Source organism: Taudactylus pleione, unplaced genomic scaffold (assembly GCF_031769625.1).
Source record: "Taudactylus pleione unplaced genomic scaffold, aTauple2 ptg000034l, whole genome shotgun sequence".
In the NCBI taxonomy this organism is placed as follows: domain Eukaryota; kingdom Metazoa; phylum Chordata; class Amphibia; order Anura; family Myobatrachidae; genus Taudactylus; species Taudactylus pleione.
This window is the reverse complement of record NW_028284436.1, coordinates 4,838,873-4,910,961: the sequence shown is the minus strand read 5'-3', so window position 1 is coordinate 4,910,961 and position 72,089 is coordinate 4,838,873. Positions and strand designations below refer to the sequence as shown.

General features: G+C 46.8%; 1 protein-coding gene across 1 annotated transcript; it reads left to right on the top strand.

Annotated features, from left to right (window-relative positions):
- Positions 1-45,289: 45,289 nt before the first annotated feature.
- On the top strand, positions 45,290-62,967 carry CLRN3 (clarin 3). The gene is made up of 3 exons (XM_088452175.1): positions 45,290-45,524; positions 56,358-56,540; positions 62,693-62,967. Exons 1-3 carry the CDS (start codon positions 45,290-45,292, stop codon positions 62,965-62,967), a joined length of 693 nt encoding a protein of 230 aa, XP_088308301.1.
- Positions 62,968-72,089: the final 9,122 nt, after the last annotated feature.

Below are 72,089 nucleotides of genomic sequence, written 5' to 3'. Positions count from 1 at the left end.
GTCTCTCCTACAATGCAGAGCGCGCTAGCCCGGGAGGACTGACGTGCGGACAGTGGCAGGGGCAGTAGAGGGAGCAGGGATTCAGGTAAGTTTTTTTTTTACTTTTCTTTTTTTTTTACGTGTTTTTGGGGTTTGTCTGCACTGCATCGGAGGGAGGAGGGACCTCTACTGAGGGGGCTACTACTGGGGGGGGACTACTACTTGGGGTACTGCATCGGGAGGGGGGACCTCTACTGGGGGGACGACTTCTACTGGGGACATTATAGAAGGGCTTACTACAAGGGTCACTGCACTGGGGGGACCACTACTGGGGGCACTACATAGAGAGGACCACTACAGGGGGCACTGTATAAGGGGCACTGGATAGGAGGGATTACTTCTGGGGGCACTGCATGGGGGGGGGAGTACTACCGGGGGCACTATATAAGGGGCACTGCATAAGGGGGATCACTACTGTGGGCACTGAATAAGTGGAACTAATGGTAGGCTGCATAAGGGGGACCACTACTGGGGGTACTGTATAAGGGGCACTACTAGGGGCCTGCATAAGGGGACCACTACTGGGGACATTGCATACTGGGGGTATTGTATAAGGGACACTGCTGGGGTTAAGGTGCATATGGAAAGGAATGTCATTAATTATGCCCCTATATATGATTCAAGGCTGGTTTGTTAGTTTTCACAGTTTACGATCCAGTCATGTAAAATAATGCAGTGAAGCATGTGTATTTCATGTGTCATATATGTGTCCGGATGACTGGTCTGGTAAACCTGGCTATGACATATCGCATGCTGCCGTGTGCTTTACAGCTTGTGTGTGCGTGACACAGTAAGGTTGATCTGCTTTCAGCCACAGTAACAGAGCCCCTGTGTACTTCCTCATACAGAACAATGTTCCTATAGCACCTCAGCACGGGCCAAGCTGAGCCTTATCACACCATAGGCGCCGTGTAAACTAGTTGGTCATATCTCTAACTATTGCTCTTTTATGGAATAGCTGAAAGCCAACTACAAATTCTACTGTGTTTAACTAGATATTGGCACAAGAGAAACTGAATCATGAAGCTACACGTAGATCCGGGCTGCCCGACCTGGCAAGTATTCTTTACTGCCAGTTTTATACAAATCTACTAACAGGCAACATTTTACTGACATTATGTAATTTTAAAACTATAGGGAAAATATTAGCATTTAGTTGGGAGCAGCAGCTCAGGGGGAGAAGGGCAGTCATGGGTAAGAGTGGTCAGCGAGGCAGGAGGAAAGCCAGGGATGAGCGGTGTCACGTAAACCGAAGGAGTAAAGGGTTTGTAGGAGAAGTAAAAGTAATGACAGCAAGAAGATCATTACTGATTTAAGGGCCTTATTCAGCTAGGATTGCACAGCTGAGTTCACACGCAGCCAGTCGATGTTTGTGCTCTGCGCACGTGTATGCATCGCAGTGCACGAACCGGACAATGCGATCGGCAAGCAATCGCAGTGAGCACGCAGTCTAACAGCCTAGTGATTGACGAGAAGTGATGGTTTAGGGGTGGAGAGGGGGGGTGGTCGGCGGAACGCAGGCGTGCCTGTGTGTTTGAACGCCACTACAGGGGTGTGCATAATTTAGTCCCTGCGATTGCATACGCTGACAGATGGCTAGATGGCGACAGGAAGTTTAGCAGTATGTGAGGTAGGGTCAGGTCAAGCACAACTGTGCAAATGGTTCCGATGTTACTCTATGTTAGCGATGTTTTCGCTGACTTGCGGATGCATGTCATGGGAAGTGGGCGGCTTTATACAGCGATGGGCGTCGTGGTATAGTGCTGCGGTTGCCGTGCGATTACATTCATTAGCATATTTTCGCAGCTAGCGGGTGCGTGCGAATGCAGCCATGTGATCCAAGCTGAATAAGGCTCTAAGGGTTTCATTCAGACCCAGTCGCAAGCGCCGATGCGCTCGCAACTGGGTCGATGGTTAGCCCTGCGCACACGCAGCAGCCGCAAACTCTCTCGCTCCGGAGCTCTCTCTACAAAAGGGGCGGCTGTCGATGTTGATCGACAGCTTGCCCCGTTTTGTAGGTGGGCCGGGGTGGGTGGTTTAAAAAACGGAGACGTTCCTTAAGGAACTCCTACCGTTTTGTGGGTGGCCGCACTGACATCATCAGTAATGCCAGTGGGGAGTTTCCTGCTCGATCAGAGCAGGAAGCTCCCTGGGGCTTGCGGTTGCCGAGACCCAACTTCAGGGTCTCGTCACAAGCCCCGATGGTCGCGATGGCATTCACCATCGCGACCATCAACCTGGTCAGTCGCTAAGCTGTGGTTGGTAACCCACAGCTTAGCTAGCGACAAGGAGGCCGCACTAAAAAGAAAGCGGCCGCCCTCATTCAGAGAGAGCGATTGCTTCTTGCGACCGCCTCTGAATAAGGTCCTTAGTGTGAGCAGTTTCAATGGAGTGGAGGGGACAAAGCCAGACTGCAGTGGGCCAAGGAGGCAGTGGGAGGAAGGTGTCAAAGCTGGTTTAGTGGCTGAGACAGAATCAGTGTAAAATTAGCTTGGAGCGACGCCATCTTGCGAATGGAAACCAGACTCCATCTTAAAAATAAGAATCTGCACGACGCCATTTTGTGAATGGCCGTCCAGCGCCATTTTAAGTTACAACTCACGAGCTAAGTACAGATGGCAATGTTTTTGGTAATCCTTTTAGAAGCCATGACAAGCCCATTCTGGGGAAAACCTTGCATAGAAAAATACCAAAACAACTAGAAAAAACAGCTTCCTGAGAAAAGTAATTAGAAAAGACAATACACCAGGAACTGTGGGTGTTTTTGCATGTAAATAGAGAGACCCCACATGTAGACAGGTGTAGCTGTGGCAATTGTAATATGGCCCAGACACTTGAATTTGACTGAATGAACAATGGTAAGAAATCGGCTTGAAAAGAACTGACACAGGTATCCTAATTAGGCAGAAGAAAGCTTTTAAACTCACTGTAGGACAGGATGGCACCAGCAATCGGCGGGGGGTCTCCACCCTGTTTGAGAGTGAAGCTCACTGACCATAACACATTGCATTGCAGATTAAAAATGTTAGTAAGGAATGATATATATATGTGTGTATGTATATATATATATATATATATATATTAAATCCATCATAAATAGACTCACATGCATAAACACTGCACATTACGCACAGTTGCGCTGTTAACATAACGCACATCAGCGAATGCATGATATCCTGCATGTGAACTCTGTTTATTAGCTTCATGCGTACGCATCTGCCACAAGTTAACTAGCGTCTTTTCCCAAACCCATAATTCTTACGCACTGCACACTCACGTAAAAGGTTCCATAGCTTCAAAGTGTAATATCCAGGGTTTATTCATTTAGTACTAATGCTGTGAAATAAAGGCTATTTGATATCTAAGGTTTAATACATGATAAGCAAACAGTGTTTGGTGTTGTACTGATCGACTCTTTCTCAACAGCTTTCCAGTATCATCGGTGAGAAGATCGCAACCTGCATTCTCAACTTATGAACAGTAGAGAGTAAAAACACTAAAATGTACTTTGTAAAATTAACAGCTTAGATTTGCATGCAGGGGGAATAGAGGAGACAATAGGCTGTCGGAGGCTGACCTGTGTCCATTTGAATCAACCTGTTAAATATCCTGTAACAGATGCACCCGCACTGGGAACCAATGAAACCATGCCAAACTTTTCTATTGTATTGCTTATCCCTGTAAGGGTATAAATGTGCTTGCAGACTCCAATCTGGAGTCTTCATGCTAATGCTGTTGATGGAGGTTTCTTGTTGATGCCGGAATCTGGTCCCAGAGCGCGTGCATATGTATAACTATACCTTGGGTCTGTATAATTTCTTTGCGCTAAATTGTATTTATATCACAGTGTGTAACTATCTGTACTTTGCTTGAATAATAACCTTTGTGCGTTGGAACATATTTTCTCAAAGTCTGAAGGCATTTATTTACTGTATGACTGCGTAGGCAAATAGCGCCAATTTTAGAAGGTAAAGGCAGGTTTTTAGAAGGTATAGGCAGGAGCATATAGAGGTTTAAATTCAGTATCCTTAAAGGTATAAGATAGCTGTAGACAATTTGCTCAAGGAGCTGGGAGGCAAAGGGGAGGAGAGAGATGGGCGGTAGTTACAGAGCAATATGCTTACTGTACACTATATTAGAGGAAGAATTGAAATCAAAATATATATATTGTACCTCATGTTCAGGGTTTTTTTGTGCATTTTTCCTTTTCTTCCTTTGTTTGTACATGCAGTTGCCTATTTTAATCTCATATATCTGATGCAAATATTCTATTTTGATTCTTTTATTAACAGATTATAATTAATATATGAACTCGCAAAGTGTTACCCAGAATTATATACCTTTTGAGTCATTAGGATAATTGAATTATAATAAACCATTGCACACCAGATGTAGTAAAGTAAAGGTGTATTTATATAATCAAACAAATTGATGCATAAAGTTCACATACATAAAGTATATCACAAAACAGTATTTAAACTTCACAATATTAGATATACAGAGATGAGAGAGAGAGAGAAAAATAGAGAGAGTGTATATGAGGGTATGGGATGTGTGGGGGATAGACCGCATTCCTTTGTTTAAAGCTCATGGTACCAAGACAAACTCCATTTTGAAACTCCCATAATGCTATCGCTCTGTAATACCAACGTAATGCATCCAGTAATTCACATATCTATCCATACACCTCCTTCCTTACAACAACTTCATCAGACATCCCTACTACTATTATAAATATGCAAACTGAATATTGTTTGCCGATTGCTAACATAACATGATAATAGGGAAAATAGACTTTTCAATGCTCTTTTGCAGATACGATACCTATTAGTATCTGTCTTCCACTGTGACAATCTCACACAGTACTAAGATGGGGATGGGTATGTAATGCCGGCTGTCGGGATGCCTCCTGTCAGAATACCGACAGCGGCATCCCGATGGTTGGTACCCCAACAGGGATCGGGTAAGTATACTTACCCTCCCCCTTTCACCCCCAAACCCTCCCTTCTTGTAGCCTAATCTCCCCACCCCGCACCCTAACCCTCCCCATTAGTGCCTAAGCCTAACTCCCCCCTTCGTGCCGAAACCTAGCCTTCCCCCTTAGTGCATAACCCTAACCCTCCCCCCTAGGGTGCCTAACCCTAACCTCCCCCCAAAACCTAACCCTGCTACACTCCCTAAACCCAACCCCCCCCCAGCGGCTAACGCTACTGGCACCCCGGCCTTACCTTGTTCGGTCTGGCGTCCTTCAGCGTTGCGGTGTCAGGATTAAGATAGGTGTCGGTATTTTGACGCCTATCTTAAGTTTCTCGTTGGGATTTCAGTGTAGGTATTGAGACAGTCGGCATCGTGGGCTCCGCCGGTCTCATAACTACATCCCCTAAGATGACTGCAGTTGCATGTGCAGTAGCACATGAGGTTGGAGGTCAAAACATCCCTGCAGACTCAGGCCCTCATAAGCATAGCGCTCTCTAAAGGGCTTATGCCACCCTTTCTGGATTTCTAAGATTACCGCTGTTTGTCAAGCATCGTTCTCACCATCTTTTAGATGGCGAGAGCGATGCGGTCCCCATTGCCGGCAATGGAGACCCGGCGGTGCCTTTCCAGCTTCAGTGATGCCTTCCAGGCGCTGCCGGGTCCCCGTGTCATGCACACGCGCAGATGGACCGTCGCACATGCACATAACACTGGAGCCCCGTTGCTGTCAGTTTTAGGCTGCCAGCAGCCCAGCGGAGAACCTCGCAGGAGAGAACTTTGCGGGACCTCGCCGGAGGGGTAAGTATTGGTAAATAGCAGTACATTTTTCATTTGTATCACAGTGATGCTAAACAAAAATTGTGCTGGTGTTTACCATCATTGATAAATGGGGGGCTTAGGGTCCTAGTGCCCGGCATGTATGCACAGTGGGGAGATAATGCAGGAGTGCACTGCTTTCTAACACTTCATCATTATCACCATGTACAGTAGCTTTACACCAGTCATCCGGTGCTCCTAAGAAGCAAGTCTATAGTATAAACCATCTACAGTATAAAATGAACTTTCTGTATCAAACATTTTTTTCTAATTTAAATAACATAAGTTGCAAGGAAAAGGTTAAACATCCTATAATATATATACATACATACAAAGATAATACTGTCTAACCAGTAGGAGACAGAAAAGAGCTTTCTAAGCTTTCTCCCACATCTTGGTAAGATGCCTGTCTATTCTTGCTGGCAGCTGCTCTCTAGTGTCTCTAGTCCAGTGCTCTGATTGATCGCTCAGAACTACTTTACATACACAGCAGACTTTATAGGAGAAGCTGCTGCCACTGGGCATACACAGCAACTCCGTTCCATCCCACATACTGCATGTTGTGGCTGCAGCTCTAGTTAAATGATATTATATACTACTGATATTGTGGTCATGATTTGAGCCCCTGACTGATGGGGGATTATGACGGAGAGGGAAGTTCTTTGGACAACTGGAAACCTCCCTGTAGAAAGGTAAAAAGGTGGATGAATTCTCAAAGGTGGTGCAAAGCAGCCTTTATCTGTGTCATGCCCTAAAATGTTAAAAGAACAGTAGGCTACAAAAGGTTGGAATGACTCAAATGACAGGAGCTATGATACTGTAAAGGGATTTCCCAGGGGGTCTGTAAGCAATTGGTGAATGGGGGGTCCGGGGAGTGATTTGTAATAAGTGATTTCCACATTCAGTTGAGTGTACTGTAATTCACGACTTTCTTATAGGTACCAGCGGACCCTGTTTGCCAGGGCATGCTGGCACTTATGGTTCTCCAAGTGAGTGGCCTTAAAATTAACAATGACAGGGCTAGCTGTGACCTGTTTTATGCAGTAAGGAACTATGGGCCTGATTCAGAGCCGGACGCAATTAGCACTCGCTCGTCCTGAAAATAGGGGTGGCTATTCAAATGAACCGTACGCTCTTTGAGGTCTGTTGCCGCCTTCATGTCTGAACGAGCGAGCAAAACATACGCTCGTTTATTTGTTAAAAGCGCCCCCTGGCCGCTCGCATCATACGTCATGTCTGCTATTTATTAGATTAATCGAGTACATCGAACAGCGTATGAACTGCTCGCTATTCTTGTGGTTGGTTTTTTCAACCGCAATTTTGCGAGCAGTTCTGAGTTAAAAAAAAACAAGTGACGTGGTCAATGACGCTCCAGTTTTAATTATGCACACCCATAAAACGCCAGTTTTTACCTTTAAGCACGCCTGCGTTCGGATCTCCACTCCCTGTTTTCAAGCACCTTCCCCTGTTACCACCCACATACGCCTCATTCTGTCACTCAAAATAGCAGGCACTCGCTATATAGCGAACAAACGATTTTCGACCGCACTGACTGGTTCGCGCATGCGTATTATAAACCGTACGCATGCGCAGATGGCCGAACATCGCTCGGAACGAGCGTACTGCCGCTTACGAGTGGCTCTGAATGAGGGCCCATGGCCCTCATTCAGAGGAGGTCGGAGGGTGCAAGCGGTCGCTCAGAAACTGGGCGGCCGCTTGCATCCTGACCGTCCGCCTCTGTTTCGATCGTTAGGCTGTGGGTTTACACCCACAGCTCTAACGACCGCTAGGGTGATGGTCGCGATGGTCATAGACCATCGCGACCATCGGGGCTTACGACGAGACCCTAGGGTAGGGTCTCACTTGTCGTAAGCCCCGGAGAGCTTCTGGCTCTGTCAGAGCCGGAAGCTCTCCACTGACATCACTAGTGATGTCAGTGGGGCCTCCCCCAAACGGCAGGCATTCCCATGGGAACGCCTCCGTTTGGGCTGCCACCCCCCGGGCCCGCCTTCCAAACGGGGCGAGCTGTCAATCAACATCGACAGCTCGCCCCCTTTGGAAAGAGACCCGCTACGACCGGCGCTGTCGGTCGTAGCGGGTCTCACGCATGCGCACGAAGGAGCCGGCTCCCTCGTGCGCATGCGCACTGGACAAACATTGAGGCGGCCGTGCGGTCGTAGACTGTACGGCCGCCTCTGAATAAAGCCCTATATTCCAAATGTTATTAAACTATTATTAGCCCCTCGCCCCCTCCCCTGTCCCCGCTTCATGGGTGCTGGCAATAGGACATGCACTGCTGCATCCGTTCTTCAGTAGGCTTCCCCACTTTAATAATTAAACCCCTATGAGTGATATAAAGTAAGTATCAGTTCTTAGGGGTTGTTTAAGCTACTTTTACATACTTTTCTATAAGTAAGTGTCAGGGCCAATCATCAAATTCCAAAAAAGCATTTTTTTCGGAACTTAGTGGTGTTACTGTTCGCCATCCTGAGATAGCGTTCAGCCCCCGATAATCTTCACAGGCAGCCTATGAAGATTTACAAGGCCACAGCTGCAGCCAGAAGAGGGATCTGTTCAGATCCCTTTCTGCTGTGCTTAACTTCAGGAGCTGAGAGCTCCAGGGCACCGCAGGGCTGTGTGTGACTCACCTGGCTGCTTGCAATCCTCCTCCCGTCCACTGCGCCGCTCCAGGAAGAGAGAAGACAAGTGAAGACAGGTGAGTGTAAGCGGGGAGAGGGAGAAGGGGGGAGGGGCGAGGACAGATCGGACACCGGGGAAAGCTAAGGGACACAGCAGGGAGGGGAGACAGATCTGACATCGGGGAAAGCTAAGGGACACAGCAGCAGGGGGAGAGATGATAAGGAGGAGGGGCGATTACACACAGCAATGGGGGCCACAGAAGTCGGCAGCTGCCGGGTGGGGGACACAGACACCATACGACATGGCAGGTGTAGGCAGGGAAAAGTATCTATTTCTTGAATAGCTGTCATCGCAAAAATGACAGCTTTTCGGAATAAATAGTTATGGAGAGGAGGAATGATGAATTCCTCCAGAACTTAGGTAGAACTCCATGCGAGTTCTAAACCTAATTACCTCCATCAATATTTTAGCTATGATGAATAGGCCCCTGAGGCATGATGAGTGCCTCCAAACAGATTTTTAAACTCTCAGTGAGTTTAAAACATAATTATCACAAGTGATCATTATGTAATGATGAATAGACCCCTTATAACCTAAAACTGACTGAGACATACTGTACACGTTTTTCAATAGATAAACAGGATTCTGGTTGTATTGTTGCTTCGCCATAATTGCAAAAGAATGTTAGTGTAAGTTTCTCTTCTGTAAAAAAGTAAGAAGCGAGCTAAAACTAGGCAAAGGGGAAACGCAACGGAGAGCGCTGACAAATAGTCAAAAATTGTATTAAAGCATTTATTTTACAGGACAATAGGGAACTCTCACAGACTTTCTTATTTTCCCGGCAATTTGCGAGTACGCACTTGTCAGTAGTTACAGCAATTTCGGGTTTTTTTTTTAAACATTTGGTAGGACTGGTGTTATACCAGTAATATACTAATATTTTGTAAGCAAAATGACTGCCAGACAAGCTTTTATCATCAGCAGAAACTATGGATCTCGTGCGGAGTTGGACGGAAATGTGACAAAAAATGACATAAAAAAATATGCATGCAGAAAAAGGCGCACTTCTCTACACATCTTGATATGCACCCGACTCGATATACTGTACGCATATCGAGCCGGGTGCATATCAAGATGTGTAGTGAATCATACCTCCCAAACATCCCGATTTCGGTGGAACAGTCTCGACTTGAAGGGACTCCACCTTTTTGATAAGCCCAATATGTCCTCTGACCTTATTTGTTGGCCTATTGGCAGGGCCGGATTAAGGCTTGAAGGTAGTAGTAGCACCCCCCAGCAGTGCCCCTTGTAGTACCCCCTGCAGTGCCCTTAGTAGTAGTACCCCCCCCAGACACACACAAAAAAAACAACAACTTCCACTTACCTTAATCCCCGCTCTGTCGTCTGCTCCTCCATCCGGCGTCCTCTCCCGGGCCGGCCCGCTCTGCATGATGGGAGAGACGACATGGCGTCTCTCCAATCAGCCACTGCGGGAGCCGAAAGACGGAGGCTCCGGCAGTGGGAGCAGCAGCCGATGAGAGTCTGACTGACTCTCAGCGGCTGCTAAAACAAACACACAGCTGCCGGCACCGGCGGCTGTGTGTTTGTGCTGTGTAGTGCGGACGGCACTTATGTGCCGTCCACACTACCACCAAGCTGATGCAGCAGCACTGACTGTGCTGCTGCATGCAGTAGAATGGCCGCAGCTGCAGAGCGCCCTCCTCCCGGGAACAGGTGCTGTGCTGCCTGTGTCTCATTTGTCAAGGGACTTCTGCCTCATTCAGGGGTGCTCTCCCCCCAGTGTGAAAAAATCAACATTTTTGTGCTTGCGTGTTAGCCACACTTATCAGCAACGTAGGTGCGCAGGGGTGTTGTTCTGCCTGTGTCTCATTTATCAAGGGGCTGCTGCCTCATTCAGGGGTGCTTCCCCCTCCAGTCAGAAAAAAAAAAATAATAATTGTTGTGTGTGCGTGTTAGCCACACTTATCAACAACGTAGGTGAGCAGGGGTGCTGTGCTGCCTGTGTCTCATTTATCAAGGGGCTGCTGTCTCATTCAGGGGTGCTTCCCCCCCAAGTGTGAAAAAAATAAAAACAATATTTTGTGTGTGCGTTTTAACCACACCCCCAGTGTGAAAAAAATATATTTTTTTTCTGTGTGTGGTTGTGTGCGTCAACCACAACTTAGCTGCGCTATAATTGCTTGGTGACACTGCTTTAAGACCGCAATGAGTATGGAGGACAGTCACATGACAGGAGAGCAGGATCCACATACAGTACCAGTCTTGTAGCTGCCAGGAGCAGTCATGATGACAATGCAAGGCCGTCAACGTCATCTATGAAGGCCGATGTCCAAGGGCTTAAGTCAGGCCATGTAAGAAAATCAACTTTTACCCTGTTAAAGAAAAACAAATCTAGAGCTAAGTCAGCTTTAGAGAAACAAAATATTGGCAATATGCCATTCACAAAGTGGCAAGGAAAGGATAAGGCCTTGGCCTTTATTTATGACTGGTGGTTCTAGTTGTAATGATTTAAGCCCTTCTGCTTGTAGAAGAGGTACAAAAAAAACTAAAATTGTCCCCAAAAAGTCACAGATCCCAGAGGAGAGTCCAAGTGTGTCCGCGGTTGCCATGTGTGAGCCTGACCTTTCTAATACTGTACTTGAAGAGGATCCTTCTTCCACCATTTGTGTGCCCTCTGCGAATGTGGGGATGAGCAACACAAGTCAACATGCTGATGCAGAAATCGAGGATGCTTCTGTGGAATTGCACCAGGAGGATGAGGAGGATATTTACGTAGTTGGTGATAACAACAAGGATGATGAGGATGAGGATGTTTGTTTAAAAACTGTAAATCAGGCAAAAGTTGTTGCCCATGGTTGGAAAAATCCCATTGTTGCCATGCCTGGGAAAAGGACCAAACAATCCACTTCTCACGTGTGAAGTTATTTCCATCCAAATCCAGACAAACTTTGCCAAGCCATTTGTAACTGTTGCCATATAACAGTAAGTAGAGGTAAGGACCTTAACCATCTAGGAACCTCTTCCATGTTACGTCACTTGCAGCACATTCATCAAATTGGAAAGGGTATTTCAAATTCTGAAACTTTGGGGACAAAAAACTGATCAACAATCAGTCATGTGTCACCTTGCTGCTCCCTTCTATCTAGATCAAAGCACCTGCAATCTCTAACACCTGCATCATCAACGACATCCTCATTCGTGATCGGAAATAGTCCTGCATCCAATTTCATAAGGACTGTCTCCTCTCCTATCCGTTGTTCCTCAGAAGGATCCTTGAGTGCTACGCCTGCTGTTGCTGTCAGTGGATCTTCATCCCAGAAGGGGACTAGGATGAAGACTACTTTTAGTAGTTCAACCAAACAATTATCTCTCAAACAATCCTTTGCATTTGCGAGCAAGTATGACAGCAAACACCCAGTTGCACAGCGGATTACTGACGCCATAACAGCTATGCTGGTATTAGATGTGCGTCCAGTATCTGCCATTAATGCAGTTGGTTTTAGACAGTTAATGGAGGTCCTCTGTCCCTGCTACCATGTCCCTTTTAGATTCCACTTCTCTAGAATAGCAATCTGTACAAGGACATTAAAAAATCCTTATTAATGTCCTCCAAAGTAACCACAGATATGTGGACAAGTGGGACAGGGAAAACTAAAGATTACATGACTGTGACAGCTCACTGGGTAGGTGTATTGCCTCCAACAGTGCAAACAGCAGCAGCAGCATCTAACTAAGCCAGCTCATTCAGACGTAGGCTACTCTGTGTATCGCCGGTTTCACTAAGAGGCATACCACTGAGAACCTCTTAGAAAAACTCAGCGAAATCATTGCAAAATGGCTTACCCCACTTGGACTCTCCTCGGGATTTGTGATTTCTGACAATGCCAGCAATATTGTGTGACAATTACAGGTGGGCGAATTCGAACACATCCCATGTTTTGCTCGCACAATTAATTTGGTGGTGCAACATTTTTTATTAAAATGACAGGGGCGTGCAGGAGATGCTCTCGGTGGCCCGTAAGATTTCTGGACATTTTCAACATTCAGCAACTGCATGTCGAAGATTGCAGAACCAGCAAGAACTGTTGAATTTGCCCTGCCATCAGCTGAAGCAAGAGGTAGTAACTAGGTAGAATTCTACCCTCTATATGCTTCAGCGGATGGAGGAGCAGCAAAAGGCCATCCAAGGCTACACTACAACCTATGACATAGGGAGAGGAGCGAGAATGCACCTTAGTCAAGCGCAGTGGAGAATAATTTCCGTGTTGTGCAAGGTTCTTAAACCCTTTGACCTTGCCACATGTAAAGATAGTTCAGACACTGCCAGCTTGAGTCAGGTCATTCCCCTAATCAGACTTTTGCTAAAGTAGCTGTAGAAACTGAAGGAGGGGCTGAAACGGAGTGATTCTGCTAAGTAGATCAAGCCCTTGACTCGCTTCGCCAGGATCCAGGGGTCGTCAATCTCTTCAAATCAGATCACTATATTTTGGCGACCATACTTGATCCTTGGTTTAAGTCATACCTTGTGTCTTTTTTCTGACGGACATAAGTCTGAGACGATGCAAAGAGCTGTTGGTGAAAAAATTGTCAGCTCAACTGGCACGTGACACAGCATCTTCTCCTTCAGTTTCTGCAGCTGCCAGGAAATAACTACATTTTCCTAAGAGATCCACTGCTTTTGGTGATGCAGATCAGTCAGCAAAAACTAATGACATGTGGTTGGGTCTGCAAGAACTGCCTACAATGAGTGTCATGTCTACCGTGACTTTGTCTGATATGGTCACCATTCAAAGAATGGTGCATGACTATTTTAGGGATAGCATCCAAGTAGGCATGTCAGACAGTCCGTTTCACTACTGGCAGGAAAAAGAGGCAATTTGGATTCCCTTACACAAACTGGTTTTGCTGTACTTAAGTTGCCCACTCTCTGAAAGAGTTTTCAGCGCAGCCGGGAACATTGTCAGTGATCGGCGTAGGAGGTTACTTCCCCAGAATGTGGAAAAGATGATGTTCATCAAAATGAATTACAAATTCCACGAGGAAGACCTTTAACAGCAATTAAGTAAAAAAACCACAGAGGCGTCTGTAATTGGGGCTTCCAACGGGGACAAATTAAATTGTGTGAAGAAGAGGATGTACACACTGATGGGGATGACGATGACAACATCTGATCTTACCTATGTTGTAAAGCCAGTTTGTGTATGGGATCATTGCCACCAATGTCCACTGCGTATTGGCAGCTTTTTTTGTGGGGGTCCAAACAAACCAATCATTTCAGCCACAAGTGGCAGTCCCTGTGGCTGAAGTGATTGGTTTGTTAAACTGTAAATGTCCTGTTTCATATATAGAGGGCCCAAGGACAATTACATCTTGCACCTTTTTTTTCCATTATGTGCTGTTTGGGGCATTGCTGCCTGACATTTTTAATGTTATGGTTAATGAATGTCCAGAAATTGAAATGGCCGCAGACAGCATCCCCTGCATGCCCCTTTCATTTTTTTTTAAAGAAAATTCTGAACCAACTGCTGCTTGTGTCAACCCGGCGGCACAAGTCGAACAACAGTGACATTCAGCCAAGGGTTCTCAGCCCTCAAGGCTGCTACACGGCCCAAAGGCTGCATCCTGCTGCACAGCCCAAAGGCCATATCCTGCCAAGAGTTCTCAGCCCACATGGCTGCTAGATGGCCCAAAGGCCGCATCCTGCTTCACGGCCCAAAGGCCACCTGTCGTCATCCTCAAGGCTGTAACAGCCGCAACTTGCCAAGAGTTCCATCCCTCAAGGCTGTTGCAGGACTGGTTCCTAATCATAGCTCTGTATTCCAATACTACTCAGCCCAGAGGCTGCATCAACAATTAACTATCAACTATCAATTCTTACTTCAGCCAGTTACTGCACCAATTACCAAGTATCAACTCTTCTTACTTCAGCCAGTGGCTGCACCAATTATCAAGTATCAACATTTCTTACTTCAGCCAGTGCCTGCGCCAACTATCAATTCTTCAACCAGTGGCTGCACCAGTTATCAAGTATCAACTCCTCCTACTTCAGCCAGTGGCTGCGACAACTATCAATTCTTCAGCCTGTGGCTGCACCAATTATCAAGTATCAACTCCTCTTACTTCAGCCAGTACCTGCGCCAACTATCAATTCTTTAGCCAGTGGCTGCACCAGTTATCAAGTATCAACTCTTCTTACTTCAGCCAGTGGCTGCACCAATTATCAAGTATCAACTCCTCTTACTTCAGCCAGTGGCTGCGCCAACTATCAATTCTTCAGCCAGTGGCTGCACCAATTATCAAGTATCAACTCTTCTTACTTCAGGCAGTGGCTGCGCCAACTATCAACTATCAATTCTTACTTTAGCTAGTGGCTGCACCAATTATCTACTTTCAATTCCTCCTTCAGTCAGTGACTGTATCAATTATCAACTATCAATTCTTCAATCCTCAAGGGGTACTCCATCCATCATCTTTGCACTCCTCAACTCTATTTATCAGCTAGCTGGATGCAACCTTTTGGCCCTTAACTAGATGAAAAAAAATCAATATTGTGAGCAGTGAGGTGGTCAAAATTGACTAGAAACGAGTGGAAATAAATATTATTGAGGTTAACAATACTGTAGGAACAAAAAGGCCCATTTTATGTGCTTTTAGCTGTTTTTATGATTATTTTAAGACAAAATCCAGATCCAAAACCGAAAAACAAAACACGAAGGGGAGGTTTTGGCAAAACCAATCCAGATCCACAACCAGGGGAGATCCAGATCCAAAACCAAAACACTGGGGTCGGCGCACATCCCTAGTCTCAATATCAAATCTCAATATCAGCTGCAACATGTAGAAAGTAGGGGCAGAATTTGGCATAAACAACAATTACATGGGTCCATCACTTCCTTGTGTCAATAGTTCAGGCTGATGGCGGTGGTGGAGTAATGATGTCAGGATATATATTTACATTAGGCCACTTAATACCAGGTGAGCACAGTTTACATATTGTCACTGCCTACCTGAGTATTGTTGCTGACCATGTGCATCCCTTTATGGCTAGAGTCTACCCATCTTCTAATGACTGACAGTGAGTTTAATGTACGCCAATGGCCTCCATGTCACCAGATCTCTATCCAGTAGAGCACCTTGGGATGTGCTGGAATAGGAGATTTGCAGCATGAATGTGCAGCAGACATGGACTAGTCCTCAATGATCTCCTGTATTTAGTGTCTTTGATTAAAAAGAAAATTTAAATTTTCTCCTGTTCTCAGGGCCTGATTCACCACGGATCATAATTGCAACAGCGTACTAAGGGCCTGATTCAGACCCGCTCGCGAACGCTATGCGCTCGCAAGCGGGTCCATGGTGGCCCAGTACGCATGCGCACGACGCAGCTGGCTCCGTCGTGCGCATGCACGAGACCCGGATAGTGATGGGCAAACCGTCGCTCCGGGTCTCGTACCAAAGGGGGCATGCTGTCGATGGTGAGTGCCAGTATGCCCCCTTTGGTGGGCGGGCTGGGGGCGTGGCTGCCCAGACGGAGGCTTTTCCATGGGAACTCCTACCGTCTGGGGCCGGCCCCACTGATATCACAAGTGATGTCAGTGGGAGAGCTTTCGGCTCTATTAGAGCCGAAAGCTCTCTAGGGCTTGCGGCAACGAGACCCTACCACAAGGGTCTTGTCGCAAGCCTGATGGTCGCGATTGTCTTGACCATCGCGATCATCTTCCTGGCTGCTCGCTATAGCTGTGGGTGGTCACCCACAGCTATGCGAGCGGCCAGGAGGCCGCTCTAAAACAACAGAAGGCCGGCCCTGATTCAGAGCGAGCGCTCTGTCAGAGCGTCTGGCTCTGAATCAGGCCCTAAGATCAGCCAATGGTGCGTACTACGCATGCACCACAGTGCAGGTCAGGATTGTGAACGTACTGCGATCACTTACGCAGTTACAAATCCATCGTAGAGTGAGTGACGGGACGTCAGCGTTTGTAGGTGGTGACGGAGGAGTGGTTGGAGAAATGCAGGCGTGCCTGTCGATTTTAACGCTGTTGCATGGGCCTGCATAAATTAGCCACTCTGACGGCATACGCAGCTTGTGTACTCACTGCGTGCGACGAGAGTTGCAATCTCTGAGACAGGTCAGAGCTGCTGTAATTCTGCGTGAGGGGCCGATGCTACTCAATGTTACCGATGTGTACGCAGGACTGCGAGGTCTTACGGATGTGAGAAAGTGGTAGTGGGCGTCTCTATGCTGCCTGAGCAATTGCAGACATTAGCATATTTTCACAGCAGAACTGCGTGCGTAATCGCAGCTGCCATCGCAATAACGATCCGTAATGAATAAGGCCCTCAGTTTGAATACCCAGTTTATGTGTTACTGTATGTTCCCTTGGTCGTTTGTCCCAAAATCCTGGTTTAGGGTTTGTAATATTTCAATGTCATCCCCTTCTTCCTCTAAACAGACTGCAAGATACAGTAGTCCGCGTACTGTAAATGAGTGGATCCATCTGCCAGTCAGACTATCTGTGTGTAATGAGGTATCTGCTTTGCTTCTTACAAAATCCTCCTCTGTGAGCACTTTTATTTATTTTAATTTTCCATGCTGTCACCTCCAGCTTCAGGCCATATACAGTATACTTCTCTGGAGGACAGGCTTTTGAGAGCCCTGGTGGAAGTTCCATGTAAATATCCTCCTTCAGCTCACCATGCGGGAAGGCTGCTTTCACATTCAAATGTTTCTCTTACATTTGCTTTGTGGCTGCTGCAAGCAAAGGGCCTGATTTGGATTTGTACGTCGTAAACCCAATGGTTTTACGTCTGTGCATGTGCAGAGCGGGTCCTGCGTGATCGCTTGCAGCCTTTTGGTCCAAAAACACAGCAGCTATGCTAAATCTGTCCACATCAAGTCCTGAGTAGAGAGCTTTACTGCTCAAGCAAACATCTCATTATAATTTTTTACATGCTGATTATTCCGTGGACACCAGGTAAGTAGCGCGTGTGGTGTTCATGCTTCAGGTGTTAGAGCCAGCAGAGGGCACTAGCCTTGGTAAATCTTTATATTGATATGAGCTGTTGGTAGACCCTTGGGGTGACCCCAGTAGGATGACAACAGATGAGAAAGTGGATGTTTAGCCACACAGTGGCCCTGATTCAGAGCCGGACGCTCTGAAAGAGCGCTCGCTCTGAATCAGGGCGTTTTTTGGTTTTTTTTGGAGTGGCCTCCTGGCCGCTCGCATAGCTGTGGGTGACCACCCACAGCTATTGCGAGTGGCCAGGATGATGGTCTTGTGGCTGCAAGCCCCAGAGAGCTTCTGGCTATAATATAGCTGGAAGCTCTCCCACCGACATCACTGGTGATGTCAGTGGGGCCGCCCACAAACGGCAGGAGTTCACATGGGAATGCCTCAGTTTGTGAAGCCACCCCCACGCACGCCTCCAAAACGGTGCGAGCTGTCGATCAAAATCTACAGCCGCCCCCTTTTGGTGCGAGACCCGGAGCGCCCGTCGCTAGCCGGGTCTCGCGCATGCGCACATCAGAGCTGGCTCCGGCGTGCGCATGCGCAGTGGCCTAACATCGACCCACTCATGAGCGCATAGCGCTCGCGAGCGGGTCTGAATCAGGTCCAGAGGCCCTTAAATAGAATACTGGGTATATTGGTAACAGTAACAGTGGTAATACAATGGTAGTAACAGCGGTATTTAGGGTCTTACACCTAGGAGCTAAGGGCCCGATTTAGACCCGCTCGCTAGATGTGTTCGCTCGCAGCCGCCAGCTGCCAAAGTATGCAAATCCCGTGATCGCACGGCAAGGCATTAGCATGTCGTGGCGTGCGATCGCGATGTGTATTTAGACATCCACCAGCCTGTCACAAGACTCCCACTTTCCCTTTTTAACACACGTCATCTCCAGGAAGTGTGTGTAACAGTCGGTAACATCGAGTACCATCGGACCCATACACAGCACTGTGGCTGACCATACCCTACCGCAAGCACTGCGAGTGCTTCATTGTGTAACTCAGCCATGTGACGCTTATGCTGACGCTGCGTCTTAATTATGCACGCCTCTGAAATGGTGTTAAGATGCACAGACACGTCTGCATTCACACAACCACACCCCAGTTTCCATCGACCACCCCTGTCACCACCCACAAACGGCACGTCCTGTCACTCATTCTAGCGAGGCATCTATGTACAAGGGGTGATTGCATGGACTAGTTTGCGCATGCGCACTGCGACATACGCATGCGCAGATTGCAAACATCAGCAGGCTACGAGCGAACGCATCCTAGCAAGCGGGTCTGAATCGGGCCCTAAGTACTGTGCATCCACACAGTACTGTGACTCTCTACTTAGTGGTGCATGCTAGGCTGCATGAGTCATGACGTCATCGGGTCAGAGGTCGGTCCTCGTGGTGACTCCAGATCCTAGTGCTCGGATGTATGCAGGAGACAGTGCAGGAGCGCACTTTTGTCTAATACTGTAGAACTATGAAATAAGTTGGACCTGCTACTCATGTGGCCCCCCACTGGACTCCCGATTTCAGCCCTGCTACCCCTAGGTAAAATCGGCAACTGATGGAGTCTATTGTGCAGGGCTGATCCAGGCTGGAGACAGGCTCTTGGTGCTGGGTCAGAGAGGGTCTTCTCTACTTGGTGCTCCCTGACGTATGATTCTTGCTTTGCACTAGCTTTCTGCATTCCTCCTCCCCCAGTGTGTATGTCTCCATTACCCTACAGTGTTTATCTGTCACCTCTTTCTGTGTATCTGCCTTTTCTCCATTCCCCTTTGTGTGCCTTTTTTGTCTCCCTTTCATATCTATCCTCCACTTATCTCCACCACACACTACTTCCTTGTGTCCAGCAAAATTCATGTTTCCTCTAGTCCAGCACCTTCTCCGCCAAGCCCTTCTGTCACTTCTTCCCTCTACACCTCTTACATTTCTCCTGTTGAATTTAATGAAGTCCTGCTGGCAGTAGTGTAGTCAGAGAAGGCAAAGGTCTACTGAAACATGTTCAGGATCTGATAGGTCTCCTCTACATCAGATGAAGGACTGATCTGGTTTCAAAGGAACAGTGACCATAATAAATAATATGAACTGGGTGCACTACAGTGGCATATTGTGAACTGGGAGCACTACAATGGCATAATGTGAACTGGGGGCACTACAGTGGCATAATGTGAACTGGGGGCACTATAGTATAATGTGAACTGGGGGCACTACAGTGGCATAATGTGAACTGGGGGCACAATAGCATATTGTGAACTGGGGACACTACAGTGGCATAATGTGAACTGGGGGCACTACAGCATAATGTGAACTGGGGGCACTACAGTGGAATAATGTGAACTGGGGGCACTATAGCATAATGTGAACTGGGGGCACTATATCATAATGTGAACTGGGGGCACTACAGTGGAATAATGTGAACTGGGGGCACTATATCATAATGTTTTCTGGGGGCACTATATCATAATGTTTTCTGGGGGCACTATAGCATAATGTGAACTGGGGGCACTACAGTGGCATAATGTGAACTGGGGTCACTACAGTGGCATAATGTGAACTGGGGGCATTGTAATGATAACATTTCTCCTTAAAAAAACTGTCAAAGGACTTGACAATTTTAGCATCTTGTTAAGTGTGCCATGAGTTGAAAATGATGTGAAATCTCTTCTGTTTCACGCCCTACAGATTACACATGGATGAGTCTTACGGCCTGATTCAGATCAGCACGCTATGCCAATATTTACACAATCTGTCGATGTTGAGTGACAGCACGCCCCCTTTGGTGGGCGGGCCGGGGGAGTGGAAATGTTAGAGCCGAAATCTCTCTGGGGCTTGCGGCAACGAGATCCTACCGCAAGGGACTCGTCGCAAGCCCGATGGTCTTGACCATCGCAACCATCTTCCTGGCCGCTCGCTATAGCTGTGGGTGGTCACCCACAGCTATGCGAGTGGCCAGGAGGCCGTTCAAAAAAAAAAATACCCCGGCCCTGATTCAGAGCGAGCGCTCTGTCAGAGCGAGCGGCTCTCAATCAGGGCCTGTATGTCCCTGGGTTGGGGGGAAGGACTGTTTCTATTGGGCCGGGGATGGGGGGATTGTAGGTTGGATAATGTATGTCCCTGAGGCTGGGGGAGTATGGTGGTCAGTATATTTGTGTCTGGAGCCAGAGGGGGAGAGGTGGTAGGGCAGGTAGTGTATGTCCAAGGGCTGAGGGATACTGTATATCTATGGGGCTGGGGGGTAGGGCAGGTTACAGGTATGTACCGGAGGTGGGGGTAGTGGTTTGGGTGGGCAGTGTACTGTGAGGCTGGGTAAAAGGGGGGGCATGGCCTAATTGCGGGAGGCATGGCCACGCCCCCTTAGGTAAAAAAATAATAACATTTTGCAGCACCGCGCGCTGGCGAGGGGGGCGCAGTGGGCCCCTCAGCCCGGAGAAAAACCAGTGGGGGGCGCGATCAGCTTGATGGCTCCCCCCACATGCATAGGAGACTGCTGTGGCTGCTTCTTAGCAGCCCCAAGCAGTCTCCCAGTGCAGCCTAGCACATAGCAGCATGTGCTGGGCTGCTGTCAAGTAAGAGGGGGGATAGCGGTGCCAGACCTGGGCTCCCGTCTGACCCCCCCAGCAAGCCCAGGCCTGGGTAATTAGTACCCGCTCCCCCCCCTCTCAGTGCCCCTGGGTAGGGCTGGTTAGCGTATCACCCCACCACCAGAGCCAGCACTTGAAGCACAAGCTCCATACACTCCACGCTGGGGGCAGGATGGGAGTAGTAGTAGTAGTGGGAAGCAGGGGGCAGTATAGGAGTAATAGTCGGAAGCAGGGGAGATAGGAGTAGTAGGGGGCAGGATGGGAGTAGTAGTGAGAAGCAAAGGGCAGGATGGGAGTAGTAGTGAGAAGTAGGGGAGGATGGGAGTAGTAGTAAGAAGCATGGGTCAGGATGGGAGTTGTAGTGGGAAGCAGGGGTCAGGATGGGAGTAGTAGTAGGAAACAGGGATCAGGATGGGAGTAGTAGTGAGAAGCAAGGTGGGAGTAGTAGTGGGAAGTAGGGGTCAGGATGGGAGTAGTAGAGAGAAGCAAAGGGCAGGATAGGAGTAGTAGTGAGAAGTAGGGGTCAGGATGGGAGTAGTAGTAGGAAGCATGGGGCAGGATAGGAGTTTTAGTGGGAAGCAGGGGTCAGGATTGGAGTAGTAGTAGGAAGCAGAGATCAGGATGGGAGTAGTAGTAGGACGCAGGGGTCAGGATGGGAGTAGTAGTAGGAAGCAGGGATCAGAATGGGAGTAGTAGTGAGTAGCAAAGGATAGGGTGGGTGTAGTAGTGGGAAGCAGGGGTCCCCACGAATTGTGTCATCTAGCCCCGTCCCTATTTAAGTTTGCGGCAATTTATCGTTAAGGGATGGTGCTTAATGTCGCAAACCATCAGGTCCCACCCCCATCGCATTCCTCGGCCTTCTCCTGGGGAGGAGAAAAAGTAGGCAAGTATGACATACAGTATTAGTAGTACCAGTACCTAAAAGGTTAAGGTCCACACTTTGCACCTTTGTGAGTCAGTGACTAATGAAAGCTATAGCATGGTGTTTGCACACTGTCTTTCATTCTAGGAACACCACGACAAAAAACACAAATCACCCACGTAAGCCCAGACGTTCATTTTATATGCTTGGCTGTACATGCAGAAGAGAAACCAAATGATTAGCATAAGAAAAGAGGTGGTTTAAACCTCTAGGAAGGGGGCTGGCATGTGTGCATGTCACTTGGTTAGGTAGCCTGTAGCAGTGCAGGGGCGTGTTTTATAGGGATATTTATATAAGGGGCTGGCAGTGTGGGCAAAAGCCTCTTTGTTTCCAGGTTTCCCACCCTCCCTCCCATTTGGTTAGTTTCTGTTTTTGAGTTGGCTTATTTGCGGCGGGAAAGAACGGCAGGTCGCCAGTCCGGGTGCAATTGTTTTGTTGATGTGCGCTCCCTTCGTTGACTGGTAGTTGGCTGTACCAACCTAACGGGGGGCAGTATCATCACCCCTGTAGTGGGTAGTCAAGGTTGAAGGTGAGTGGATACCTTTTGTTGCTTATAGGGGTTTTTATAGTTATGTTGTGCACTTTGGGCGGTATATTCCTGCTATGCCTGGTGTCGATTGTGTGTGGGCATTGCAGATTGGCTGATTTCTGGCCGTCCTTTATTTGCCACCATACATAATTAAATAATTATTGCTTCAATAAATAACCATCAGTTTCTCTGCCAAATTTACGTCTCAATGTCTTTATTTACTATTGGTTTAAGGTTAAGTGGTTTGCACGCATGACACACCTCATCCGATAGAAGGTTTACAAACAAAATGAAGCTGGACACTTGTGAACTGGCCGTAAAAGTCAGGCAAAGCAAATTATTATCTTTCCCCCCTTGGTACATGAGGCAGCAGACAGATTGAACATTACATCATTGTAAACCAAACTTTCTGGTTACATTTCACCAAGTGCACATTGTCAGTGTTGTTACTTCAAGACTTTCCAGCTGAACTGGATGAAAAAAATAGACAAGCGAATCGCTAGGCAACTGAACACAGGGGAATAGTGCTTGATCTCCTTTCTCTAAATTACTTCTGGTACTGTACTCTTCTCCTGCAGGAAAGCCTCTCCAATTCCAGAGCCATCTACTTTGTCCTTATCACTAGTAACACTATAGTCTCCACCTTAAAAAGTTCCACCTTTTAATATAGGAACCTTATCTGTATCAATGCTTAAGGGGAACTCAATAATTAGGCAGATTGAGTTTCAGTTTCTTTAAATGTGACGGTAGATTTAGATCCCTCAACAGAAAAAATCAAATCTGACAAAAAAAATTTATGTAAGGATTGAGGGCCTGATTTAGACCCGCTCGCGAGCGCTCGCAAGCGGGTCGAGGGAGCTCCGTCGTGCGCATGCGCGAGACCCACATAGCGACGACCAAGCCGTCGTTATGGGTCTCGCACCAAAGGGGGCATGCTGTCGATGGTGAGTGACAGCACGCCCCCTTTGGTGGGCGTGCCGGGGGCGTTGCTGCCCAGACGGAGGCGTTCCCGTGGGAACGCCTACCGTCTGGGTTGGGCCCCACTGACATCACTAGTGATGTCAGTGGGAGTGCTTTTGGCCAAAAGCACTCCTGGGCTTGCGGCAGTGAGACCCTACCGCAGGGTCTCGTCGCAAGCCCGATGGTCGCGATGGTCTTGACCATCGCAACCATCTTTTTGGCCGCTCACATATGCTGTGGGTGGTCACCCACAGCTATGCGAGCGGCCAGGAGGCCGCTCCAATTTTAGGTGGGAGGGCCCTGATTCAGAGCGAGCGCTCTGGTCAGAGTGTCCGGCTCTGAATCAGGCCCTGAGTTCCCATTTAACATATAGGTACTCATGGGCATATCTCATGCTTGCTGCCATTTGACTCCCACTTTCCGGGAGGGGGCAGCCTGGCTTCTACGGCGGAGGGGGGGACAGAGGAGTCATGACAGGAGTCAGAGAGGGAACGTCCAGAGTGGTAGGCGGACGGCCAGAAGAGGGCAGTGTCATGTAGACCAAGGGAGTGAAGATTTAGCAGGAGAAGAGGTTTGTCCACAGTCAGGGCCGTAGAGAGCCCTGGCGGGTCCAGGTACAGAGGGGGCGTGGTCTAATCGTAGGAGGCATGGTCACGCCCCCTTGAGCAAAAAAAAAAAAGCACTATTGCAGTGGCGTTGTTCACCGGGGAGGAAGGGCGCGATCAGTGTGATCGCTCCCCCCCCACAGGCAAAGGAGACTGCTGTGGCTCCTGCTCAGCAGCCACGAGCAGTCTCCCACTGCAGCTTAGCACATGCTGTGTGCTGGGCTGCTGTGAGAGTGAGAGAAGGGAGGGGGGGCGGCGCCGGACCAGGGCCCCCGCCGGGCCCCTCACGAAGGTCAGGAAGCCGGGCCTGGTTAAACAGTACCTGCTCCCCCCCCCTCTCGGCGCCCCTGTCCACAGTGTCAAAAGCAGCAGCGATGTTGAGGAGAATGATCATAGATTAATGGCCCTTTGATTTGGAAGCAAGGAGGTCCTTGCTGGCTTTTATGAGGGCAGCTTCAGTGGAGTGGTGACAATGGAGACCAGACTGAAATGAGTCAAGGAGGGAGTGGGAGGAAAGAAAGGCAGTAAGGTGGTTGTAAACAATACACTCGAGGAGTTTGGAGAGAAAAGGGTGGGGAGAGATGGGTCGGTAGTTGGTGAGAGTATTAGGATTAAGGGTAGGTTTTTTTAGAATGGGGGAGACAAGGGCATGTTAGAATGCAGATGGGACAGTGCCAGATAAGAGGGAGGGATTGAAGAGGTGGGCAAGATGGGAACAGGAAGAAGAAGAGAAGTAGCGGAGGAGATAGGGTCAAAGGAAAGTGGGAGGGGGGGACCGGATGCGGGAAGGATGTCAGAGTTGGGAAGATGGATCCCTGGGTGTATCAGGGTGGAGACTGGAAGGTGACCTAAAGTGATCGCAAAAAGGAGCCGTTTCATGGATGCATTGTGGGAGTGTCAAGGGCGTGCTGCAGCATTCCCAATCGCAAATCCACAGCTTCAGAGGCCATGTTTAGATGGATTAGAGGATATGATATGGATTAGAGTATATGATATGGATTAGAGTATATGATATGAACCACTCCATGAAATAGTAACCCAGCTACTAACAGCAATATGGTTTTATTATTTCATATTTCTATCACTGTAATTCATAAATTGTTGGTAAAAATCTGGGTGTTGTTTGTGGACACAGGAAGGGGACCACTGGGCTGTATTGATGAAGCTGTTATGAGTGATTATGTAGTGCTTAAACTGTAGTGGAGAACTGAAGGAGACAATTAGGAAAGTTCTTTAATAAAGATGACCAGACTGTAACTGGAAGGTGACCGGACTAGAACCGGCATTGGAGCAGGACTGGAACTGGCAGATGACCGGACTGGGACTTGTATTCGAGCTAGACTGGAACCAGGAGGTGACTGGACTGTAACTGGTACTGAAGCCAGACTGGAACTGGGAGGTGACCGGACTGGGACCGACTCACTAGATGCCGGGCTGGGATCGGCTAAGCGGCTTGCTAGTTTACAGCAGTGTTGATACTTGGAAGCTGATACTTGGATTACAGAAAGGAATCTCAGCAGTACTAAAACAGGAATCTCAGATGGAGACTGCAGATTAGCTGCAGACCAGGAACCAGGAAATCAGCAATGTGACTTGTTGATCTGGCAGTGAGCAAATGAACAGGAAGCACTTGTATAGCAGCTGCAGGTCACAGAATGGTTGCCAGATTCAGCTGAGGTAAGGAAGCATTCAGACTGGAGGAGATACCGTCACATGATGAGAGTCAAGATGTTTTCCATACTGAGCTGGGCTTAGTCACACAGTCAAGCTAGAAAAAAAGGCAATGCAGGGAGTGACATACAAAGGGTGATCCAGGAGACATGGCATGCACAGACAACCACACGGCATGCCAGATAGCCATATGAATAAGGTGAGCTGATCCAGAGGAGCGGAGCATGACAATTATCTGATACTGAAAAAACATTGGGGTCTATGTTTTGTGGCAATGTGAATGACTTACCACATGCCTTTGGAAGAAATTCAGCACTAATTGCTGATTGCAGGCTTGTCGGATGAGGATTGCACTGCACTTCCTCAATTCACAAAGTACCAGAGCCGGCGGTCTTTAGGACCCACCGCAGCTCAGCAGGAGACCTGACCTACGACATACTCTTCTGCGCACGCGTTCCTTGTTCCGCACATCCTACCTGCCTAAAGTTCCATGCTTATGGACATGCTTCCTGAGACTCTCAGTATTAGCCAGTCATACAGAGTCTGCAAATACCCTATACTACCACCGCTTGTGTAGGAGAACATAGCGCCACAAACTATCAGGGTGTATACCATCTTACCACCCACTGCACTACAACACCCAGCAACACCCTTACACTCCAGGTTGCATCCAATACCTTGTTACACCTGTTTAACCCTGTGTCTACATGCCACTTGTTATTCTACTAGGCTAATAAACCTAAAACTTAGTTAGGCTGTTCCATGTGTGGACTAACCACTACCAGCACCTCTGCTACGCAACTCACTTAATACACACTTTCCTATTCTCCCAGAAGTTGCAAGAGGCTTTCGGGTAGCCCCCCAGCACCCTCGGAAGAGTAGGCACTTCTCCCGCATCCTACCCACTTCCTAGTGAAGTGGGCAAAATGGGGAGAATCTTACCGTGGTTCATCGAACCTTTGGGAAGGGGCGGGTCTTAATGACACGATTCTATGCTAATTGCGTCATTTGGCTCCACCCTCTATTCTATTCAAATACTTGCAATTCCCGGCATTTCGTTGTGAGGGGCGGAGCACAATGAGGAGATTGTTTGGCCTCGCCCCCGTCACTGCCCACTTCGCTGGGGAAAAAGACTTTAAATGTCGGTAAGTATGACTTAACACCTGTACACCCAGGGCCCAGTGTACTGCCTTTGGCTGTTTATATTCACATTAACTCTGCTTTTAGATTACGCACCCAGGGCCTGATTCAGCAAGGAACGCAGCTGCTAATACGCACGCAATCGGTTGATTAATTTGCACTGTGCATGCGTGAACTAGCTATTACGATGGGAACTGCGTCTGCAGAGGCTACTCAGACCCAGAGCAGAGTGACTGACAGGAAGTGTGGTGATGGGGGGGTCGGTCGGGTGAACACAGGCGTGCCAGTGCGTCTCAACGCTATTGCAGGTGCGTGGATAAAGTAGCCACCGCACTACAAGACGCAGCCTGAGGTCTCATAGCAGTTCCTGATTGAGGTCTGACCTGCCTTATCTGTGTGTATGGGTCTGATGTTACTCGATGTTACCGATTAATTTGCTATGTTGCCCAAGTATATGGATGTGAGTAAGGGGAAGTGGGGCGTCCTTATGTTAGGCTGTGATCGCAATGCGATTGCAAACATTTGCATTTCACAGCTGATATTACATACCCTCCAACATTTCATAAAGAAAACCCGGTACAGGGGCGTGACCACATCCAAAGAGGGCGTGGTTATATATAAAGGGGCGTGTCCACGGGGTTGTATATGGGGGCTGGAGGCAGCTGGCACTGGCTGGCTCTTACTTCTGATCACCGGCGCTGGTGTGATTACGTCAGCGTCAGTGCTGACTGCACTACAGACTACCAGGGAGGACGTAGCGGCGGCGCCTGTCACTCAGCAGCGCTGCGGGAGTCCTGTGTCCCAGCAGTGCTGCTAAAGAGTTCAGAAGATTGTACCCCACCGGTACAAAACGGTACAGCCCCTGTTGCCGGTACAGACCTTTAAAAAACGGTACAGTACTGGCTAAATCGTTATAGTTGGAGGGTATGATATTAGCAACTGCGTAGCGTGCGTATTAGCAGAATAGCGATCCTTGCTGAATCAGGCTCCCAGTGCCCTACACCCAGTAACTCTGCTAATAGAGCTGCAGTCAGATCAGCCAGTTTACAGTTTTTTTCAGCTGTCTGCCAGGGGGCATCACCTAGAGGAGGAGTTAGGGCAGAACTGCAGTATGGGGCGCACACATGGTAATGAGGTTAATAGTTCCATATTGCACCAATCTCTCCTTTCTTCCATATTCTAAAATCCTCCCTCACAACTGGCATCCAAGGTTAACACTGCGTCATATGTGATATTAAATATGGTACCACCGTGCTGCAGGAGCATTGGGGCTCAGTACATGTTAGATTCTATGTTTTTATGAAATGCCTTTAAAGCCTATTTATCTCTTTCACAGGGAAGCACCAGTTAATTGCTTTTCCTATAATGAGGTGATTTTTTTTTATTTTATTACTGCTGTCGGTGGATCAGACTACGGAGATATTTACATTTTCTGCAGAAAATTTTGCGCACCCCCATTTATTTGCTGTAGTCGTTAGATTTTGATGAATGCAGAGAAAAATATGAAAGTAACAAATACATGCAAAAATATTTTTAATGAAGCATATTAACTTTATTGTCTGACTTCCACAACCGGTTACATTTTACACTCAATGGATGGATGAACAGTGTAACATTCATATTCTCATCAATTCTAACAAGGAGGGTGGAGAAATAGGATAGTTAGACAATACTTATGACATCAGTATGTCAATCACATGAGCACTGAGCTCTCATTCAAAGTACAGAAGACCAAAACCATCCGAGTTTCTATTAGGTAAACATACTGTATGTGTATTATAACAGGGCGTAATAATGTACTGTATGCAAATGTGGATGTGAAAGGCCCTTTGTAAATGTACTTAAAGACCATGTAGCACAAAAGACAGTTGTTTTCAGCCATCGTCCCCACTGGCAAATCTGCACATATTCTAGCAAAATGAAAGCATGAGATAATAGTTCATATTTTGATCAAAATAATTGAGCTTGCAGCCCACGTCACAGATCCCACAATGGCATCATGCTATAAAGAGCACATAAAGCCACAGATGAACTTTAATATGTAACAAAGCTGTGCATTACTGATCTGAATAATATACATGAAATCATTGGCACTCTTATATTGGTGATTCTCTTTCACAGCAGGATTCCATGACAGGATGGAAGTAGGGATGAGCGGGTTCGGTTCCCTGAGAACCGAACCCACCCGAACTTCGGGGATCCGGGGCGATCCGAGCCCAAGCTCGGATCTCCCTGTCTGCCCCGGATCCCTCTCCCGAGGCAAAACCTCGAGATCTGCTGTCGGATCTCGAGGTTTTGCCTCGAGCGGCCATTTTAAAAAAAATGCCTTTGCCTTTAATGGGCAAAGTGCTGATTGGCTGACAGAGCCGTCTGTCACGGCTCTCAGCCAATCAGCATTATGGTGCTCATTTGCATGTAGCACGGACTCGTGAGATCCGTGCTACATGCATCTGTGTGATTGACAGTGACACAGAGCACAGATGGGTCAGTGAGACCCGTCTGTGCTGCTGTGTATTTCAATGACACAGATGCACGCACGGACCAGGAGATCCGTGCTACTTGCATCTGTGTCATTGACACAGAGCACTAACGGGTCCGTGAGACCCGTCTGTGCTGCTGTGGTAAAAAAAAAAAAAAAAACCTGTGTAAAAAGAGAAAAAAATGGCGTGCCCCCCCCCCCCAAAAAAAGAGCAACCAGCCCCGGGCATTAGTGACCCAGTGCTGGGTGTGCTTAAATACAGGGGACAAACGACATAGGGGTCCCCTGTACTTAAACACAACCAGCACCGGGCTAGTCAGAACCAGAGCTGGTTGCCAAAATACGGGGGACAAACGACGTAGGGGTCCCCCGTATTCTGCGCAACCAGCTCTGGGCTCTGATCCGGTCCTGGTTCTGGAAATACAGGGGAAAAAAATGAGTAGGGTTCCCCTGTATGTTCCAGAACCAGCACTGGACTTTTTCTAGCGGGGGGCTGATGCCACAGCCAGGGGAGCCCTTTCACCGGGCCCCCCAGCCGCAGCATCAGCCCTGACCGCTAGTCAGCCCAGGCCGGGGATCCCTGGAGAGCTGGGGACCCCCCCAATAAAGGGGTCACCCTCTCCAGGGCTCCCCAGGCCCATGCTGATAGCCCGGGGCTATCCCCGCCACCCCTGGTGGCGGTGGGTGGCGGGTTGATTGTGTGGTGTGGTGTAAATAAAGAATATCAAACATTGTCTTTACAAGTAGAACTGCAAGTCCCAGCAAGCCTGCCCCGCATGCTGGTACTTGGAGAACCACAAGTACCAGCATGCAGGGCATTAAGGGCCCACTAGTACCTGTAGTTCACCTGTAAAAAAATGTTTAAAAAAAACACAGGACACACACACCGTGACAGTATAAGTTTATTAAACATACATACACACACACACACACACATGTACACATACTCACCTATGTAACCTGTAGCATCGGTCCACTTGTCCGGTAAAGTATCCATAGGGGACCTGTGAAAAAAAACATACTCACCATCTCCTATGCGAGGTTCTGTCCTCTTCGTTCCAAAGTAGGCATCCCCGGACTTGGCAAAAAAAAAAAAACGAAAACGCGATCCACGAACTTAGTACCGTTCTATAGAACGGTACTTCCCGAATGAGAGCTTAGCGGCGGGGTATCACCATGGAAACCCCGCTGCTAAGCGTTCATTGGCTGAGAGAGGCCATCTCCCGTCTCTCTCAGCCAATGAACGGCTCCCTCCATTGTAGTCAATGCTGGGAGCCGCAAGGTTATTAAAGTTTACCCTGCGGTTCCCACCATTGACTACAATGGAGGGAGCCGTTCATTGGCTGAGAGACGGGAGATGACCTCTCTCAGCCAATGAACGCTTAGCAGCGGGGTTTCCATGGTGATACCCCGCCGCTAAGCTCTCATTCGGGAAGTACCGTTCTATAGAACGGTACTAAGTTCGTGGATCGCGTTTTCGTTTTTTTTTTTTGCCAAGTCCGGGGATGCCTACTTTGGAACGAAGAGGACAGAACCTCGCATAGGAGATGGTGAGTATGTTTTTTTTCACAGGTCCCCTAGGGATACTTTACCGGACAAGTGGACCGATGCTACAGGTTACATAGGTGAGTATGTGTACATGTGTGTGTGTGTGTGTGTGTATGTATGTTTAATAAACTTATACTGTCACGGTGTGTGTGTCCTGTGTTTTTTTAAACATTTTTTTTACAGGTGAACTACAGGTACTAGTGGGCCCTTAATGCCCTGCATGCTGGTACTTGTGGTTCTCCAAGTACCAGCATGCGGGGCAGGCTAGCTGGGACTTGCAGTTCTACTTGTAAAGACAATGTTTGATATTCTTTATTTACACCACACCACACAATCAACCCGCCACCCACCGCCACCAGGGGTGGCGGGGATAGCCCCGGGCTATCAGCCTGGGCCTGGGGTGCCCTGGAGAGGGTGACCCCTTTATTGGGGGGGTCCCCAGCTCTCCAGGGATCCCCGGCCTGGGCTGACTAGCGGTCAGGGTTGATGCTGCGGCTGGGGGGCCCGGTGATAGGGCTCCCCTGGCTGTGGCATCAGCCCCCCGCTAGAAAAAGTCCAGTGCTGGTTCTGGAACATACAGGGGAACCCTACTCATTTTTTGTCCCCTATATTTCCAGAACCAGGACCGGATCAGAGCCCAGAGCTGGTTGCACAGAATACAGGGGACCCCTACGTCGTTTGTCCCCCGTATTTTGGCAACCAGCGCTGGTTCTGACTAGCCCGGTGCTGGTTGTGCTTAAGTACAGGGGACCCCTACGTCGTTTGTCCCCTGTATTTAAGCACACCCAGCACTGGGTTACTAATGCCCGGGGCTGGTTGCTCTTTTTTGGGGGGGTGCACGCCATTTTTTTCTTTTTTTACACAGGTTTTTTTTTTTTTTTTTTACCACAGCAGCACAGACGGGTCTCACGGACCTGTCATTGCTCTGTGCCAATCACACAGATGCATGTAGCACGGATCTCCCGGGTTCGTGCTACATGCAAATGGGCACCATAACGCTGATTGGCTTCCTGTCTGCCACTGCAGTGCCACTCCTAGATGGGCCACGTGTTTGTGCCGCCCCCTTGTGTCGCTTAGCATAGTCATCCAGCTTCCTCGGTACAACCTTTTGGCCTAAAAACAATATTGTGAGGTGTGAGGTGTTCAGAATAGAGTGGAAATGAGTGGAAATTAATGTTATTGGGGTTATTAATAGCGTAGGAACAAAAAAAGGCCAATTTATGTGATTTTAGCGTTTTTTTTTTATTTTTTAAGAAAAAATCCAGATCCAAAACACAAAACCCAGAACCCAAAACACGGAAGGGTGGTTTTGGCAAAACCAATCCAGATCCAAAACACGAAGAAAGATCCAGATCCAAAACCAAAACACAAAACACGAAAAGTGTCCGGTGCACACCCCTAGATGGAAGTGCTTCTCTGACAAAACAGACAGAGGGCCTGATTCACTACTGATAGCAACTGCGATTACGCACACAGTCGATTGTTGCATTCTGCGCATGCGTATGCATTTGTAGTGCGTGAGCGTGAACCATCCAATGCAATCAGGACTGCGATCGCAGAGGCCATGCAGACCCACTGCAGAGTGGTTGACAGGGAGTACCAATTGTGGGAGGTGACGGGGGGTGGTCAGCAAAACGCAGGCGTGCCAGTGCGTTCGAACGCCGTTGCATGGGCGTGCATAAATTTTCAACTGTGAAGCCGTGCGCAGCCTGAAGTTAGCAATTCCTGAGTAAGGTCAGAGCTAGTGCAAGTGTGCGTGAGGCTGCGATGGTACTTGATTGTACCGATGGTTTTGCAGTCTTGCTAAACATTACAGATGTGTGTAAGGTAATGTTGGCGTCCTTATGTAGTGCTGCGGAAGTAAAGCTATCACAATGAATTAGCTACTATCGCAGTTGAACTGCATGCGTAATTGCAACTGCCATCGCAAAAGCGATCCTTGCTGAATCAGGCCCTTTGTTAGGTTCTCAATCAGTAATACACAAAGAGATGTTTGAAAGGGAGGGGTGACTTATAAAGGAAACACACGGAACCCTTCAGCATCCTGGCTAACAGGTTACCAATTAAAACTGCTTTCCATTTATCAACTAAATGCAGAAGTTTGGTATATTGGCTTTCAGCTTTAAAGCAGAGAAATATACGAGATAGTGTATGTTGTGGGGACTCTCACGGCTTAGGGCTAGGCGCATCCTGTTAGCAGAAACGCCTTGAAGCGGCAAAAGGCCAATCATATATGTATTTGCAAATACGTAATGAACTTCTGAATTATGGGCGTGGTTCAGAGACAGGCGCTAATGCCGCCGCAGCTGCAAATGTGTACATGGCTGTTGTGCAAAAATATGCAAATATCACAGCCGCCGGGATTTGTATTGAGATGGCCACCAGCGGCCTTTGCAAATCCAAGTGACTGCATATAAAGACGCAGCATCGGACGCAGATCAGTCGATTATTGGACTTCTGATTCAGGGCTGGCCCCAGGGGTAGCCACGCCCTGTGCCATGTTGGGTGGGTGTGGCCTAATTACCATAGGCAACACCCTCTCAGTGACGTTATTTGGGGGCGTGCCCGCATGGCATGCCTCCTGTGTAACGTCAGACTGGGGGGGCGAGCCCAGCACTCCGTCACTAGCTGGGCTTCCCCCAACCCTCTCCCTGCACTGAATGGATGCCGTGTACACATGCGCAGCATCCATTCAGCTACTCCGCGGGTCTGGCACGGCCGCACAGCTGCGGCAGTGGGGGTGCCCAACCTCCCGTCCAAACCACCCGCGGGACACTTCAGCCCACGGGTGGAAAAGCGGGACAGTGCTGTCCCGCTAAAATCGGGATGTTGGGGAGGGGTGCGCCCTCTATGGGGTGGCACCCCTGTTCGACCGCACTGGTCGAACACCCCAAGAGCCGGCCCTATTCTAATTTACCCTGTGGTAGTGCAGAAAGGCCACAGAAACTGGGCGCCGGGAGCAAATTTCACTGAGGTTTTCAAGTGCTCATATTAAAAAGAGTAAATTGTTAATCTACAAATCCAATATATAATCAAAAACCATAGTTCTCTATTTTTGTTATGCAAAGTACTTTTATTATTCATTTGTACATTGCTCAATGGCTAATCAACGTTCCAATTATGTAATGCTGATTGTTTTTATGTTTTGGTTATTATTTTCTTATTTGACCCATATAAAATAGAGTGATCATCAATATAATGTTATCCTGTAATATATCACAGTGTGGTTGTTTCTGCTGCTCAGTTGCATAATAGCAAATATTCCGTAGTGTAAACCTGTGTTTATCATTTTAACATATTTATGTAATTTTAAGGAGATTCAATCATTCAGGACATGGTTAGGAATCCCCACAATGGTTATTTTGTGTCATGGCCCCCCTGCCTGAGCACCTTACATTCATTGTAATTGGAACATTGCTGCATATTGATGTTTCCACAATTACTGTTCCATTAATGAAAGGCCCAGGGTCAGGAATGATAGTAGAATATTGATTGCCATGTTACGCTTCACTAAGAGGTTCACAGCTGAAGAAAATAGGAAATACCAATGGTGTGAATTACTATATGTATATATATGATATAAACCACCTGCATTGATAGTGTCTCTGTCATAGTAATGATGACTTTGTCGACATATCTATAGTACATTAGGGGAGAGATAAAGTGGAGAAGTTGCCCATGGAAACTAATCAGCTGCTAGCTGTCATCTATCTAGCACAGGCTATAAACTGTCCCGTTAGAAGCTGATTGGTTGCTATGGCAAACTTCTATCTTCCTCCAAGGTCTGATACATCTTGGTCACAATATATGTTTTTTTAAATAGTATTTCCCAGTTGATAGAAAGATTATTGAATCTCTGCAGCACAAAGGATTTTTTTTTTCTTTGAAGATGCAACATTGCAACAAAGTAACATCAGTTGGGAAGGCAGTGAGGGGGCGGTCATGGGGGCCGTTTTACAAAACGGGGGCGTTGCTCCGGTTTAGTTTATGTGCTTGGGCCAAGGTCTGCATCTTCCGACGCAGATTTGTTTGCCCTGGCAGGAGTTAAGGTTTACTCAGATGGCCGATGGCTGCCCGATGGGGTGATCCGATGCTGCATCTTCTGACGCAGGGCTCGGATCTGTGATGCTGGCAGGAGGAATCTTTTTTTCTTCAAATGCCTCCTGCCGGCATTACCATATTTTAGCATCACTGCATCGTTCTTAATAGGATAGACTCAAGAATTAGGTAATAGCAGCACTGACGGTGTAATGGTTAGCAATACTGCCTCACAGCACTGAGGTCGTGGGTTATTCCCACCACGGCCCTAACTGTGTGGAGTTTGTATATTCTCCCTGTGCTTGTGTGGGATTCCTCCGGGTACTCCGGTTTCCTCCCACACTCCAAAAATATACTAGTAGATTAACTGGCTCCTACCAAAAATTAACCCTAGTGTGTATGTGTGTGAGCATGTGATAGGGAACATAGATTGTAAACTCCACTGGGGCAGGGACTGATGTGAGTGGCCAAATATGCTCTGTAAAGCGCTGCAGAATATGTGTGTGCTATGTAAATAACTGGAAAGAAATAAATAAATAGCCCGCGAGACGCAGGCATGGACGCATTTCCGGTGAGTCTTTAATCAATTGCTGCTCCTATAATTGGAATCAGTATTTAATTCTGGCGGATCAAATACCGACAGTGGAACCCCAACGGACCTAATTCCCGATTGGGGCTGGTAAGTAACCTAACCCTCTCCCCCTCCTAACCCTAACCCTCCCTTAGTGGTGCCTAACCCTAACCTCCCCCCTAGTGCCTAACCTCCCCCTCGTATTTTGTAGTGGAGCTAATGATAGGCGTCGGGATTTCGACACCTATATTTAAATCCCTGTCGGAATATCGGCGGGTGGGATAGCACCCGTCGGTATCCAGACTGCATGCCCCTATAATAGCTAGAATATGATTGTTTGCTATGGGCAACATCTCCATTTCTAAAAACTCTTCCTTTGGTAAATATACCCCAGTAACTCTATCTCTCTTCCATTAGAGAGCACGCTGCCTTTCTGCATTCAATCAATGACTTTTAATTTAAGAGCTGATACATTACCTTTCCGTTTTACTGATGATAATTGATTGCACACTGTTTCTTGTAGATGTACAGTATGTCAGTTTATATGTTTAGATTAAACTCTATATATTTTTACCATAAGCTTTGAGAAATTCTTTTATGACTTCCAATAGCGCAGCCAAACACACATTTTGAAAAATGTTTTCTATTTGAGACCTAGCACACTTTCTCTAATTTGGCAGCTGCTGTGGATATTTATAGTTCGATAATTGTTATCCAGCGTCTAGTGATCCAATAGTTCAGAATTTTAATTAACTGCTACTTTAAAAATACAGGCAGACAAGCTGAAATCGCGACCATGCCTACTAGTGATGACCACATATGGTCGATAGTTTTGTTATCAATGGTATAGGGGGCATGGAGCTTAGGCATAGCCACACCCACAACAACCCGCTAAGCCCTAACCCCTCCACTGATTGGCCCGACACTCGCTGCTCCCCTCAGCAGAAATGTTCATCGATGGGTGCAAGCCGTGGCATTGAAGATAACCATACATAATACTAGTGGCGTATCTATAATGGATGCAGTGTGTGCGGGGCACACGGGTCCCCGTGTCCAGGGGGGCCCCGCACCGCACACACTGCACCCATATTTTTTTTAAACTTACCTGTCCGAGGTCCCACGTTTGGTGTCACTGCTGCTCAGAACACCGAAAAAATGGCCGCCGTGGCCATTTTCCGGTGTTCTGCGCATGCGCAGTAGACTCCGGGCACTAGAGTGTGCCCGGAGTCTACTGTGCATGCACAGAACGCAAGAAAATGGCCGCTGCGGCCATTTTTCCGGTGTTCTGCGCATGTGCAGTAGACTCCGGGCACACTCTAGTGCCCGGAGTCTACTAATGCTCTAGTGGCTGGCCAGCTGCATCAGTCGGCTGCCAGCCACCAGGGAGAGAGGAGGTGGCCCACACAAGGAGTGTACATGGGCCCCCTCCTCTCTTAAAACTCCCCTGCATGATACCATCGGTGACCCTCCCTCCAAAAGCAACTTCTCCCAACCATCCAAGAACAGTTTGGTGACGAACAGTGGAGGCTCCAGAGTTGGGGCTGCAGTGCAGTCCAAAATTCAAATAGGGGAGCCACACCAACTGCCCTTCCAAACATCACTGTCTGGGACTCACTGGCAGTTGGTGTGGCTCCCCTATTTGAATTTTGGACTGTGTTGCAGCCCCACCTCTGGAGCCTCCACTGCTCGTCACCAAACTGTTCTTGGATGGTTGGGAGAAGTTGCTCTTGGAGGATATTTTGGTACCATTCTTTATTCATGGCTGTGTTCTTAGGCAAAATTGTGACTGCTCCCACTCCCTTGGCTGAGAAACAACCCCACATATGAATGGTCTCAGGATGCTTTACTGTTGTTGGCTGTGACATCAAAAAATCTAAATAAAAAAAAAAAAATAGGTAAATTCTGTTGTTTGTACTGTTTGCTGCACTTTACCCTGGTGTGCTTTGTTCACGTGCATATATAAGCCCTGTGACTTCATGCAGTGTGAGCCACATGCCATGTTTGAAGTTGAACTGCCACATGTTTGTGCCGCCCACTGCTGCCGCTTAGCTTAGTCAACCTGCTAGCTCAGTGCAACCTTTTGGCCTAAACTGGATGAAAACAAAATTGTGAGCTGTGAGGTGATCAAAATTAACTGGAAATTAGTGGAAATTAATGTTATTGAGGTTAATAATACTAGGAACAAAAAAAGGCTCAAATTGTTTGATTTTAGTTTTTTTTGCCAATTTTTGGAATCAGAACCAAAACTGGTAACTGCGGTTTGGCAAAACCAAAACCGGAACTAAAACCAGCAAAAATGGTCCGGCGCACAATAATATGAAGGTGAAAAAGCCATTAATTACAGTGCCATGTGCCTTGACAAACAATATAAACACAAATAAGATATAAAAGGATACTAAAGAAATACTGGTTTATCCTTCAGCGGGACAAGAAAAGGAACAATGTTTAAAGACACCCCTTTGTTTGCAATGAAGAGAGGGAATACACTAGGTAATAATAAGTTAGTGAAAAAGGATATAGCACACAAACAAAATACATAGTGGTAACATTGCAAAGAAAAGGCATATTGTGTGCTGTGTGCATTATCTGCAGACATTGTAATGGGATCATAAGAGAGGAAATGTGTCACACCCATCATTGGGGATTGACATAAAAATGAATGGACTCTATATATGTAACACAGAAAGAGCTATATATATATGTGTGTATATATATATATATATATATACATACACATGAACAAATGCCCGTGTGGTTTGTATTATATAAGTCAACTTCAAGAAAAGCAAAAATAAGGCTGAGAGAACCTGAAAGTCAGAACAGGACATATACAGGGACAGATGCAAATTCATGGAATAAGACAGCTGTATTTGGCTCAACACTTAAATTTACTGAAGTGAGAGATTTTAGAAGCAGAGATGTTGCCCATAGCAACCAATCAGATTCTAGCTATTATCTTCTAGAAGGTGCTAGTTGAATGTTAAGTAGAATCTGATTGGTTGCTAGGGGCAATTGGTTACTCTCACTTTAGTAAATTTACCCCTTAGTGAATTCGGACATACATCGACAGAAATGAGATGGTGGGCTTGATTCAAAGGTGCAAGCAGTGTGGATGCCGCTTACAGTTGGCCGATGTTGTAAGTCTGTATCTGAGTTACTTGTTGCCACACAGATTTGGATGTGGAAGCTGTGGATTTTAGAGGGAGTTTACAGGGGGGTGGCTAAGCAGACACGGGTCTGCTGTTGGAAGCAGATGTGTCAATGCAATGAATGACGCGGTATACTTACAAGCAGCATGTAACCATAGGTGTGTGCAGAAGCCGGCATAGGGGGTGCAGCTTCGGCACTTCTTCCTCTGCTTGGTCATGGTCTACCCCCTCCCTCCCTCCGGTACATAGAGGTGGCCAGGTGAGTCCAGGTGAGTAGTGTATGACCGGGAGGAATTTGGGTAAAGGTTTAGACCATGACCTGGCAGGGGGGGGGGGAAGTGCCGAAGCGACACCCCGTCTGGCTCCTGCACTTGCCTATGCATGTAACGATAAATTGTGCCGCCATATGCTAGATCATCCAGTGTGTATTTTTTTGGTAAGCAGATATAGATTTTCGCGCCCCTCAGTGGACCCCCCCCATGATGCCCCTCACAGCCCAGCACTCCCCATCACAGACCCTAACAGCACCCCTCACCACAGCCCCTCACAGTCCCCCTCACCACAGCCCCTCTCATCCCCCCTCATCACAGCCCTCATATTTCCCTCATCACATCCCTCATATCCCCCTCACAGCACCCCTCACCACAGCCCCTCTCATCCCCCGCATCACAGCCCTCATATCCCCCCATCACATCCCTCATATCCCCTCATCACAGCCCTCATATCCCCTCATCACAGCCCTCATATTCCCCTCAACACAGCCCTCATATCCCCCTCATCCCAGCCTGCATATCCCCTCTCATCACAGCCCCTCATATCCCCCTCATCACAGCCCTCATATCCCCTCATCACAGCCCTCATATCCCCTCATCACAACCCTCATATCCCCTCATCACAGCCCCTCATATACCCCTCATCACAGCCCTCATATCCCCTCATCACAGCCCTCATATCCCCTCATCACAGCCCTCATATCCCCTCATCACAGCCCTCATATCCCCCTCACAGCACCCCTCACCACAGACCCTCACAGTCCCCCTCACCACAGACCCTCTCATCCCCTCTCATCACAACCCTCATATCCCCTCATCACAGCCCTCATATCCCCTCATCACAGTCCGCATATCCCCCTCATCACAGCCCACATATCCCCCTCATAGCAGCCCTCACCACAGACCCTCACAGTCCCCCTCACCACTGCCCTCATATTCCCCTCATCCCAGCCCGCATATCCCCCTCATCACAGCATTCATATCCCCTCATCACAGCCCCTCATATCCCCCTCATCACAGCCCTCATATCCCCCTCATCACAGCCCTTATCACAGGCCTCATATCCCCCTCATCACAGCCCTCATATCCCCCTCATCACAGCCCTTATCACAGCACTCATATCCCCCTCACCACAGCCCGCATATCCCCCTCATCACAACACGCATATCCCCTCATCACAGCCCCTCATATCCCCTCATCACAACCCTCATATCCCCTCATCACAACCCTCATATCCCCTCATCACAGCCCTCATATCTGTAATGTTCTGGTTTAGTTGTGGGCCCGGGGTGGTGACAGGAGCAACACAGAAGCAGATTTAAATAAAAAGGTAGAATTTTTAATGAGTGGCTTAGAAGACATGGGAATGGCAAAAGCAAAAGTCCAGGTTTAGCACTAAAGTGCACTTGATTACTGTAGTGAGGATAATGGGAGAATGTCCAGATAGTGGCAGATAAGAACAGTCCAGTATGCTGGTTAGTGAGCTGAAAAAAACACAGGCAGAGGTGATGAGTCCAGCTGGGAGTGAAATGGTGGCAGGGTGCAGGGTGTCAGCAGGCTTAGGCACTCAGGCAGGGGAAAAGGTAGTGAAGGATGCAGGGTAGTCCAGCAGGTTCTAGGAGTTGACAAGCAGGCTGGCAGGTAGCGTTTTCACAGGTAACAAGAGGTGAGCACAGAGAACTCCCTCTCAGCTAGGCTGAGATACACATTGCACTGGCAATGAAGGAAGGCTCTGGACCTTCCTAAATACCCTGTGCCGCGCTATGACTGGCTGGAGGGAACACATGACTCACCAGGATTGGGCAGTTGAATCACATGGTCAGTAGGCAAGATGGCGGCGCCCATGCCAAATAGAACGGAAACACCACCAGGCCTTATCAGCCCTGAATGACAATGTGCCCGCACAGAACCATGCGCAGCCAAAGCCCCTCGCCAAACACCAGCACCACTGCCAGACACCCCCCACCATAGTGACCTCACAGGTAATACCCGCCGACCACCATGCCGAGAAACCCTGGCCGTGACAATATCCCCCTAATCACAGCCCTCATATCCCCCTCATCACAGCCTTCATATATCCTCTCATCACAGCCCTCATCCCCCCTCATCACAGCCCCTCATATCCCCTCATCACAGCCCTCATATCCCCCCATCACAGCACTCATATCCCCCATCACAGAACTCATATCCTCATCGCAGCCTTCATATCCCCTCATCACAGCCCTCATATCCCCCCTCATCACAGCCCCTCATATCCCCTCATCACAGCCCTCATATCCCCCCATCACAGCACTCATATCCCCCATCACAGAACTCATATCCCCTCATCGCAGCCTTCATATCCCCTCATCGCAGCCTTCATATCCCCTCATCACAGCCCTCATATCCCCCCATCACAGCACTCATATCCCCCTCATCACAGCTCTCTATCCCCTCATCACAGCACTCATATCCCCATCACGTCCCTCATATCCCCTCATCACAGCACTCATATCCCCTCATCACAGCCCTCATATTCCCCTCATCACAGCCCGCATATCCCCTCATCACAGCCCGCATATCCCCTCATCACAGCCCTCATATCCCCTCATCACAGGCCGCATATCCCCTCATCACAGCCCTCATATCCCCTCATCACAGGCCGCATATCCCCCTCATCACAGCCCCTCATATCCCCTCATCACAGCCCCTCATATCCCCCTCATCACAGCCCTCATATCCCCTCATCACAGCCCTCATATTCCCCTCATCACAGCCCGCATATCCCCTCATCACAGCCAGCATATCCCCTCATCACAGCCCTCATATCCCCTCATCACAGGCCGCATATCCCCCTCATCACAGCCCCTCATATCCCCTCATCACAGCCCCTCATATCCCCCTCATCACAGCCCTCATATCCTCCTCATCACAGCCCTCATATCCCCCTCACAGCCCTCATATCCCCTCATTACAGCCCCTCATATCCCCCTCATCACAGCCCTCATATCCCCTCATCACAGCCCTCATCCCCCCTCATCACAGCCCTCATATCCACTCATCACAGCACTCATATCCCCCTCATCCCAGCCCCTCATATCCCTTCATCACAGCCCCTCATATCCCCCTCATCCCAGCCCCTCATATCCCCTCATCACAGCCCTCATATTCCCCTCATCCCAGCCCCTCATATCCCCTCATCACAGCCCGCATATCCCCCATCACAACCCTCATATCCCCCATCACATCCCTCAAATCACCTCATCACAGCCCTCATATCCCCCCATCACATCCCTCATATCCCCCTCATCACAGCACTCATATCCCCCTCATCACAGCCCCTCATATCCCCTCATCACACCGGTTTTAAGGATAACCATGCTTGCGCAAATGTGACTTAATTAGTACCTCAAGGCCTGAGCCAGATAAGTATGTTAATGCACTCGTCCCTGACCTTGGCATAGGCCGCCATTTCATGGGCTTGTGTCCCAGGGATGACAGAATTTCCTAGTGGGTGCAGTCTCCATGGATATTGTTTAAGATTACAAAATGGCTTCCTCCTCTATCGTCGGCTTCAAAGGTTTTATTGTATTCGGTTGGAATAATCTATTTTCTGTAAATGTAATTTTGTATTTCCTTCACTTGAAAGAACAGAACGGCACCTTCCTGAGGACAGAATAATTTATTGTGTATGCGGCAGACAGAAAGTGAATTGTTTCCAGCATATAATAAAGCGTGGCTGCCATCTTGCTGGTAGCGGCTGAACACCTGTTTCTGTGTTAGTGCTTTGATTGAGTGGAAGTTGAGGATTAATGTTCATATGTTGAATGAATAATAGCTCATTGGGACCTGTTCCTGAGGTTTCAGCAGCTCAACGTATTAATAACACAGTGTATCCTTGCTCTATCCATCTTTAAATTGAGACAGAAAGTAAACTAGAAAAGGCCATTAAAAATAGAAGATACAAGGGAGAAAAATAATGTGCTAGGACCTAGGAGCAATATTCTGTAGGAACTTAAAACATCTTTGACAAATATGTTTACTACTATTATTTCCAGGAAAAGAAACCAAAAAACGGGTTTATTTTTGTATACAGAACAAATTCCATTTTGAACTTTAAGTACTGTTTTGGACAACCCTCTACTTCAAACATATTCACCAAGACCCTGATAAGGGGTCCTAGCAACCCTACACCAACAATGTTTTTACTGTATGTTGACTCAAATCTGTCATTATGAGGGATATGTAGAGTTAATTGAATGCCCATTTGCGGAGCGTTACACAAAATTTGCCCAGCCGCAGAGAGAGCCACAGCTGGAAAGGACCCTGAGGAAGAAACTTATCTGTAGGGAAATCACCTGATTCTGTTGCACATGGTTGGAGCCTGGATCATTCTGTTCAGCCTGATTTCTGGCATTCTAGCGCTAGAAACTGAAAAGATTCAACTTTACCCAATCACAAGCCAGCATAATGAGCCAATCGAAGCTCATTGCCTGCCTTTTGAATTTGGCACTGCCACCCCTTTGCAATAGCTTACGTTTGGCACTGTGAGTGGAATCAGGGGACAGCGGAGAAGGATCAGCGAAGAGCTCCTAAAGAAAGTAGATCACATCAAATAAAGAGAAAAGACACCGCCAGCAAAGGATGAAAGAAGATACCATAAAGATGCAAGAAATCACCAGACAATGGAAGAAAGACACCGTCAGATTGAAGAAAGAAGAAGCAATGGACAGCACAGAAGGCCTGCAAGAAGATTAGGACAGAAGATGCTGAATCCTATGAGAAGACATTGAGCCAAGAAGAAGAAAAAGAAGTCCTGGGACACCAGAGGGCTTGAGGAAAAGAGCTAATAATCACTGCTGCCTTAGTAAAGATGGCAGAAGTCAAGAGGAACCATTTGAGGAGCAACTCCGAGAGTCAAGAGGGGTCCACTAGACTCCAGGCAGGTTTGGGCATTTGTCTAGAAGGCACAAATTCGGAGGCAGGAACCCAGGAACAGGTTCAGGCTCCATAGCGACAGCATCCCCTGCACCCTGCAGTAGTTACTCCCCTGCCAGTGACAGCAAATTAGACATTTTTCATTGCTTGCTAAAGTCCAGTAAGCCCGACCAGCCCCATTGAGGTGCATAGGAAGACTTGTGATGCCCATCGCATTCAGTTGAATTGACCCCCTTATATTTTTGAACAGAAAATGTATGGCACTCTCTTTTTGTTATTACACAAAGTATAAATATAAAACCTTTTAAAGCATACAACCCTCTCCAAAAAAAAAAGATAATTTATGGTCATTTAAGAAATCATTCACCTAAGCAGAAATGTCAGCAATAAACAGAAAAACGCATTTACTCCCCACCTTGAAATGTTAATTATCAACTCTAAAGTGTTGTGTATGTTAAGGATCAATCTGCAAACTATGGTATTGTAAATACACATCCACTAATTGCAGTGTAAGGTGGTTATTTCTCTATCACAATTCTCCAGTAAGAACTTGAAGAATAACACTTGCCGAATAATGGTAAATGTATTGGATGCAAATAGCTCTAGCGCAACCAAAGAGGCTGCCAGGGGTTCAAATACTTAGGGGACACAGGGTTCCCCTAAGTATTTGACGCTACTTGCTGAATAATGTAGCACAATATGTAAAGACAATATAAGATGTGGTAACAGTAGAATACCATTGACGATATCAGACACATTGCAGTAGAACAGTGGTACTCCCTGACAGCCCATTTGCGTTATTTGTAGCCTCAACATTTGCAAAGCAAAACAAATGTAATGAATATACTGTATTTGCTATTACATACAATGTTTAAGTGCCGCCATATATAAAATCAATAAATGTGCTATAAACAATATTTTTTTGATATTGATACAAGAATACACGATCAGAATGAATTGTACATATACATTTCTCACATATTGCAATTTAAGAATAATATAAAAGTGACAATCAAACTACAGGCAGAACATTGTGGTGCAAAAGGAGATTCATCATAAAGTTAAATATACTGACAGGTATAGGTGAGTGTAGTGTAAAGGAGCAGGAGTAATCGGATCAGTAAGAAACTATACTCTCAATGAGTGGGTTCCCCATTAACTGCGTATGTCGATTTCTCTTGGCTTTTTTACCTCTCTCTTTTCTCAGTATTGTCGCTACATAGCAACATAGTTCTAAAGATCATGGTCTAATTACTGGAACATTTATTACTACTGAGAGTGCAAAGTTCAATGGGAAAAAAAAATGCAAATATTAAATCCGGTTAACGTCTTCACTTGCTAACACCAGAAAAGATTTCCAGGGCTGGAGGCCAGTCTGCGAGGAGAGAGGAAAGAGAACACAGGGGGATAGATTATAAAATGCCATCGAGACAGAAGACTTTGCTGTTCTTCGCTGGTTTTGTATCAAGCGCTGGATCCTTCGCAATCATCTGCACTTCTCTAGGGACTCAAGCATGGGTTTCGAGTGAGGTTCGGTTCACTGGAGGGAATTATTCTGGAATTGCAGATGTCAAACTTGGACTCTTCCAAGTTACTCGCAAAAAGACTATCACTGAAGGAGTTGCGCTCAACACCCCAACCTCTGGTGGGCAAGGTAAAATTCAATCTTTTGCTCACAATATAGTAACGTAGGATGGAACATGTTTATAGATCCATTGGGTGCTGAACTGCAACTGTCATGTTGCTCCAACTGCCTCCGAGGTCACAGTTTTCTGCTGTTGTAAACCAATAGAGTATTATCTATTTATTAACCGTTAACTGTATACCGCACACATATTCCGCAGCGCTTTACAGAGAATATTTAGTCATTTCTTTCAATCCCTGCCCCAGTGGAGCTTACAATCTATATTCCCTACCACATGTACACATACACACAATATAGTCTTGATTTTGATCAGATGCCAATTAACCTACCAGTATGTTTTTGGATTGTGGGAGGAAACCGGATCAGCCGGAGGAAACCCACACAAACATGGTGAGAAAATACAAGCTCCACACAGATAGAGCCACGATGGGAATCGAACCTTAGACCTCAGTGGTGTGAGGCAACAAGCTAACCATTGTTCTGCCCACAGTGATAAAGATCATACTGAATAGCCATCAACATTGTTATTTTCCAAAAGTGATATAGACATATCTGAATTATTACTAGCTTTGATCACCATGTAAGGTGGAAAATATTGTATAATTGTTTTTTTTAAGGTTAGGTCCATTTTGCCATTGACATGGAAATCTGTTGAGCTTACAAGAAGTCATCTAGCAATGAGTCATCTTGTCTAGATAATTAAGTATAAACCAGTACATAATGAATTATTGTGTAAGGTCTTTTGGAAATACAAACTATTTTTTTTGTAACACTAAAAACACTTCAGAAACACTAAATTAACCTCTTGCTTTTCTAAAGCAGATTTTGTGTAACGCGATTGGTTTCTTTAATTCATCACACAAGTCAGTGTTATTACAAATTAACTTGAATATTACTAAATACATTTTGTATTGAAATAATTGTGTTAAGAACATTACCTCTACATCACCTGCTATGGAATTATCAGCTAAAGGGAGCAAGGCCGTGCCATGAGTAGGGTGGTGTTTTAGAAGCACTAGGGCACAGGTTCTCAAACTCGGTCCTCAGGACCCCAAACAGTGCATGTTTAGCCGGTCTCCTCACATAATAACTAGTGAAATAGTTAGCTGCACCTGTAGATCTTTTAAAATGTGTCAGTGAGTAATGAACACACCTGTGCACCTGCTGGGTGACTGTGTGGGGTCCTGAGGACCGAGTTTGAGAACCACTGCACTAGGGGGTATATTTACTAAAATGCGGGAGATGTTGCCGATAGCAACCAATCAGATTGTACAGTACTTATCATTTATCTAGAACCTTCTAGAAGATAACAGCTAGAATCTGATTGGTTGCTATGGGCAACACCTCCACTTACAGTATATAAACCCGCACTTTAGTAAATGTACCTCTTAGGCCTTTCTCCAATCCATTCCCCTGACAACATCCACAAAAATGAGAGCACACATCTATAGGGGAGGATTTTGCTGACAGTTAAGTGACTCTACGGGTCTATGTACTATGCCTTGGATGGAGATAAAGTGAAAGGAGGTAAAGTACCAGCCAATCAGCTCCTAACTGCCATGTTACAGGCTGTGTTTGAAAAATGACAGTTAGGAGCTGGTTGGTTGGTACTTTATTTCTGTCTACCTTATCTCCATCCAAGACTTAGTAAATAGACCCTACAGAATCAGTGTTCTTATACACGACAGTGTGTGATCATTATATTTTATATGGCGGCTCAAGTGGTCTTCAGCGCCTTACAAAGTACATAGGCAGAAACAGTATGAACAAAAAAATCTAAGCATGACAGAGTATTGCAGGATGTACACAATGCACATTTTTACACGGTTTGAGCGATTATTTGCCATAGCGCATGAGTGTAAGCCACACTGCGCATATGCATTGATTGTAATGCGATTACGCTTGCGCAAAGAATTTATTCGCAAAGTGAATGACAGGTAGTCAGCGTTTGGTGGTGGTAACAGTTAGGTTAGGTTAATGCAGGCATGTCTGACCATTTAAACGCCTTTTTTATGGGCGTGCATAAATTAGCCATTGAGATCGCCTTTGCAGCATGAGATCCCTTTGCGCGTCAAGAGAGCTGCAGTGTTTGCAGCTGGTCAGATCTGCCTTACATGCTGCATGGCTGCCCGGTCTACATCGCTGGTGCACATCGTCGGACGGATATGACAGACCCTCCAACATGACCTCTTCCATCAGGTACAAAATGCTCCGGTCCCGGACTTCCCACTTAATTTATGATTGCTGGCACCTGTGTTTAAACACAATTCTCAGCAATTAACTAGTTTAACACAGGTGGCTGCAATCATAAATTAAGTGGGAAGTCCAGGAGCAGAGCATCTTGTACCTGATGGAAGGGGTCATGTTGGAGGGTCTGACATGAGAAGGCAGCAGTGGGCATCCTTATGCTCGGCTGTGCTTTGGAAGGCATTAGCATATTTTAGCAACTGTGATCCGTGAGAGAATGCAGTTGCGTTTGCATTAGTGTACATCTCTGTATCAGGCCCGTAATACCCAAGTACAAAGCAGGGGGGCAGAGCCCAAGGGATTGGAGACAATGGGGTAGATGTATGATAGGGGCACTTAACGTGCCGATATAACGCTTCCTGCTTCGCCTCTTTACCGAGGCGAAGCAGGAAGCACTACAGATGAGATGTAAGAACATCTCATCGCCCGGAGAGGGGGAGCGTTAACTCCCCCCTCCGGCACTACCCGCTAGAGACAGCAGCGCATCAGCCTAGTGCTGATGCCCTGTTTCTCAGTCCCGGCCGGCTCCACTGAGCATGCGCGGGATCTCGCAAGTATCGCGAGATCCCCTCGCGCAGCCTGGAGTCGGCAGCTGCGCAGCAGGGACAGCACTGTCCCTGCTGTGGGGACGGGCTAGCGCCAGGCTGTAGCTGTCGATAACGACAGCTACAGCCAGCCGGTCAGACGATCTGACCGTTCGTACATAGCCCAGGCTATTGGCGCTGCTATCTTGTAGATAGCAGCGCCAATAATGACAGGGTCGCATAGCGCCTCTGTCATTTACCACCCAGACCCCCGATCATACATCGGGGAGAAGCGGTATCAGCGCACATAACGTGCGCTGATACCGTTTCTGGGCTTCATACATCTTCCAAAATGGAATAAGCGAGGGAAGGAAAAGCACATAAGGGAAGAGGGCCCTGCTTGTGAGAGCTTACAGTCTCACATACAGTAACAAGCTCCACTGTTCTTGGCTTCGTGCTCTGAGTGCTTAAATTAAAAGGGGAGACATTGTCATAGCAGACAGGTAAAAATAAATAATCATTAGACAAAACAGGCAACAACAAATGTCGTAATGCAACAGAAATATTACGTGTTATGGCAAAATTGAAGGAGGGGCAAGCATGGCGTTCCCTTAGCTTAATAACAAACTAGACTTCTGGTCTGGTTCCCACTAATACATTTTGAAAATAAGATGTGTACTTATTCTGCGCTACCTATCTCCACATGTAAACCAATAAATGAATGGAAATGGGGTAACAGTACTTGGTAAAGTCCAACCAAAGTCCTTCTTTGCAGGTGGGTCCACCTTGTTACAGGATGTTCCACTGGTGTTATAGGTCCTTGTTTCTGAAAAAACAATTGTACCTCCCAAGCAATGGGCAAATACAAGAACAGAAAGAAAAAAATAGTGCAAAGCCTTAAGATTAAAGGTATGTTTAATAAACAATTGCACTTACAAGATATAGGAATAAAAACAGCATATAACAGGTCTCATGTGGCTGAGCGGAGCTGCTTGCAGTGTCCTCCTTAGATCACCCAGATGGAAATCAAGCTGGTATTGAAAATACAGGTCCAGACTGTGTCTCCCCAATAAACAGTGGTGATGGACAGCGATGATCACAAAAGCCACAAAGCACATAAAGCCAAGCTTAACGCGTTTCTGATCCTATTGGGTCCTTCATCAGAAGCATGGCTATGAAAGAAATTCAGTTCCCTTAAATACCCTCTTAATTAGTCATAAAGTGCACTCACCTGAAGCCTGATGTCCCGCCAGATGCTGCTGCCGTCGCAGCGTGACTGACGTCATCCAGGTGCTGCGCGTCATGCGAACCGCAAGTGTGCGGTCCAGGCTTTGTTTTCACATGCCTGTTGTTCTGTTAAATTCAGCTACAGAATGTGTGCGCTATATAAATACCTGGTAATAAATAAATAAATAAATTATCTATTATGCGGTCAAACACCCGAAAATAAACTTTTCGGATGTTTGACCGCATTTCTCATATGCACCAGGCTTCGGAAAGCAAAGCTTTCCACAGCTTGGAGCCGGTGGGCAACGCCATCTTTAGATGGCATTGCCCAATTAAAACCTATGGGCTTCTCTTCGCAAAGTTCACTGAGAGATCCAATCGGATCCCTCCCAGTTTTCCCCCGCGACATGCACTTCTGTCTACGCATGCTCTTATCGGGAACTGTCCTTTGTGATTTTCTTCATGCATACTGGTGGGATGCATTCTGCATGCAATGAACGGTGGGATGCATCGCATAAAAAATGCGATGCTTGATGCATAGCTGTACTCATTACTGACTGACTCATTTTAAAGGATCCACCTGTGGTATTACAGTAATTATTTCACTTGTGATTCTATGTGGAGGACCTGGAAAACATGTACTGTTAGGATGCCCTGAGGACTGGAGTCGGGAAACTGATATCCACTGTGACAAAAGGACCTCACTCTCATTGGTTTCCCTGCTATAATGGGATCTTCCCCAGCCTGTCTTACCTGAGGAGGGGATATCAGCAAGGGGACCACACAGTCCTGAGTCTAGCCATTTAATAGAATGCTGCTGTATAACACAGAGCTAGTTCAAGGTTTTCAAGGAGAGGGGGTACACTGCAAACATTCTTCATTATTCAGTATTTTTTTTTTTTATAGGACTGGGGAAGCAGGAACTTTTCTAGTGACTACCTACTTCCCCTACTGTCTTGGTCTTGGACTGCCAGACCGAGATAGCCAAGAGTAGCCCATAAAACTGCAGCATATAGAGCTCCCATCCGTTTGAAAGGAGACGTGGTTCATCAGATGCTTTATATATAAAAAGGTTTGCACGCTTCTGCTTATTACAGCCGTTTACCAATATAATATACCATCTGTCTAAGGATTTATCTTATCCTGTGTGGCTACATTCATGCAGGAACATTATACCAATGGGTCATGCCTATGCTATTTCCATAGGATTTCATTCCAATTGATACGGTACTGTATATAATATAATATATATTTCACACTTTGGAGTGATTGTTCTCTAACTGATTGGAACTTTGTATAGCTACACTGAACAACCGAAACAAAGTACTTCAATTATATTGTTGCTGGTAAAGTAACTACTTTTGATGCTCTGTTTTTGTATGACTAGTAAAGGTTTTTTTTTACTGAGAAGCTGCCATTTTTATTGTTCATGTCTATATTATGTATTTTATTGGCTATGAATAAATTTTATTTTAAGGGCTGAAAAACTTGATTTTGTTACCCCGATAGGACACGGCAGCACAGTTTTTTTCTGTTTACAAAAAAGAATGATCCCGATACTTAAAGCATGCTGAAACCTTTGTTTCCGCATGTGTTATGGGCCCATTAAGGATGATAAATAAGCCCCAAATGGGTATGATCCTGGTTTAGTAGCTGTAAAGAGATTTTCCCACTGCAAACCTGATTTTACACATCAGAGATCAGGTGTTGGTAACCCTATACAGGGGGGGGGGGGGTATTTGTGTTTGTGTGTGTGTGTGTGTGTGTACTTAGGATATACTTTTGTTCACTGTCTATGTAGTGATCTACCACCCTCCAATTTGGTGATGATTCACCTGAAACCCATAATATGCCATACACCTGAACAATTCCCAATTAATGTATACCCATACACCTCGTCAATACACAGTTACTGTAATTGCAATGATTAGCAGACGACAGCTGCTTGATGACAAAGGGGAATTCCACATTCGGGAACAGTGTAGATAGACAGGATGGAAGGTTCTGGGTCAGGAAAAGTGAACCTAATATACACAAGACATAGACACTAACAAAACAGAAGGTAAATGGCTACTTATCAAAACCAGAATACAATACACAGTTTATGCACACCAGTCTACGGGTACATCGCAATCTGACCCTTGATCACATCTGCCTTGTAATTTGCAAGGTAATTAGCATTTTGCTTTGTAACCCCTCATTGGCAGAGTTGTTGGTTGTGACAACCCTTTCCCTGTGTCTGCCAATCTGGATCTCTTATTTATTTGCAACCTCTAGGTTAAACCCTTGTCCTGTGCTATGAGCAGCACAACCTTGGCCCATATCCTGCTGATTGTTTATAACTTTGAGTCATCCTAGTCTGATCATTGTCTGTTTGGCTTTGCCATGTTTCACAGTTCCCGTTTTCTCTTATCTGACATCTGGACTGTGTGACCGTACATTGCATTATTCATATCCGGGTCTTGTCGGTCGTCAATCATTGCAGTAAAATCTGGACTGCTTTACCACTGCACATATACCAGTTATTGTTTCCTTCCTTCCCTCTATTTCAGATTGGTTTATGCACTAAAATTCCTGGTCTAACACAGAGGTTCTCAAACTCGATCCTCAGGACCCCCACACAGTTCACATTTTGCAGGTCACCCAGCAGGTGCACAGGTGTAATCATTACTCAATGACACATTTTAAAAGGTCCACAGGTGGAGCTAATTATTTTACTTGATACAGTGTGGAGACATGGAAAACATGCTCTGTTTGGGGTCCTGAGGACCGAGTTTGAGAACCTGTGGTCTAACATAATATTGCCTGTTCCTTTCCGTGGGAACCATGATACACTATCGGGGTCCATTTATCATATTAAATGTGATCTTGGCGCGATATTGCAGAATGTAATCATACCCAGGGGCGCCGAGAGGGGAGAGGAGCAGGTACTAATTACCCGGGACCGCTCCCCCTCCCTCTTACATCACAGCAGCCCAGCCCACACTGCTGTGAGCTGGGCTGCACTGGGAGACTGCTGTGGCTGCTAAAGCAGCAGCCAGAGCAGTCTACTATGCCTATGGGGGGGAGCGATCACACCCCCCATTGGCTGTGTACCGGGCTTCGCGGCGCTGCAAAAATGATTTTTTTTCTTTTTGTTTTCTAATGGGGCGTGGCTACTCCTCCTGCAATTAGGTCACACACCCCTGTCACCTGGGCCCGGCGCGGCTCTCGGCGGCCCTAATCATACCGCCCGGATGTCTTAAAGAGCACCCGCAGGGGCAGGAGCTCTGAAAGTTGCCTGACCCTGCGATGTGCTGGGAGTGAAGTGGCTGTGTCAGCGATCTCTTCACTCCTGATTCCGGCTAGTCTTACGACATGTAGCTTATAGGCTGCAGCGGCACAACGCCATCTATAATAAAGAGGGCTCTGACGCAGGAGTGAAGAGACGGCTGACGCACAGGCAGGGTTTGCTTGAGTGCACACCCTGCACCCAAACATCATACTTGCCTCTCACCAGGAAAATGGCATGGCCACCATTCTACTGAGAATCTGCGCATATACACTAGAGAAACCAATGGGAACATCTGGTGCTATGCATCTGGAGACCCGCACATGCGTAATAGATGGCGGGGCGGGGGGGGGGGCACAGAGACTGCACAGAGGCCTCCTCCCCTATTTAGTTGCCCCTGGGGTTAGTTATGAACACTGATCATTTGTTCCTTAGCCAGGTACGTAACTCGCAGTGGTGCAGTTGGGGCATTGCACCAGGGCCAGCAGCCGGTGGCATTATGTGCTGCCTCTGTTTACTGCTGTATTGCTGACGGGAACTAGGATCCGGTGCAGACTGCCAGAAGCGCGACCTCCGATATGCACAGCTTCCTGACACGTATATCCAGCTTCGTCCGGCATATTGGACATACCCCTAAATTATGGAGAGCCCCATGAGACTCTAATTAACACTGTGCCACCACCGCAGTCTATATCTATAATCCTGCTGCCATCACTGGTAATATACTGCGTACAGTGAGTGCAACATGTGGCACACCACAACGCCCAGCAATCCTACAAACATTCCAGGCTGAAACTGGACAATCCAGATACCCTGTTGTAACAGGGTCGGGGAACTGGTACCATCTCCTGGGGTAGATGGCTATGCGCAGCAGCTGAGAAACCACACAAAGTCCTTTGGTCCTGGTGCAATTGGCCTCAGACAATTTTATTATGCAGCAAAACAAAAATAAACAGAAACAAACACTTTGCCGTCTGGCACTAACTAAACACAAAAGTGATCCTTGGGCCTGATTCAGAGCCGGACGCTCTGACCAGAGCGCTCGCTCTGAATCAGTGCCCTCCTCCATGAATATGGAGCGGCCTCCTGGCCGCTCGCATAGCGTGGGTGACCACCCACAGCATATGCGAGCGTCCATGATGATGGTCGCGATGGTCTTGACCATCGCGACCATCGGGCTTGCGACGGAGACCCTGCGGTAGGGTCTCGCTGCCGCAAGCCCTGGAGTGATTTTGGCTCTATCAGAGCCAAAATCACTCCCACTGATATCACTAGTGATGTCAGTGGGACCGGCTGCAGACGGTAGGCGTTCCCATGGGAACGCCTCCGTCTGGCAGGCACGCCCCTGGCATGCCCACCAAAGGGGGTGTGCTGTCAATCAACATCGACAGCACGCCCCCTTTGGTGCGAGACCCGGAGCGATGGAGAGCCCGTCGCTCTCCAGGTCTCGCACATGCGCACGACAGAGCTCCCTCCATCGTGCGCATGCGCAGTGGGGGAACATCGACCTGCTTGCAAGCATCCTTTGCTCGCGAGAGGGTCTGAATGACCCCCCTAGCTCACTAATAAAACAAGGTACAAGAAGTTTTAAAAAGACGTAGTTTACCTGGTCTCAGTGACCTGTTTCTCTCAGAGAGACACAAAAAGACTCTCCTTTCCTCAGGCAGTGTCTCTCTATACTGATCAGCCTGACAGCCTTAAAACACAGCCACACAGCTGAAAGCCCTAATTAGCCTCCTGCGAAGCTAACAGCCCAAAAAGCTCCTAACACAAACATCTTCCTTTGAGGTTTCAAAACACATAAGTCAGGAATATAGGGCAAATATACCTGCCTTCCACTATGATGCCAGTGACCTTGTCACCCTGCATTAACTCTGCACTTACCTGCTCCTGTTTCTCCCTGTTTAATAAACCTTCACCTAGTTAAGTCAACTGCCGTATGGACTAACCTCCATTGCACACCACTGCCACCTACCATTGTAATGTCTGCCAATATTGCTGGTCTCGCCACCGGCTATATAATGTCATCTCGTGACTGTCCCTGGTGTGAAAACCCAGGGAGGAGAGGAGGAGCCGCCCTTCCCCTGCCTGCCAGTCACTGCAAGCAACCCAGCCACGTACTGCAGTTCTGGCATGGTTCCAGTGGTTACTGGTAATTAAAGCCTCTTTACTAAAGAGTAGAGTATGTTTTATTTAGTCAGGGGGTATATGGCAGTGCAGTACATATAGAGGGCAGGTATATGGTATACAGCCAGGGGTTACCATCATATCTGTCCTGCTTTGGGCATAATTCACAGGAAAATGTCAGCATATGACATGTGGATAGCCCAGCATACAGTGTATGAAGACAAAGGTCTCATGAATGACTATATTGATAAGATGATGTCTTTATCTCAGCAGCTAACATCTGTAGGAGTCCAAGTAATTGACAAGGAAGTTGCAATAGCGATGCTACAGAACCTAACAACTAAATTCGATTTCCTAGTAGTAGCTGTAGAATCCAACACGGCTAAGCTATCAACATAGATGCATGTACGCAGAGTGGGAGAGAGGCTAGGGGCAGCCCACCATCTCCAGGACTGCTGGGCACTTCCACTGAGTGATGAAAATGGAAGCGTGCATAAACACAATTTACATATATGTTTCCTAATGAGCTGTGGCCATTTTAACTGCATACGGAATCGCAGTTGCAGGCAGAGGCACGCCCAGAAAATGTTTGCGACATTCCTGCATTGCTGCCCACACAACAGTCCCTGCATGTCAATCACTTTGCGAATAAATCCTCACTGCAAGCGATATCAGACATATGCGCAGACCACCAATAATCGCTCATCTGCGTAAACATCAGCACTGCATCCATCTCTGAATCAGGCCCTCAGTCGCACACAGATGTACTAATGCCGCCCGCCCCAGTGGACTGTAATGTAGTTTTGTGGCTTCTAGTTTTTTTAATTATGCGATTAGGATGCACATTTTGACCAAAATAGATGCAGAGCGCGGATGAGTCGCACAAGAGCCAAAGTGTTTAAGAACAAATCTGTATGCAAAATTTAAATCAAGCATATCTGGACATTTCTGAAGGGTTAAAACCAAGATATAAGATAAAATCAGTGTACAATGTCTGCTGTAGTGCTGGTCCCACCAGAGTGGGCAAAATCCTTCAATATGGAGCATATTGTAGTTGTCCCCGAGAGGAAGTCAAATTGGCCATTGATGTTATGGAGAAATGTGTTGGTGATTTAACTGTTTCTAATGTCCTGGTGCTGAATTGATTATATCTGCTGGATTTCTTATACTTAAAAAATTATAATTGCAAAAGAAACCAAAGCCTACAGAAAAAGACATTACACATTATAGACATGTACTTTACTTACTCCCAGGTACAACTGCTGTATTACATGCAGTGGAAGCTCCAGAGGTGAGTCCCAGTCAACGATGTTTGGAAGGGCAGTTGGTGTGACTCCCCTGTTTGAATTTTGGACTGCACTGCAGCCTCACCTCTGCAGCCACTGCTGATCACATGTATCGTTTACCTGCCACTTAAGTTACTTACTATCTTTATTTAAAATTCAGTTTTACAGATATTAAAGGAAACAAGCAGCGTTAAAGTTACCCACGTCATAATCATATTGTGCCTGGTCGTCAGTCTGCTATCTGCTTTACTGGGTTCAGGGATTACTTGCTTTAACAGTGTGAGCAATCCATATCTGACTTTCCTGGGCCCTCTTGGAGTTTATGTATGGTCTGCAATAAACGGTAAGTAAACGAGATTTACGGACATTTACAGTATGACTGCCAGACTCACAAACACACATACACGCGCGCGCATGCTACCAGCTCTCAGCATGTCACATAAAGGAAGAGGGGGGCTTAGGAGGGGGAGGATTCTACAGTGCATAGAACAGACTGAGTAGAGCGGGTGTGCCAAAGCCTACACTATATCACGTGTCATGTGACTGTGGTTGCCACGTGACACTCTGTAGTCACATGATACAGTGGAAACCCTCTAGAACAGGGGTCAGGGAACTTTTTTACCTTTTACCCCAAAATATATTTAGATACACCGACGTTACCCCCTTGATTTGAAAGGAAGGAAATCATATAGTAGTGCCCCCATGTAATGCCCCATAGTTATGCCCCTGTAGTAGTGCCCCCATATAATGCCCCTGTAGTAGTGCCCCCATAGTTATGCCCCTGTAGTAGTGCCCCATATAATGTCCCTGTAGTAGTGCCGCTGTAGTATTGCCCCCATATAATGCCCCTATAGTAGTGCCCCCATATAATGCCCCTGTAGTAGTGCCCCCATAGTTATGCCCCTGTAGTAGTGCCCCCATATAATGCCCCTGTAGTAGTGCACCCATATAGTGCCCCTGTAGTAGTGCCTCCATATCATGCCCTTGTAGTAGTGCCCCCATATCATGCCCCTGTAGTGCCGCTTGTACAAAAAAAACCCCAAAAAACACTTACCTTAATCCCCGCTCCTTCCTCCGCCGCTGTCCTGTCCACCCGGCTGCTCCTCGGAACTATGGGAGAGATGTCATGATGTCTCTCCCATAGTGCGCATGGAGAGAGGCGGAAGCTGGAGTTCAGAAGAGCCTCCCTGCGGCACAGCCGGGCACGCATATGAATCATTCTATATTCTAGAATGATTCATATGCATGCCCGGCTGCACGTCCATTACCCCCAGGAATTTCTTTTTTTACCCCATGTTGGGTAATTTACCCCTGTTCCCTGACTACTGCTCTAGAGTTATAAATCATTAATAGCTGACTGAAGAAACAAACCAAGGGAAAATGATAATTACCCGGATCCTCATTATAGTTCGCCACAGTGATTACACTTCTCATTTTTCATGGGATTTCTGCTTTGACAAAATGTACAGAGCAAAATTCTATTGTATTTGAGCCAATGAAGAAAGCCTTCAATAAATAAATGGGCATGCTAGCACAGGAAGCAAATCGTTAATAATTAGTAACAGATAAAAGGAGATACTTGGCTGACATTAGAAGAGATTTCCCTAAAGGCAATTTTGTTTCCATGGGTTGATGTCTGGGCATGAACACATCTTCCAGGTCTAGAAGTACATTGAGGGGAGGTCTTGATTTACTAAAGGTCAATCAGTAAAACAAACAGAATGCCCTTTAGTGCTTAATAGAATCTCACACTGTGTAATTTATATTTAATACTGTGCTAGATTAATAGTATATGTTTCATTGGATGTTAGACATGTACACTTCAGGCAAATATATAAGTGTAAAAAAATCATCTTATATTCCCAGTTGCTTACCTATTTTATTTACTGGTTCAATATATTGAGGACAATCTCCACATGCCTTCCAATCACAGTTGTACGGAGGATGACCTAATGTTACAAGGAATTGGCCACAGTCAGCCTCATATACTGCATGTTATTACTATTATCTTTTATTTGAAATATTCCGCAAATGGTCGTCAACACTGTACATGGGGAATGAATGGAGATCACATTTAAAGTATTAAACAATGCACAGACAACAATGAATAATACCTAATTATCTATACTAATATAATAAGAAAGCTGTGTCTGCTGTTTGTTCCAAGTTGGCGCAAAAACGACAAAAACGATTTTCATGAAAACTGCATCATTGTGTAGTGGAAACTCCTAGAAAATAACCTGCACTTTGTTTTATCTCGATCTGTCAAGTTAAAGCTGAGCAATAACAAATGTATTGACCTCATCAATGCAAGAGATAGGTGTGACACCATGTGGGCAGCCGGTAAGGGGTGGGGGGAGAGGTGCTTTGTGCCAACGTTCACTTGAATAGGATAGGCTACATAGCAGTCATTGGACAGGATGCACAGTGACATGGGTGTGAGTGGTGGGTGGATGCGCTGCTGCCAGTCTGTATAGTGCTGCTAGTCATGTGGGCCACTCCTGCGACAGGGCCCCTGTGCAAAGCAATACAACTAGAACACCTCAAATGAAAACAAGGTTGGCAGAAGCTATTTCAAAAATTAAGCAATGAACAACATTTGCAAAGTATAAAGAGTGACTAACAAAATAGTGAGCATCAGTGATAAGCAGCACTTGTTGTTAGGCCAGTGCTCATGGGATAGAGAAACAGTGCAGCAGGGGAACTGTGATAAGAAGAGAAACACAAGGGAAGAGGGACCTGCTCATTGGAGCTTACATATCCAGGTTTTAAGGATAGCTATACTTGAGCACAGGATTTAATTAGTGCCCTCAGTTATTTTGATTTAACATCTGTGCTCAACCATGGATATCCTCAAATCATGGACTGTTAGTGTGCCTTGAGGACCAAGGTTGGGAAATATTGTCTTAGAGGGAAGGGACGGAAACAAATATGGTGGCACGGCAAGGGGAGTGGTGATGATAGCAAAGGCAGGGGAGTTAGGAAGGCAGATGGACTTGAATGAAGAAGTGAGTTTTGAGGGCATGTTTGGAACCTTGGAGACTAGTGGCTGATCCTATAGGATATGTGAGTGTGTTCCACAGGTCAGGAACAGCACAGACAACATTCTGAAGGTGGGAATGCAAACAGGTAATCAATCTTGTAGCGATTAAGGGGTCATGGGCAGAGCGGAGGAGGTGGGAAGGTGAAAAAAAGGTTTGTAGGTCAGGGTGAGTAGATTCAACATGCTTCTGTAGGAGACAAGGATCCAGTGTAATGATAGGCAGAGAGGGTCAGCTTAAGTTCAACTGACATAGAGGAAAATAAAGCATGTAGGACAGACTAGAGAGGTACAATGTGGCACTTTTTACAGTAGTTTAGACGAAAGATAATGAACAAGGGAATGAGACTGTTGGTTGCTTCTAAAGTGAGGAAGGGCCAGATCCTGGAGATGTTGTGGAGGAGGAATAATCAGGAATTGCTGAGGGACTCAATATGGGGAGTGAAGGAGAGGGAAGAGTTGAGCTTGACTCCCAGGCAGCAGACTTGATAGACAGAGGAATGTGTATTGCCTTCATGTGATTACTTACCTATACATTGAAAATTGGAGGTGCGATTCTTAGAGTTATGTGAATGCAGAGCATGCCTCTCAACATTCCCAATCCTAAAAGTTCACACCAAGACTGTTGTGTGACTGTACACCCGATTCCACAGGGAAGGTTCAAGGGTCAAGTGTGATGAGAGTGCATTGACTCAAGTCACGTCATCATAGCCTTGCCTCTAGCAGTTAGGTGAGCAGCTGGATGTGGAGCTATGATGATGCTATTTGCAACAAAACACGTCATCAAGGCCCCACCCAACACATACTTCTCAGGAAAGGACCCGGGACTGTGGCCTACTCACCCAATAGTCAGAAATTACTTCCTTAAATTTGGGAGTCTCCCTGACATTCTGTGATAGTAGGCAAATATTAGGTGCTCCCAGGTCTGAGAGATGAAGTTGATATGTGGGGGCAGCCATTTTGTAAGCTGGAACAATATTCATGAGCATGTCGCCAGTAATCATTAAACCCGTAACCAGTGTCATAACCATTATTTGTGAAGTACGACCACCGTTCACAGGAGTCAGTACATTCTCAGAGATGTCACTGGTACAGAGGTATGTCCTGGCATTCTTACACCCAGAAATGTCTTACTTTGTATATTTGATGTTTTATTCCCTCTTAGGGCGGTATTCAATTAGCCGCGAAAAGTCAGAAAGGTTTTGCCTGCCGCACTTTTCGCCTACATCGCATGTTATGGCCACGGAAACTTATCGGGGGCATCCCTGCTATTCACCGTATTCAGTTCCAAAGGATGCGAAAATGTGTCCCGGCGAAATTCAACTTTGCAGCCCAAAACCACAATTTTGCGCTTTTTTCACCACCTATTCATAGGCGAGACTTTTTCGCCTATTACATTGCATTGGCTTTTCGCAAACTATTTGTAATTGAATACGGCGAGAAGTTTCCACCTGGCGAAATTACATAATACGTGATACTTTTTCGCGAAAAACGGCTTTTCGCGTCTAATTGAATACGGCCCTTAATTTGACCTAGAGATCATTTTGGTCATCTTAGCTGAACTATCACAGGACCTCATTCAGAGTCGGTCATTGCGGCCGCTCGGTCGTACGCCACCGATGTTCGCTAAACTGCGCATGCGTAAAATTCGCAATGCGTGTGCGCAAACTAGCTATTACGATCAGAAATTGCTCTCTCCTTGAACACAGCCAGGTCGTTAGTTTGAGTGACAGGATGAGGCGTTTGTGGGTGGTAACAGGGGAAGGTGCTTGTGAATGGGGGAGTGGAGATCCGAACGCAAGCGTGCCTGGCTATGCAAACGGCGTTTTATGGGAGTGCATAATTAACTAAGTAGTGTCATGGCACATGTGACATGGGAGGTTTTTACACTGACTAGATCGTAGTGCTTAAGAGAGGGTATGGTCAACCTTAAGCTCTACGAACAGCTCCGATGGTTCCCGATGGTCTCGATTAATCCTTATATGCCCGGAGATGGCGTGTAATGCGAACGAGAAGGGGGTCGTATTTTTAGTCTTACGGCCACATCCTCCCCTCGCTCGTCCAGCTAACGATCCCATCTTAACAACGCAACTTGCGAGCGCTTCATTTGCATATCCGGCCCCTTTTACCTTACGACTGAGCAGCCACAACAACCGACTCTGAATGAGGTCCACAGTCCCCTCTGCCACAATCAGCTCTTCTCTTCCTAGAATACCAGGGGGCATTACCATTAGCATTTTATGACATTTTCCATCTAGGTTAAATTGATAGGATGTCTGTGGTTGGGAATCGGTATGATTTACTGCCGGCCGCATGGGTGAAAATCCCAATCGCTCACTTAGGTAAGTATCGCTAACGGTATGCAGTCGGGAAGCCGGCGGACCTAATCCCGACAGCCGGCTTCCCAACTGCTTAATCCCGGCGAGGGTTAAATGACAGTCATCTAAATCTAGGCGCCTGTCATTTTACCGATGCCGGGAGACCGGCGCCCGACATCCCAATTGAAGTGATGCCGGGCGCCGAGCGTGGACAGCTGCGGGGGGGGGGAGGGTTAGGTTTAGGGTTCCCGGGGGGATTTAGGGTTAGGCACCCCGCCGGGAGGTTACGGTTAGGCTAGGGGGAAGGAGGGTTGGGGATAGGCACCCCCGGGGGGGTCTCAGAGTTAGGCACCCCCCCGGTGGACTTAGGTTTAGGCGGCCGGGAAGGGGGGGTTAGGTTTAGGCACTTAGAGGGGGGATTAGGGTTAGGCACTGTGGGGAAGGTTAGGGTTAGGCACCCCTAAGGGAGGGTTAGGGGGTAGAATAGGTTAGTGAATACTTACCTGGGGACGATCGGGATTGTCATTCTTTTCGGGCTGCCGCTGTCGGGATTTGAACCGCAGGGCAGGGGTCCGGCGGTAAATCATACCGATTACTCACTAACCTACCCCCACCCCTAAGCCTCCCTTAGGGGTGCCTAACCCTAACCTCGTCCCCAAGTGACTAACCCCCCTCTAAGTGCCTAAACCTAACCCCCCCTTCCCCGCAGCCTAACCCTAAGTCTCCCAGAGGGTGCCTAACCTTAACCTGCCCCCGGGGGTGCCTAACCCTAACGCCCCCTTCCCCTAGCCTAACCCTCCCCCCTCCCCCGCAGCTGTCTGCACCTGGCACTCGGTTTACCTTCAATCGGTATGCCGGTGTCGGGCTCCCGGCGTAGGTCTAATGACAGGCGTCAGGATTTCGACGCCTGTCATTTGTACCTTGTCGGGATTAGACAATCGAGAAGCCGGCGGTCGGGATTTCGTCTGTTGGCTTCCTGACTACTTCCCCTAGGAACACTGTCTTGATGGGACCAGGGAACATGACCCTGTTCACCCTTCATTAAGGCAGTTTAATAGAAAATAGGATGTTATGCAAATTGTTATTAGTTACCTTACCACTTGATTTAATAATTGATTAATCCATTGATTCTTCCAGGGGTCTTTGTCCTTCTTGCCATGATCCTGTGTGCTATTAATATGGAGGCAAACAAAATGCAGAAGGAACTGGCAATCGCCATGGACACATCGTTCGACGTGTTTGGGACTAGTCGGAACACTTACGGGTATTCATACTGGATTCTACTCCTCAGTATATTTCTAAACGCTGCCACGATAGCAGTCATTTACTACTATCAACATGCAAGGTACAGTGAGCAGAAACAACAAGAGAGACCTATGGAAACCGCAAGCCGGGATGTTATCTTATTCTGAGACTCCACGTAGAGGAAGTGACTTATTATTTAATTGCTTTTAATGTGTGTATCACCAGCCGCGGCTCACAATAAAGTAGCAGGGACTTCTGGAGAGGATTGCATTAGCAAATGAAACCACTGCTCTGGCGCTTGTTTACAGCTGTAATATTCCATAATTATTAATTATTAGATGGTTTAGATTGTAGAGACGCCATAAATGCTGCACTCTCTCTATACAATACATTTTATTCCCCCATGTTGCACCCATGGTGTGATGGCACATACTAGGGGGCACCAATATGCACCATAGTGCAGCAATCCTTATACTGGGTACACACTTGTCTATATATCGTTAGATCGATCAATGAACGATATATCGCCAGTGTATCAGGGGTGTGCACACCCGATATGTCTGTGAACAACGTCTTTCACAGACCTATCAGCACAGCCGATGTCGTTATACAACGTCCTGCAGCACAGCCGATGTCGTTATATCTGAAAGATATCGGTGCGTCTGGCTGTGTATATGGGGCGACCCATCACCCACATGTACACTGGCTGCAGGGACTCTGACACTGACATCACAACTGAGCGGGCAAATTTAAATGCCTGCCAAATTGTGATGTAAGGCCAGACATTTAGAGAGGCCAATTGGTTAGGGTGTATAGCTTATGAATCGGCCGCTCAGACGGTGAATCGGTCTGCTAACCGATTTGTCGTTATAGTGTGTACCTAGCATAAGTCCAGATTATGTTATCCATTGTTCCAATATTTCCTTGTTTTTACTATGTTTTGGTAAATATTTGCTTTTCATGCTAAAAGCTAAGTAGCACTGTTCTACCATAAATGTCCTACTTTCAGATGATTAAATAATGACATGTAGGAGTCTACATGAAATATTACACAATGCCTTTTAAAATTGTAATGTGGACAGATTGCTGCATTGTCTCAGTGATGTCACTGGTTCCTGGTGAAGTGATAGGTTGGATTTCTGTGTTGTGTGTGGTTGTCTGATAAAGTGATAGGCTATGTTCTCATGATGTCACTGCTTCCTGGTGAAGTGATAGGCCATGTTCTCAGTGATGTCACTGGTTCCTGATGAAGTGATAAGCTATGTTCTCAGTGATGTCACTGGTTCCTGGTGAAGGAAAAGGCTATGTTCTCAGTGATGTCACTGGTTCCTGGTGAAGGAAAAGGCTATGTTCTCAGTGATGTCACTGGTTCCTGGTGAAGGAAAAGGCTATGGGACTGATTCAGAGGTGGACGCAGTTACATTCACAACTGAGATTTTTGATGCAGTGGGCTTGCGAAAATATGCTAATGACATAGCTGATGTCTTGTGCACAGAGACGTTTCACATCTGCCGCTTGCATACAAAAGATGAAACATTGGGTGCATTGGTCGCACATCGAACATCTAAGCAACTCAAAACTGTCTGGAAATTCCATCTCACCTAAAATTCTTGGGCCTTTCAAGCGGTGTGCGAATTTGCAGAGGCTCACTAGGGCACGCCAATGAAACGGTCCCCCCCCATTACCTCCTCCAAACGTTGACTACCTGCCACTCGCTTTGCGAATAAATCATCACTGCATCCACCGTTGCTAATCTATCGCTGTGCGTGCGCAGTGTGGATTTGACGTGTGTGCAGCAGCAAGAAATCGCTCCACTACGTCTGACGTTGGCATTGCGTACACCTCTGAAACAGGCACTGTGTTCTGAGTGATGTCACTGGTTCTTGGTGAAGTGACAAGACACATTCTCAGTGAGGTCCCTGCTTCCTAGTGAGTTGAGTATTTTTAATGATGTCACTGTTTCTTGGTGAGTTGATAGGCTGTATTGACAGTAAGTTCATAGGCTTCAACCTCATGAATACTGGTTCAACAAAAAAAAGCCTGTCACCGCTATGTACAGGTGATTGAACTATTGCATGGAAAGGAGAAAGAGGGGTAGAGAGATTAAGTAGGTAATCTGTAAGATTAAAAACTGACATGGCTATTGTTGCATTGGCTACCAGAAAGGGTTTGCGGACGGTATTGCCCCAAATGGTTGTGGTTTGCCCAGACTAGGATTAATATGGGTAGGGCTGGGTCAAAGTCTAATTTGTTGATGGGCTGGCTGGTATGCTGTTTCTCCGGGAAGAAGTATTACTTTTAGACTAATTACTTTTATGTTTTAAGGGCACCTATCATGCAGTCTTCCATCCATGGATGTCTCATACAAATGGTCATTATTTCTGGTCACCAACATTAACAATTTTTTTCAAAAGCAAATTATTGAGCCTTATTTAGTGACATGGTACAAAAAGCAATGACGTGCTGTAACCCATAGCAACCATTCAGATATCAAATTACAGCATTCTGGACTGGTATATTCAGAGAAATGGAAGCAAATATTGGAAAGGTTGCTATGGTTTGTGTGTTTTTTTACGTAGGCCCTACTGTGACACATAACATGTGGTACCAGGACACAATTTAGTGATATGAGTGGAAAATAGTGTAGTAGTTAATACAGACAACAAATAGTTTGGGCTGCATTTGGGGGACGAGCCCAGTAGGAATCACAAGCCTACTAACAGTGGTAGAAAGTGATTTGTTTGTCCACCATACTTGCACACAGCTTTATTTATTTAACATATTCACACAAATGAGCAAAGGATCAGAGACAGCTTTTCACAACAATATCTGAACTTTAGGAACTGCCTTTGTGGGCGAGCGGCCCACATGGTTACAAAGTTATTTAGGTAAGGTTTAAATAAAAAAAAAAAAATTCAAACTTACATCAAACTCAATGTTATGATATATTTCTTTACACGTGTTCTATATCCACTGTAAATCTGTAATCACAAATATTTTTTATTCTAAACAGATTTGAGTCCTTTGTAACTTTTACTTAGTTTTGCTTAGTTTCTATTAAAACGCAAATTGTAGTCAAATTCCATTTTCGGATCTCCTTGGAGAATTTTGAAATGAGAACGGCTTGGAGCAAATGTACAGCGAAGCACCACTGGCTCCGTCATTTGCTGTGTTCAAGAAAGAACTCTGTCAACTTTAACTGTATAAACCATGGCAATTAGTTGCTGCAGGGTGTACAGTGCTTAGATGTATTACGGTCTAGTATTTCATATTTAAACTCCATCCTGTTATCTAAATGTATACATATTTCTACCCTGAGTGATCTGCAGTGTAGGCTGCTGAAAAGTAGCATGATATTGTATGTGAGACAGGTAATACATGTTCCCATGTTATAGAGGACATGAAAAATAAAAAAATCTTCTCAAGAGGTTGAATCATAAAGACATAAAATTGCATTACCAGTAATATTAAAAGGTAAAACATTGTCCAAATTATTTTTTATTTCTGCTTAGGTGAATTCCAGGGCCGGATTAAGGCCCACATGGGCCGATGGCTCATAATAATCTAGGGGCTATTGTGAGAAGTGGAGTAGGTGTGACCAGCGCTGTTTGGGTGTGGCAGAGCCATGTGGGCGTGTACACCCAGGAGTGTATCTAGGGGTCCAAGCGCACCTGGCAAAGTAACGAACTGGTGCCCCCCCATATTTTTAGAAAAACTTAACATAGACTATAACATTCATGTGCATATGACAGAGCTGCACACACATGTGTCCACGCCTATAAAAAGCTTGCAAAGCCGGCGCGTGGCCATAGCGAGAGAGATAGCGGTGCCAGTCACTCACTTGCTGACTTTGTTGTGTGTTTGCACACGTACCTGCTGGTGGCCGCTTACATTACAGAACTTCTATATGACCCCCAGGCCGTGGGTGGCACTACTGGGCGGGGCACCTCCCCCAGACGGCGGACTGGTGAGTGCCTTCAGACGGCGGTCTGGTGAGTGCCATCCTGGCCAATGGGTAGATACGCCCCTGTGTACACCCTCTACACTATCAGCTCTATTTTCCTCACAAAATGATTAAATTTTTCCTCCTCTAGGGAGACAATAGAGCTGATAGATCAATAGTATTGATAGAAATACAATTAATGGCGTGGCCAGCTGGGCGGCAGGTCATCCTCATGCTGTCATGATGATGGGCCTATTTTATGTGGAGGCCTGGAGCTTTAGTCCCATCCCTCCATTGTTAATCTGGGCCTAGTGAGATCACTGTTTCCTACTGACAAAAATGTCGTAATTTTTTTTAAAAGAGTCCTGCCACAGAATGGCTGTCCTGTACGCCGTGCAGGGCATACTTGCCTACTTATAAAAAAGCTTTTCAGGGAGATTGTAAAAGCAACACCTATGAGCTACATCTGAAAGGTGTGCCATAAAATTGACTTACTTCCAAATGTAAACAAGCCCCAAAGCAGTTATACACGGTGCAATATACACCTTGCAATGCGACGACCGACATATCGGACGGTCCCCACACACAACACGATCACCGTCATGGCATCAGTGATCTACTGTGAAACTGGGTGCCAGCTGTTATACTTACTTCCTCTATCAAAGGACTGTTTAATAGTCAATTGTTTTTTAAATTAATACTAGTAGTAGTCTTCTTGGTCCCTTTCTGGGATGAAGATCCACCCCCAGCAGAAGTAACAGGCATAGCACTCAAGAATCCTTCTGAGGAATCACAGATAGGAGAGGAGTCAGTCATGAAATTGAATGCAGGACTACTTCCGATCACTAATGAGGATGTTGATGATGATGCAGGTGTTGGTGGTGGAGATTGCAGATGCTTGGATCCACATAGAAGGGAGCAGCTAGGTGACACTGGACTGATTGTTGTTCATTTTTTTGTCCCCAAAGTTTCATAATTTGAAATACCCTTTCCAATTTGATGAATGTGCTGCAAGTGACGTAACAGGGAGGAGGTTCCTAGATGGTTAAGGTCCTTACCTCTACTTACTGTTACATGGCAATGGTTACAAATGGTTTGGCAAAGGTTGTCTGGATTAGGGTGGAAATAATTCCACACATGAGAAGTGGATTTTTTGGTCCTTTGCCCAGGCATGGCAACAATGGGATTTTTCCCACCATAGGCAACAACAACTGTTGCCTGATTGACAGTTTTTACAACAAACATACTCAGCATCAACATCCTCGTCATCATCAACATCCTTGTTGTTATCGCTAACTACATAAATATCCTCCTCGTGCAATTCCACAGAAGCATTCTCGATTTCTACATCAGCATGTTGACTTGTGCTGCTCATCCCCACATTTGCAGAGGGCACACAAATGGTGGAAGTAGGATCCTATTCAAGTACAGTATTAGAAAGGTCAGGCTCACACATGGTAACCGCGGACACACTTGGACTCTCCTCTGGGATCTGTGACTTTTCGGAGACAATTTAAATTTTTTTTTTGTACCTCCTCTACAAGCAGGAGGACTTAAATCATCACAGCTAGAACCACCAGTCATAAATTATCCTTTCCTTGCCACTTCGTGTAGTGAATAGCATATTGCCAATTTTTTGTTTCTCTAAAGCTGACTTAGCTTTAGATTTTTTTTTCTTTAACAGGGTAAAAGTTGATTTTTTTTACATGGCCTGATTTAAGCCCTGGTACATCGGCCTTCATAGATGACGTTGACAGCCTTGCATCGTCATCATGACTGCTGCCGGCAGCTACAAGACTGGAATGTCTATCCTACTCTCCTGTCATGTGACTGTACTCCATGCTCACTGCGGTCTTACAGCAGTGTCACCAAGCAATTATAGCGCAGCTAAGTTGCGGCTAACGCACACAACCAACCACACACACAAAAAATACTTTTTATTTTCACACTGGGGGTGTGGCTAACACGCACACACAAAAAAATTGTTTTTATTTTCACACTGGGGGTGTGGCTAACATGCACACACAAAAAAAATGTTTTTATTTTCACACTGGGGGTGTGGCTAACATGCACACACAAAAAGTAGTTTTTATTTTTTCACTGGGGTTGTGGCTAACACGCACACACAAAAAATTGTTTTTACTTTTCACTGGTGGTGTGGCTAACATGCACACACAAAAAATTGTTTTTATTTTCACACTGGTGGTGTGGCAGGCTAGCACGCACACACACAAAAAAAGTTTTTATTTTCACACTGGTGTTGTGGATAATACGCACATACAAAAAATTGTTTTTATTTTTTTTACACTGGGGGTGAAGAAGAGCACCCCCTGGACAACATAGCAGAACAGCCAGCCAGCCCCTAAGGACAACAGCCAGCCAGCCCCTAAGGACAACAGCCAGCCAGCCCCTATGGACAACAGACAGCCAGCCCCTATGGACAGGACAGCCTCAAAACAGCCAGGACCTATGTACACCAGTCAGCCAGCCCCTGTGGACTATAGCCAGCCAGCCCCTAAGGACAGGAAAACAGCCAGCCAGCCCCTATGGACAATAGCCAGCCAGCCTCTATGGACAGGACAACCTCAATTATGCACAACAGCAGCCAGGGGCGGATTGGGACGGAAAACCAGCCCGGGAAATTTATGGAAGCAGCCCTAATAGGTGCGGGGTCTGTTGAGGAGGTGGGGTCTGTCTAGGGGCCGGGATCCCTTCTCATATGGTCTGATTCTGAGATGGTCACAGTAGCAGCTGTCCTTGTGTCTTTTGCTGCAGTTGCGTCTGTGACTTTAGGCTATAATCACTACAATGCCCTTCCCTGGTGTATAGCCATGCGTTTGAATATGCAAGTACTGAGATGCCAACTGTCACTGAAATCACCTGCATTGTGCTTTGCATAATATTATGTATCAAACAGCTTGATACATAGGCCCCTAAGTCTTTAGGCAACCCCCTGTAACTACCTAGGAATACCCAACTCATTTTTAATACACTTCTTGGTGCATGCGTCTAAATCCGCACCGCAACTCAGACCCATGCGCAGATGACAAACTATGCACAAGAAAAAAAATAAAATACTTTGGCCCCCACAGGAAAAAAAACACATTGCCCCCACAAGAAATACATAAAAACACATTAGCCTCAACAATAAAAAAATAAAATATACATCGGCCCCCACAGAATAAAACAAATACATCGGCCCCCACAAGAAAAAAAAAACACATTGGCCCGCACAGAAAAAAATAAGACACAATGGTCCCCACTAATAACCAAACATGGACCCTACCAAAATGGTAGGGTCTAGATGCCCTTCATGGAGAGGACCCTGACGTCATCAGTTACTGTTGAATGTACAGTAATTCCTTACTATACACATGGACATAGAGGGAGAATATAATCCTGTGACGAGCGAAGCCAGCCACCGTGCCCAAAGCGTGGCGAGCGAACCGAGCCCACGAGGGGACAAATTTCTTTGTTTTTATGGGTATGGGACCGCACTTCCACCCTCACCTCACGTCACGTCCAGTTCCTTACAATGAAGGGGAAATAAGCTCAGCCCTACAGAAATCAATAAAACACAACGGCCCCTACAAGGAAGAAAAACACATTGACCCCCGACACGTTAAAAAAAAACCATTGGCCCCCACAGGAAAAAAACACATTGGCCCCTACAGGAAAAAAATAAAAACACAGATCAGCTGTAAGCTTGGAGTAGTAGTAGTGTGGGGACAGGCAGGGAGTAGTAGTAGTGTGGGGGCAGTCAGACAGGGGGTAGTAGTAGTGTGGGGGCAGACAGGGAGTAGTAGTAGTGTGGGGCAGGAAATAGCAGTAATGCGGGGCAGGCTTGGAGTAGTAGTGTGGAGCAGATGGGGAGTAGTAGTAGTGTGGGGCATGCAGGGAGTAGTAGTTGTAGTGTGGGGCAGGCAGGGAGTAGTAGAAGTGGGGGCAGACAGGGAGTAGTAGTAGTGTGGGGCAGGTGGGGAGTAGTAGTAGTGTGGGGCAGGAAGTAGTAGTGTGGGGCAGGCAGGGAGTATTAGTAGTGTGGGGCAAGGAGTAGTAGTAGTGGGGGCAGGAAGTAGTAGTAGTGTGGGGCAGGCAGGGAGTGTTAGTAGTGTGGGGCAGGGAGTAGTAGTAGTGGGGGCAGAAAGGGAGTAGTAATAATATGGGGTAGGCAGGGAGTAGTAGTAGTGTGGGGCAGTCAGGGAGTAGTAGTAGGGTGGGACAGGGAGTAGTAGTAGTGTAGGGCAGGGAGTAGTAGTATTTTAAAATAGGCGATGGAAAGGGAGTAATAATGTAAAGCAGGGCAGGATGGGAGTAGTTGTGGGAAGATGGTAGGATAGGAGTAGGTCACCTCAGCTCATGGGTCCTCCTGGCCGCCGTCCCTTTCTCTGTATGGTCCCACCCCCTGGCTCATCTCCAGTAGCCTTGCTCCTACATCCCACGGAGCTGACGGTGGGAAGAGGAGGATGAGTGTGTGAGGGAGGGAGGGAACACCGGCACCGCACAGTCATTGTGGTGTCTGGAGCTTCAGGTTTACATTCCACAGCAAAACGTAAACCTCAGAAGAGCTGCAGCCGGCAGTCAGTGCCAGCCCTGCCCAGCCTGAACGGCAGAATCGGCCAGCCCAGCAAAGGGGTTTAGGGGCCGGCCCAGTGGGAACTTTCCCGCTGTCCCGGCGGCCCAATCCGCCTGACAGCAGCGCATTACAGCTCCCAGCACAACCTCACAAGTCACAATGCACAACAGCAGCGCAGCACAGCTCCCAGCTCCCTCCCTCTTCACTCTTCACAGATGGAATGAAAAATGGCGGCGATCGCAGGACCTTTATACATCCAAAACCCGCGAGAATCTGACAGCAGGATGAAGATGTTTTGCCTCGTTTTGAGATCCAAGTCAGGCGGGAAGACCCGAACCGGCTCGGATGTGACTTGGATCCCCTAAGTGGTGATCCGAACCCGCTCATTTCTAAATAGATTAAAACATAATCAATAATGTGTCCAGAACTTAGATAAAGAAGAAAACCCCCAGAAGGCACTAGACAGAGGAAAATGATTTGTTGACGGGACATCAGGTCTTCATTAGAGTATGTATCAGTTTATGTGTTTAAAATGATTTTATTACCTCACACAAAGTGTATGTAGAATTGTGCATTCTGATAAAGAGCAACTGGGCGATGTAAAAAAAATGCCCCCTATACTACAAAAACACAGTATACATAAATATAGGGGAGAGTTTTGCAAGACCTCTGATTAGCCAGAAAAGAGCTGAGCAACACCATCTAAACAAGGAAAACCTCCTTAAACATCCCTTCACCACCTGTTACCTCATTTCAAAAACCCTGTCTCA

Coding starts and splice junctions, on each gene's coding strand:
- CLRN3 (XM_088452175.1), top strand. CDS start 45,290: ATGCCATCGAGACAGAAGACTTTGCTGTTCTTCGCTGGTTTTGTATCA. Junction 45,525..56,357: donor CCCAACCTCTGGTGGGCAAG/GTAAAATTCAAT, acceptor TTTAAAATTCAG/TTTTACAGATATTAAAGGAA. Junction 56,541..62,692: donor TGTATGGTCTGCAATAAACG/GTAAGTAAACGA, acceptor TGATTCTTCCAG/GGGTCTTTGTCCTTCTTGCC.